The sequence below is a fragment of the Stegastes partitus genome, unplaced genomic scaffold (assembly GCF_000690725.1).
Source record: "Stegastes partitus isolate 25-593 unplaced genomic scaffold, Stegastes_partitus-1.0.2 Scaffold13, whole genome shotgun sequence".
Lineage (NCBI taxonomy): Eukaryota > Metazoa > Chordata > Actinopteri > Pomacentridae > Stegastes > Stegastes partitus.
In genome coordinates, this window is record NW_007577744.1 from 1,407,285 (window position 1) to 1,477,623 (window position 70,339).

The 70,339-nt window shown below is 40.1% G+C and overlaps 7 protein-coding genes across 7 annotated transcripts in view; 4 read left to right on the forward strand and 3 right to left on the reverse strand.

Moving 5' to 3' along the window:
- Positions 1–2,928, reverse strand: part of LOC103362503 (ultraviolet-B receptor UVR8-like) — a gene marked incomplete at its 5' end in the record, with an annotated part of 292,781 nt that extends 289,853 nt beyond the window's left edge. The window contains one exon of the mRNA XM_008288878.1: positions 2,739–2,928. Within this exon, the coding sequence (XP_008287100.1) occupies positions 2,739–2,928 (190 nt within the window). The remainder of the gene's footprint in view (positions 1–2,738) is intronic.
- A 10,007-nt stretch (positions 2,929–12,935) lies between these two features.
- Positions 12,936–17,565, forward strand: LOC103362346 (arrestin domain-containing protein 3-like). The gene is made up of 6 exons (XM_008288678.1): positions 12,936–13,325; positions 13,744–13,801; positions 13,958–14,105; positions 14,973–15,069; positions 15,804–16,060; positions 16,285–17,565. The coding sequence occupies exons 1-6, from the start codon at positions 13,070–13,072 to the stop codon at positions 16,897–16,899; spliced, it is 1,431 nt and encodes a 476-aa protein (XP_008286900.1). The 5' UTR covers positions 12,936–13,069; the 3' UTR covers positions 16,900–17,565.
- A 212-nt stretch (positions 17,566–17,777) lies between these two features.
- LOC103362357 (arrestin domain-containing protein 3-like) lies at positions 17,778–23,863 on the forward strand. Its single transcript, XM_008288687.1, has 6 exons — positions 17,778–18,128; positions 21,239–21,296; positions 21,385–21,532; positions 21,675–21,771; positions 22,023–22,279; positions 22,523–23,863. The coding sequence occupies exons 1-6, from the start codon at positions 17,873–17,875 to the stop codon at positions 22,946–22,948; spliced, it is 1,242 nt and encodes a 413-aa protein (XP_008286909.1). The 5' UTR covers positions 17,778–17,872; the 3' UTR covers positions 22,949–23,863.
- Positions 23,864–24,662: 799 nt separating this feature from the next.
- LOC103362369 (uncharacterized) lies at positions 24,663–29,993 on the forward strand. Its single transcript, XM_008288698.1, has 6 exons — positions 24,663–24,779; positions 25,840–26,243; positions 26,398–26,551; positions 27,255–27,359; positions 28,033–28,123; positions 28,472–29,993. Exons 1-6 carry the CDS (start codon positions 24,728–24,730, stop codon positions 28,668–28,670), a joined length of 1,005 nt encoding a protein of 334 aa, XP_008286920.1. The 5' UTR covers positions 24,663–24,727; the 3' UTR covers positions 28,671–29,993.
- Positions 29,994–37,077: 7,084 nt separating this feature from the next.
- Positions 37,078–43,026, reverse strand: aqp3a (aquaporin 3a). The gene is made up of 6 exons (XM_008288710.1): positions 42,835–43,026; positions 39,402–39,528; positions 39,032–39,169; positions 38,783–38,898; positions 38,471–38,688; positions 37,078–38,348 (listed from the first exon to the last, which is right to left on the reverse strand). Exons 1-6 carry the CDS (start codon positions 42,940–42,942, stop codon positions 38,144–38,146), a joined length of 912 nt encoding a protein of 303 aa, XP_008286932.1. The 5' UTR covers positions 42,943–43,026; the 3' UTR covers positions 37,078–38,143.
- Positions 43,027–50,797: 7,771 nt separating this feature from the next.
- Positions 50,798–70,339, reverse strand: part of nol6 (nucleolar protein 6 (RNA-associated)) — a 21,393-nt gene continuing 1,851 nt past the window's right edge. The window contains exons 3-26 of the mRNA XM_008288734.1: positions 70,335–70,339; positions 70,030–70,209; positions 69,739–69,907; positions 69,505–69,639; positions 69,176–69,339; positions 68,910–69,030; positions 68,717–68,775; positions 68,493–68,594; positions 68,277–68,392; positions 67,801–67,978; positions 67,193–67,315; positions 66,526–66,674; positions 63,396–63,471; positions 62,008–62,148; positions 61,680–61,797; positions 59,773–59,927; positions 58,727–58,890; positions 58,422–58,574; positions 58,210–58,307; positions 57,916–58,040; positions 52,518–52,607; positions 52,171–52,371; positions 51,376–51,477; positions 50,798–51,200 (exon numbers count right to left, since the gene is read on the reverse strand). The exon at positions 70,335–70,339 is cut by the window's right edge and continues 112 nt beyond it. Of these exons, the coding sequence (XP_008286956.1) occupies positions 51,051–51,200; positions 51,376–51,477; positions 52,171–52,371; positions 52,518–52,607; positions 57,916–58,040; positions 58,210–58,307; positions 58,422–58,574; positions 58,727–58,890; positions 59,773–59,927; positions 61,680–61,797; positions 62,008–62,148; positions 63,396–63,471; positions 66,526–66,674; positions 67,193–67,315; positions 67,801–67,978; positions 68,277–68,392; positions 68,493–68,594; positions 68,717–68,775; positions 68,910–69,030; positions 69,176–69,339; positions 69,505–69,639; positions 69,739–69,907; positions 70,030–70,209; positions 70,335–70,339 (3,074 nt within the window). The 3' untranslated portion in view covers positions 50,798–51,050. The remainder of the gene's footprint in view (positions 51,201–51,375; positions 51,478–52,170; positions 52,372–52,517; positions 52,608–57,915; positions 58,041–58,209; positions 58,308–58,421; positions 58,575–58,726; positions 58,891–59,772; positions 59,928–61,679; positions 61,798–62,007; positions 62,149–63,395; positions 63,472–66,525; positions 66,675–67,192; positions 67,316–67,800; positions 67,979–68,276; positions 68,393–68,492; positions 68,595–68,716; positions 68,776–68,909; positions 69,031–69,175; positions 69,340–69,504; positions 69,640–69,738; positions 69,908–70,029; positions 70,210–70,334) is intronic.
- Positions 63,494–66,489, forward strand: LOC103362386 (zinc finger BED domain-containing protein 4-like). The gene is made up of 2 exons (XM_008288722.1): positions 63,494–65,201; positions 65,328–66,489. Exons 1-2 carry the CDS (start codon positions 63,702–63,704, stop codon positions 65,874–65,876), a joined length of 2,049 nt encoding a protein of 682 aa, XP_008286944.1. The 5' UTR covers positions 63,494–63,701; the 3' UTR covers positions 65,877–66,489.

Consider the following 70,339-nt stretch of genomic DNA (forward strand, 5'->3'; position numbering starts at 1 on the left):
TGATGGATGCCCTAAATTCTGTAGGCAACTTGGGCAATTGGACGCATTAACAACAGGCACCTGCTTTCCCCTGTACAAATCTATTAAAAGATAACAGCAATGGCGGCTCCCACACTATTAGTAAATTATAGCTCTGTCTGAGTGTGAGGTAAGTGTGAGCCTCCCTTTTCCCACCTACCCCCACCTACTCTCCTGTGTCAAAGTGTCTTATTGGTAGTCTCACAGTGCCACCCAGTGGCAACAATTTATAATGCTTTTCTAAAACGTGGAGCAATGTTTGAACATGGACAAACAAAGTCAACAGAAATAACTAAGTTTACGCAAAAGAAACCATTTCACCCTTCCAGGGACAAGATGCATTTACTACAATTAAATGGCCATTTATAGTTTGTAATTTGCACTGAGTCAATGTGAAAATATGTTCCATACTGGCCAAATTATTAGCATATGAAAATGCCTCATCAAAGACAGTTGCAATTAATCACTGTCACACTTGCCATCTGAACAAAAAATGCAAAACTCCCCACAAAAACTATAATATGCACACACTGTGCAAGTTTACCATGACAACAGGCTCTAAGGCCAGTCTTGTTTACAACTGATCACTGAATGTTGGTCGGTGACAGTCGCTGGGGTGATAACCTTTAATCAGTTAACAGTTCATCCTTTTGTGATAGAGCGTGTGCCTGTCAGTAGGTTACACAAGGAAACTTGTTCTTCACCCTTCTGTGCACTTTATGGATTTCGCTTGCAAGCTAATTTTCCATAAACAAGCCCTTCTAGGAGCCGACTGGGCCAAATGGCCGTTGATAGCAGACAATGTGGCAGATATAAAACCATTATGACCTACTCAAGAGTTCCTCTATTAAAACATTAACAGAGGACCAGTACTCTCAACATGACACCATTATGACATATCTTGGGCTATAGCTCAGGTACGCAGCATAAACGTGTGTCCCATAAATTTGCTGTGGATAAATATTTCTGTGTCTGTGAGGGGGGTATATGTTTGTGAGTAGGCCAAGAATAAAGAGAGGACAAGACCAATAAATACTTTTACAGCAGGCAATTTGTCAGGATGTGTAAATGTCTCCAATTCCCAACAGCACTGGAGTAAAATTTACAGTCACTCTGGAAGTGACAATGCACAAAAAAGGACCACTTTTTACTCTCTCTCATCTCCCTCAGACCACTAAAACCTTCCCATAAATCTCCTCCGGTCCCTCCAGATGTCTGCTGTTGTCAGATATCATGCCTTGACAATGCCTTCCACCATCATTGTCTTGACAGAAATATGATATGTGAAACTGCAATGTCACATCACTTAACATGATTTAGCCTAAGCTAGCCTGCACCATTTTAATCAATCAAAAATGTCACCTTTTTTCCCTGTAATGACGGCAGAGGTATAGGATCACTGTGTTGGGGTGATCTATAAGACTTATCTAGGCTACTGATTTATGAGTACTGCCAGCTAATGTACAAAAGGAGGCTCCTTTCTTCCTGTCATCAGGGTTTCTATCAAATTGGCAAATAAGTAGGCCAGTATTACCTCATGGGCAGGAAAGGGAAGACACTTAATGTAGTCCGTTAACCCTACGCCTATGACACTGTGTGTGTTTGAAACCTATACAAAATAGCCATTACTGTGCCACCAGACAAACCTGTTTTCTGTGTCCTGTATATGCACACCATTCACTTATGCTACTGCTACTACAGTTTGGAAAAACATGTCCATCAAATGGCAGACTGTATGTGTTATTGTTGCTCGTGAATGATATTGGCTTGGTTTCGTATCCGTCCTTTGATTAAATGTCCGTCTTGCTAATTGTTCTGTAAACATTCGACAGCCTCAGTGGATTTCAGTGGTTTTCAGTAGCAGTACATCAAACTGCATTTTGTAGGTTGTCTCAAAAACTTCCAAATACTCCAAGACAAACCAGACTTGACATTACATTCACCAAAACATAACACAACTCTGTGTCTGAAGATGCACTATTGACTTAACCATGGTGAACACCAACGTCAGTGACAAAAATTAATGGGCAAATTAATCTGCTAAATGATGTTTCCCCGTTTCTGGACAAATGACAAAGTACATGCATTGCCCTCATAAAACTTTTATGCCACAATCTAATATACACATAGAAACCATGCTTAGTAGCAAAGCTCAAGTCCGATGCATTATTTCATACCAGTATACTGAATGGTACGCAGACGTCCACAGCGTAAAATCAAAAACAACAAACAGTCGCGATGGGACACTGACTGACTAATGATTTGAATCAATTTCAGTTCTTAATGTTACAAATTGGGTCATATTGATCCTCAATTAAATACAGAAAAAAAGGCCCTATAGTTTGACTTTTCAGTTTGACTCCAGTTCACTGTGAGCTAAACCACTGACTTCTACTGTTTGCCTACTAACGAACAAAAGAACCACAACTAATACGTATAATAATGGTCTTGAAAGTCTCATTGTCAGACTAAGGGTTGGGGTTTTTTTTTGCTTGTTATTGATGTATGTCAACAACACTAACTTTGTAGTTAGTGCTGCACTTGCCCTTATGACGGAGTTTGCATTTTAAGTTGTGTTAATTGCATTATTACAAAAATCTATTTTTGGCATTTGTAAAGCAATTTAGAATCGAACAGAGTAAGTAACCCAATTGGTATGCAAATTGTTTTTTTTCTACCCACCCGGAACAAACATTGCACAAGCAGACTGGGAACTGTACCTGTAACCACAACAGAGTGACTGGATCCACACGCCAGCAGCTTCACATTGCCCAGCCTGGCTGAAGTGAACTCTCTTAGATGGGCCTCCTGTGGACCAATGTACCCTGGCCTTCCATGTCCAGTCTGGCCAAGCTCCGCTGTACCCCAGCAAAGCAGATCCATATCCAACTCACACTGTATGTCCAGGGAACATAGACCAAGTAATGGTTAAGTAAGTTTGCTTGGTACTTTTTGTAATTGCAACTTTTATTTTATAACTACTTATTCATAAATAAGAACTGTATATATATGCATGACATCATTTTTTTTTCTGACCTTATACTCTGATTAGAAACTACAGTTTTCAACCTGAAAAAGTAGTCGTATAGCTGTAGCTTTTCATCTAATCATGGTCTGTTACTATCAATATACAAAAGACGCAACATATAATATGACAAAGAAAAAGAAAATGTTTTTATTCAAAATAGCTGATAATAAACACTGGTCTTCTAGTCAACATTAAGCTTGCATAAAACCAGTCAGAAGTTCTCAGCCTTATTTGTAATGAACTGTGGATCACCAATATGCTACTCAACATGTTTATTTACAGTCTGCCCTCTGTGCTAATTAGAATGTGACCCTGCACACACATGCAGACACACACTGAAGTTGCATGCATACACATACACACACTCCCCACAGCAATATTACCAGCACAATTCCATCCGACTGATATTGGAATTTTCCGAAAGAGCAAACCAATAGATAACCTATTACAAAACTATAAGAGATCAATAGCTAATTTCTTTGCATTGATTACCACTTGGACATTTAACATGCACCCTGTGGCCACAACGTGTGTTCCACAAGCTTAGATCCCCATTGGCCCTCATGAGTATTAAAATTATCGATTCAGACAGAGGACTAAAAATGTCAAGCTGTTCATTAATCTTAATAAAGACTGGACTTGACCAAGGCACCCTTTCTCCCAATGCAGGGATACAACCTATCCAACTAGGAGCACATACACGGCATAGATTAATGAGCTTCTACTGAGGGATGTGATTTAAGTCTTTGCCATTAATAGATCAATTACAAAAGAACAAGTCTTTTGTAATAGTGCTTACTTTTACCTCGAGTGCACCTCAATACAAGATTTTAAAATTCATACCAATAGAAGTTTTATCTTGAGAAATTTCAAAGAAACTTCACAAAACAAGCAGTAATGAGGTCTTTATGTGTTATGAAGCTGCATCTGCCATTATGCTACAGATGGTCCTCTGCGGTCCCTAATAGACAAATGTTATCAGGCGCTGCCTAACAACCAGCTTCATCTCCCTCTAATGTAGATGAGTTTCAAAGCATGCAGGGCTGTCCTTAGCTTAATGAGGGCCCTAAGCAGGATTTGATTTGCTCACTTTTCTCACTTTTAATTACTTTCATATTTCTGCCACACTTGCGCATACATTTCCCTTTTCACAACTGATTGGCAGTCAAGTTGTTGCCTTGATTTGCCACATTCATATCCACTAATCAGAGATGGGGGTACTGCATCATTCTGAAATAAACACAATTAGAGTACACATAAATATCTGGGGTTTTTTTTATTTATTTATTTTTAAAAGGAAGTTGAAACATGTGGCCCACTGACCAAACCCTGCTTCAAGAAAGAGCTCTAAACTTTACTATGTATGCCACCACTGGCAGAGTCAGAGTTGTATTTTGATATGGATTCTATCACAAACATCCTTATATATATATATATATATATATATATATATATATATATATAAAACACCAGAGAGTAACAGCCTAATCCATTACGCACCGCAAACCTGGTCATGCCACTTGAAACTGTCATTTTCCCTTCACCAATCCCGCTGTTGAATTAATTATCACAGATTTTACAAAAGCTATGGTTTTTGTACAGTTATTCCAGATAAGGGCTAAGGTCTGCGTCTCTTTTCTCAGGCTAGTCCACACTCTCTGAATGAGCACTATTGGACTTAAAGCCAATAAGCTGTAAAAGGCATTCTGCTTCAAGTTGTGCTTTTAAATTCACATTGGAGTGACATTACGATAGCAATACCTTCACATTTTGTAGCACTGTGAAATATATTCTAGCTAAATGTTAAATCTGTTATTCACTCAAAAATTAAGGAAAAGAATTGGAATCTCTCTTATTAGAAGTGCATTGACCTACAATAAAAGCCTAAACACAGATACTAACAAGCAGCTGCAGTTTGTAACTCTGCATGACAAGCAACACCAAACACATACAAGTAAGAAACGAGTGTAGCAGCAAACAGCCACCAAGGACTAACCTGTGCCAATTTTTAGGTAGAAATTTGCATTTCTTCGTCTTGTTGTGTCACATTTCCTTTTCAACCTTTATACTTCTTTTGTTGGTTCCTTGGATTTTTCACATTGTTCTGACTGTCTTGTTGCCCTGACTTCATATCCCCCTCCTCCCCCCAGTGTGCTCACAACAGTGGCATGGTAACGGTCTCCATAGCACTTTCTGTTGCACTACAGGAGCTGATCAACACTAACCCATTATCAGCTAAACTTGGGTAAACTTTGAGAGCAACTAAGTATTTTATACAGTCACTGTAAACACACACAGCATTGTGGTGGCAACTTCATTATTAGTGAATGGCATCTCTAACAATAAGCACAGTTGGGAACCCCTACAGTCTGTATATTTACTTTCCGATGTGCTCATAAATAAACTTTCTGCAACAACATAAAACAGTGAGTCATTGGATGACTAACACTAACTGTCACTATTTGAAACCTCTCCATATAGTCAGACCCCTACTTAAAAGGTAATATGTCAATTCAATTACATATATGTAAAAGTATACTATGCACAGCTGCAAAGAAACTGCACAGCATCAAATTAAATAAAGCCCATTTTATTTTTGGATAGGCACAAACGGTAATTTGTCACAATGCTCCATCCCTAATCCATTATACATACCAATTTTATATAATGCTAACTACATGCTTACAGTTACAGTATAAATCAAATCAGGTTTATTGTCATTTTGCTGCACATACACAGTACAGTAGTACAGGCAAGATGAGAGAGCGTTTCTTCAGGATCATTTAATTTGTAGGTTTTGCGGAATGCACGTCTGGGGTAGGCAAGACACTAAACGTTCACTCTCGCTGTTTCCTGAAGGGGCTGCTGCCATCATGTTGAACATGGTGAACCTCTTCAGGTCCTGGTAGGTCTTCAGGGACACAACGACACACATGATGATGTGATGATGGTGAAGCTGCAGATGCTGCCCAGAGCTAGCTGTCTGTCTGTCCACCTGGAACAATGTTGTCCCCTCCAGCTTTATTCCAGACTGGGATGTTGTCATTGGAGCCATGTTTCTGTAAAATCAAACACACAGCAGTCTTTCCACTGTCCGCGGGTTTCTCCCAGCAAACATAGCTCATCCAGCTCGCCATCGAGGGAGCGGACATTGGAGAGCAGGAGCGACAGTACTGCTGGTCAGGAGGGGTTAGCCTGTAGCCTAGCATGGATCCCGGCTCTCTTCCTCTTCCTTTGTTTACGTTCGTACCATTTGCGCCTCCTTTTCTCTCGAGTAACTGCCGGCATAGTCTCCGATCGGACTCCGTGTTGGTGTAGTATGTCCAAATCACAACCAATCGCCGCAATTTTAGCGCTGTTTATTGTCTTGATGTTCAGCAAAGTCTCTCGGCTTTAAAGTACTAAATATAGTATTCAAGGGGGAAAAAAAGGAAAATATGTACATGCATTTACTGACACTCAAAGAAGTTTTTGACCTAAAATGTAAATGCTGTTCACGTTCACTTTCTCTACAGCTTCTTTTGGCCACTGCCTGACGACCATCCACATTTCCTTTGTGTATTGCATTGTGGGACAGTAATAGCCATCCATCAACAGCCCATTAAAAAATTGACTATATGCGTTTTCATATGGTTTGAGTATACTTGATTTTGTTGCTTTTTTGTCACATGTATTAAAAACCCAGAACTACTATGCAGTAAGAATTTGGAACATGCTGTAAACAGGCTTGTTCCAGATGAACTACACCTCGCCTGGAATGCAAACGAAAGCAGGCAGCAGCAGGAGGGAGCAGTGACAAAAAGCTACAGTTAAGACAGCCAGTTTCCAACACTCTTCCCAGTCTACACAGAGAGTCAGAAATATTTACACTCAGGTTAATCCGATATCTCTATTTAATGAGTTATCAGACCAATCTATTCTGCTTGCACTCTGTCCCCAACTCCTACTCACATTAAAATAGAGAAAAAAAAAAATTTTAAAAACTAGATGGGCTCTCCTCCAAAGCACACCATCATATCAGTTTGCCACTGTATATATTTTAGCTGCCCAGACTTGATTGCTGGTCCTTTCCCTCAGAAATTCAAAACATGAATGAATGGTCAAATGCACAGGGAAAAGAAAGCTGAAAATCAGGACTACAGTTTTGCATTCTTGATCTGTCAGATATTTAAACTGGCAGTGCTTCACAACATATGTCATTTTAAAAATCTCCACATACTCCTTGTTCGCCAAAACATAATGTCACTTCATGACATTTAATACTGATACTGTAAACGCACTCAAAAACAGACCATATGAGACATACAAACTGTCTGGTGTGCGTATACTTCATTTAACCACTTTCCCAGCATGAGCGCACATTATACTAAATATACTCTCTCATATGGCCTGGACATGCCATATTTTTAAAGAGCATAACTTTACAGACAAAGATCAGTTTATTTAAATGTATTCGCCAGATGGAAAGCAGTTTCCTGAAGGTGACATTCATCTGCACCAATGCTACCCACAGAGTTCAACTTCGATTAACACATACCAGTGAACTAATCAGAGGCCATCTTCACAGAGTTGCACATTGAAGGATGAAGCTATAGCAAGCCGGAGTTGCACCATTCACCTTTGTTTAACCTCCCAGTTGAAGGAGTTCTACATAACAGGAAGCACAAATGACTCGAGCACAAAATAACTTAAGGTGCTTCTGAAATTAGTTGAGCTACACTAGAGTAGACACCTAAAAGTGATTTTTAACCTCCAAATACATATAACCTAATGCACATACATGATAATAGCAAAGGTATGTCATTGTAAAACTTTAACCTTTCATGTAACCGAATAATGGAAGCCAAAGAAGTGCTTGCTGTTTGCAGCATAATCTGCATTACATTTAGATTATTATAGACAATACTATGTGTTTTGAAACTGGACTGTATTTACTGTGATTAAGGATGGTTATATGTAAAATAACAACAGCAACAAAAAATAGTTTGTTACAATGAACAAATTAAGCTGGAAGACGGTTGGAAAATACTTTACGGTACACTGTGATTACAGCAGGTCCCTCCTTCCAACATTGCTTTATGATTCAAATGGACACAGGTGCCCTCTAACTCCGGTATCCATTGAAACCCTGGCTAATGGAAAATCAGGCCCATCCACAGATTTCTGTATGTCCGAGATACTCAGTCCCTCACTGCAGTGAAAATAAACCACTTATGCTGACTAAAAATGCTGGAAATGTAACATTTTTGTACTCTTAAACTTGTCATCATCGTCCTGTTTCCATCACCCAACAGATCTCCAAAACGAAGGCATTTATGGCCAAGTGCTGTCAACACGCAGAAGAGGGACGGCAGCCACAGGAGCCCAGGGGAAAGCTAGTTTTATGTGGGGAGCATTTTCTGCTGCCTTGAATAAAACTTCACAGTTAGTCCTTAGACCTAACTTAATTTCACCTACCCATCTAAATGTTCTTTGTTAAGCACTTTGTAACCTTATTGCATCTGATGATTTAATATAACTGCAGTGCTGCCTGTTACTGTTCCCAATTCTAGCATAATCTATACAGGTATTGTGAGTAATGTTTACAATGGGCCTTACACTTAAAAGTCTGTTATGTGTAACATTTTACCCAACTATTTTTTGCTTTGGACTTTGTCAATTATGACTTCTGTAAAAGATTCACATTTAATTTATAATCAGTTGCAAAAAGAACAACAGAGAACAGTTTGATGGCCCGTACTAGTGGTTTTGTTCTTACCATTATGACCCAGATTATATTGTTTCCTGAATCTCCATTTCTACAAGCACAGCAAAATACAGCATCTTTCTCGCAGAAATATTCTAGCCATTCTTTATTTTTAAACCATGAGCTACAAAACGAAGGCCTCACTCCAATTTATAGATCGCTGGAGTGTATTTTTAGACACGTTTGCATAAGCTCTTCCTTTCCAAGCTTGTCTGGCACTTGTTAAATTGCAGGCCGAGGTGTGGGGGCGAGTCAGGGGTCGGATGGCGGGAGTAATCTTATAGTGGACGAGACACTTGAGACGCTCAGGCTAACTTAGTTTGGAGTCTTTCTTAGGACTTTGCTACTGGTAGCAATAGTGCTTTCTGCAGCTGTGGATGGTGGCAGACTTCAATCTCTCCAACAACTTAGACTATCCCTGAAGCTATATTTGGACAGTTAGAAAACACCAGAAGAGTTGAGTTGTCCAGAGGCGGACCTGCGCATTTTCAATCACGGAGTTACTCACAATGCAACGATACATTAAGCATTCAAGTTTCAACCGAGGATATAAAGGCAAGCTTTAATGCACCCGAAGAACTGCGTGTGGTTTTATGACAGAAGTTAACAGTACAAAAAAAGTTTATTATTCATTTTAGCAACTAACCTAAGCTAACGAGTATGCTAGCTAATGTCAGCACGTTCATTGGGGAGAGCTTCGTTTTATGACCCTAGCCCACGTATAACCACACACCTACAAGTTCTTTCTAAATTCTTAAGAACACATTAAAGCTTAAAAAAGCAGCTACATGTCGAGGGAAAGCTTCATTTCACGCACACCGTTCAACCATTGTCACAAATACGGTTTAGCTAACCGCACTCACGCCTCACACAGCCGTTTTTTTTTAGGTTACTATATTATGGTTGTGTAACTGCAGACAAGCACCTCAATTCATGTTCTTCCTGAAAACAAAACAGGTAATTGTTGTGACTTACAAAAGTGTGGGAGAAAGCTGATGAGGAAACGCAAACCACCTGCGTAGTCTGCCGGTGCGCGCCGAGAAAAACTCTTCAGCGAGGTCAAAAACCAACGAAGAAGAAGTGTCCGGAACCCAAGCAGCCAATCAGAGAGCAGCCTCAGGTCACCTGTTTGCCAAGACATGTTATTGTTGCTGTTGTATGAAATATGTAATAATAGGTTTAAAAGAGTATGCATTAACATAACCATGAACCCACAGAAGACGTTTACTCAGTTGTCTTACTAACGCTGAAGAGTCCGCATAAATTAATATTTTTTTGTGATTTTTTAATGGAATTTTTGAAATGTTAAGCATTTTTTTTCCAAAATAGTGAGCAAATTAACTAAATATTGTTCACTACTGGTAAAAAAAAAAATCGACTTAGAAAAATTAATAACAAATCTAGTTCTTCGTCATGTTAAAATGACTGTACCAAAATACAGTATGTTAACCTAAAATCAGCCCAAAACAGTGACACATGTATGCACTGAATGAAGACAGTTGTTGTGTTTACACCAGAGACTGTGGCTTCAACATGCAACTGCAAAAAGAGTATTTGTCTTCTGTATTCCAAATGTATTTTCCAAAAAATAGAATTTAAAGGGTAATACCTTTGTGGCATTTTAAATAACAGTTCTTTGATTATGTTAGACAGCACATATTTATAGAGGAGAGTAAATATATTATTTCATACCATTAGGAGTTCAGTCTGTCCTTTTATATTTAATAGATGTTTGGTTGTTTTTGGAATAAGTGTTTCTGTTTGAGATCTTTTTGAATTATTTTGTCACAGATGGAAAGGGCATCAATAGCAACACCATAATTGGCTAAAGTAACCATGTCATATATATTTGAGGTGCAGCCTGTTTAACATGTAACATCAGTTGACAGTGCACTTATTACAGTACCTCAGGAGACAGGAAAGTTTCTCTATAAAATCTTCATATTAACACATAAGGAAAGGAGAAATGGAAGAGCGCTCAATCATTCCACTCCTTATGTCTTTTTGAAAATCCAAGAAACGTTATGTCACAATCATCAAATAAATATTTATTATTAACTACGCCCACATGTATGTATGTATGTATGTATGTATGTATGTATGTATGTCTGTTTTCCACAAGTTAATTAAAAAATAGAGATGTTTCTAAGATTTTGGGATCGCTCTAGAAACTCAAATCACATGCTTTGGTCAGGACTGACAATAAAGATAATGTGTTAATCAAGAGGAAACTAATTTTAAAATGTTGTCTTTTCATTTTTCTTTTTTTTTTCTTACCAGGGAGTTTTGAATTTGCTTTATTAAAGGAGATTACCTTTTTTTAGATTTTGAAATTAATGTGTAAACTGAAGCTCTCTGTTGCAACATGGCTAATGCTGAGATTTAGATCTGAGGTGTTTTCTGTGCTTTCAGGGGTAATCTGAGGACTATTTTATGGCTGTTGAAGTGATTTATGTTTGTTGATGTGCCCGTGGTTCACATGAATCCTTCTTCAATGAGTGAAGTGAACTCCAAAAGGGTTCTCTCAGTCTTCCTTCTGTGCCTGGGACTTGCAGAAACAACATGACAGACTTGTTGCAGAGTCACTTTTGCCACCTCCCCATCATGATTTTACTGTGACTGACCTCCAGGGGGCTCTCAAACGCATCTGGCACAGTTTTTGCTGTTGTTTTACTTTATTAATAACAATACAATAATGTTACAATACAAATGACATTTAGCAGAAAACCTGAAATAAAATGAATTATTAGTGACAAACAGATGCACAAATAAAGCTGCACAATGTAAAAGGTAAGTGGGGTATATGGTACAGAAATTAGGAGGGGGAAAATGTAAATAAATTACACATAAATAGCAAATCGGCAAAATTCAAAGCAGACTAAATCATCTAGCAATGTTCTACACAATGTTTTTGAAGAGATGAGATAAAGGCATTTTTTTTTCTTTTTTTAAACTCTACAGACAGAGCAGTAAAAAAAGAAACTGAAGAAATCCAAGGTTATGGATGTTATATTTGACAGAATGATTTTAACAGCTTGTTAACTTCATTGTTATTAGACTTTACATTCAACAACTGGACTGAACTTTCTGTAACAGGGACCAAGACCTTATGAATCTTTCCGATTAATAAGAAAATTTTAATTTTAAAGGTCACTTGAATGAGTGCAACTGTAAAATAAATGAGAGGATTCAGCCTTATAGTTGCAGGAGGAATATAAAGGCAGACAATGGATCTAAAATTGTGATTGAATCCATTCAGAAATAAGGAAAAATTGTAATATGAATTTCCTCAGTTTTGGGACACTGGCTTTGAGTAGAAGTAAGAACGGCTCTATTGCGAGAAAGTTTCTAAAAAATCTTTCACAGTCTAACAATCACGGCTGCCCTGAGAAAGGTTCAATGATGAAGATGCTTTAATGAGAGACCACATTTAAACAGATACACTTTTAAGAACTTTAGAATACTAGAAACAAGAAAATGTCTAAAGCTCTTTGTTGGATGAAGCTTTAATACATAGCAAAGTTGAAACACCTTAATCATAACAGTTTTTAGAAGAACTGTTTCTTATTTTTCTTGCTTGTTACTTGTGATGTGCGTGTGAGTGTGTGTGTCACAGCCATACAGTTCATGGTCAAGGGCTTGTTTACGTAAAGTGGGAAGTTTAACAACTAATTAGGCCCATTTGAAATCAGTTATTATTGCATTAATAACTGCATTACATAAGGGGTATATTGAAGTGTTCAACTTCTTCCAAAACCTTTTTCGATCTTTTAAACTTTGATTTTATGTGTCAAATGTTGACTTTTGTTTTTAAATGCAAGTCTAAATGTTCAATCCAAATTTCAATTCAGTTTTATGTATGCAGCACGAATTACAAATATGTCATTTCTATTGCACTTCACCTCACAAAACTATGCAGAGAACCACAACAAATCTAAAATGTTCCTTCAATTGTATTTGAACAAGCACTTTGCAACAGATTAAATGGTGTGATCTATTTGAAGCTCTTTTGGAAGGAACAAACATGGGAACTGAGTGACTTCCAGTTTCTGCCTGCAGCCCTCTAGTGTCCCCTCTCCACAGTGGAGGGCAGTAGAGGTCTTCAAGCAGACTTTCTCAGGGCGTGTCCTACACACTGAACGATTCCGCATGTACCACAGTCAGCGCGCCATGAAGGATCTGTGGAGAAAAAAACAAATAGCGAAAACGAGCTAGTGGATCACTTGTGCGGGAATCCCGTTGTTTTTGGTTTGTTTGTTTACTGTTCCTGTGCCACAATGCCTTCAATAAGAGCCTTCACGATGACTTACGACGCGCTGAATGAGTTTGGGACGTTTTCCGAGGGGGACACGATAACTGGAAGTGTGACGCTGGCCTTATTAAAGGAAACCAAAGTAGAAAGCTTGTTTATCAAAGCTAAAGGGGACGCAGACGTGCGCTGGACGAGGAAATCCAACGATCGCACCCATACGTACCACGCGCACAGGAGATACTTCAAACTCAAGCAGTTTCTGATCCCAGAGGGCTCCCAGGGTAGGCGGTGGACTTACAGTTACTTCTGCATGCCTGAGTCAATCCACTTAAGTCCCACACGCTGTAGGCTTTCTGTTTTTTTTCTCTGCATTGTCCATTTATGCACTTTTCTCTGCTTTTTGTGAGCCATAAAAATACCATTAACAAACAAGCCAAATCCCACATTCAGAAAGAAATAAGTCAAGTATTTGAAAATGTTGAACTATCACCACTAAGAAATTACCCAAGCATCAATAATGTCATATTGTTGGTCTGGTTCAAAATGAATTTAGACTTCTTCTTTTTTTCGTTTCAATAAATAATTTAAGCTGTCACATCACTGTAGTGAACAAAATGTACAAGACTGAAATTGTGCAGTACTTCAGTTGTAGCATTCTGTTACATTTAAGTATTAACGCCAAAATCTCTTGTTTTTCAGAAACCGTTCTGCCACAAGGCAACCATGTCTATAGATTCAGCTTTAACATACCAACAGGGTAAGTGCAGTCAGACAGTTGACTGGAGCATTTGTGTTTACACCGCTACGATTTCCCAACATCCTTGAACCACTAACTTCCCCCTGCACATGCTTCAAACTGGCGTGAGATCGGTTCACGTTACATAACAGTCATTGCACTGGTTCCCTATTGCAGAAGCATGCCATCGTCCTTCAAGGGCTTTCATGGAAAGATTGTCTACAAGCTGGTAGCAAAGCTGTCCAGGAGCTGGAAGATGGACAGCACAGCAGAAAAGGAGCTCAGCTTTGTCTCCAAGTCGATTCCGAATCTTCACAGTCTGAGGGTGTGTAAAGCATTTCACCATGCACATAAACATTTCTGATGATTGATGTTCACTTATTCTACAGTTTTGCATGCAGAGATACAATTTTATTTGTTTGGATGCAACTTTTTTTCATGGTGGACTGTTTGGCTGTAATATAAGGAAAATCAAAACACATTTTAATTAATTTCTAGGTCTATCCAGCCACGAGTATAGTTTTATTTTTGTCTGCTGAAGTTTTGAAAATTCCAGCTCTGAAGCCTGTCCCACCAACACAGTATAATGCAGGTGATAGACTTTGGTTACAGCAGACGTTTACCATGTTGCAACAGGAAAAGCACTGTTGTGTAATTACAATAATGATGGGTGGATTACATAAAGAGCAAACGTCTCCTGCATCCAGCTATTGTGATTTCTGGTCTTGCTAACTGGAATACATAAAGAGCACATGGCCATCATTATAGATGAGGCTACACATGTGCTTTTCCTACTATGACAATGCAAAACATTTGTCAGAGAAAGGCTTAGTAGAATTTATAATTTAAATTCTTTAATATGACCCAGCTACGTTGAATAATAAACAGGCCTTATTGTGAACATTCTTCGTAGATACTATTTCTTCTGTGGAGAGTAGAAACTTCTTGGTCAACAAAAAAATTGTATATTTACTCTGTTTTCGCTCTGTTTCTGAGCTGTCTCAGGCAAAACATCTGATCATCACTGTCTTTATCAGAGTGAGCCAGAACAGGCAATCTTTTTGCTGACAGTTAAATTGCAAGATGAAACTCCCTACAAGGCTCCGAAAAGTCAAAGGGAACTGTTGGTGTAAATGATTCCTCTGTGTATGCCCATGACTACAACCCCCTTTATGTATTTATTGCATTGCAGTTGCAACAAGTTGGTTCAACAAAGAAAGAGACTGGAGTTTTCTCCAGAGGAGAGGTACACATGGATGCCAGTGTTGACAAGACGGCTTATGCTGCAGGTACTTAAATTCCTCCCCTGTGGTAGGTTCAGGTAATGAAAAGAAAACTTCAGCTAAAATCAGATGTTAAAAATCCATTTATTTTTGTTGCGTCACTGTCAAAGCCAACATGCTGCAAAATATCAAACATTACCAGATGCATTAAAATGAATAAAAGATGCAGTAGTGCCACTGACATTATAGTTTGTGAATTGTCTCATCGAGAAATTGCATGTGCTTTAAAGTCCATTTTATAACAGGCATTTTGACATCTCAGCCCAGTTAAAGCAGGCATAATTCAACCAGGCTAAGTAAACAGACGTGTTTAATTTAAAAAGAAATCCTTACCAGTGCTGTGGTATTGTGCCACTCTAACATCCTGGGACACTCAGTTACAACTGCTCCACTATCAGTGTTACCATTTACACCTGTACTCTTGACAGCTTAAAATATCTGCCATAAAATTATCTGTAATCAGTGACAGTTTTTATATAACACAAAAAAATGCATGGATATGATGTTAGTAATATACGTAATGTTTACAGTCTTTAAAAGAAAAATACCATCTTTAGACATTAGAATCACTGTGTTATTTCTACATGTGGGTCAGATAGTACTTTTAAATACTGTAATTTGGAGTAATAAGGGGTTTAGCATTTCATATATTGTTAATATATTGTGCCTTTTATACAATGTATGTTCCACTTGAATATACATAAATGTAAGTACAAATTTTATGTTTTTTTTCCTCACAGGTGAGACAATGATGATTTTTGCAAAAATCAACAACTCTACGTCCAGCGACATGGTACCCAAAATTAGTTTAGTCCGGGACGTCCAGTACCATGCCAATGGCAGCACCAAATCCGACAGCCAAGTTGTCCATAAAGTAGTCGAAAACTGTATTAAATCCCAGACGCAGAAGGAGATTCGGTGTGGAATAAAGATTCCTAGTGATTACCTGCTGACAATCCAGAATTGTGACATTATCAGAGTGGACTACCATTTAAAGGTATGCAACATTTTAACTGCATAACATATTGTATTGTTAAAGTAAAACATAGTCTGACAAGTATATTGAAAGAGCTGTTGTTGCTTTTTTTTAACTGATTTTGTAAAAATCCACAAGCAAGTTAAAGGATTTTCCAATTTTGGTTCAACTATCCAGATGTTCTAATGTTGCTGTTGTATTTTTAAAGTAAACAATTATGTACTAAAGACATATTTTTTTCTCAGGTGTATCTGGACATCAGCTTTGCTTTCGATCCGAAGATCAAGTTCCCAGTAATTATCTTGCCCCCTGTCATGGTTTCGAGCTTTCCGAGTGGTGTGGCTGTGGGTCCCTCTCCAGGTGGCGCTGTTGGAGGTCAGAGCAACAGCGACTTTCCTCCCCCTCAGGTATCTATGGGCCGTTATCCTGCATCTCCACATTCAGGTGGTTATGGATATCCAGCAGTCCCCAGTTATTCAGCAGCACCACCCGCGTACCCAGCTCACCCACCGGCGTATGCTGGTCCACCATGTGTCTACCCAAGTCAGCCAACACACATGTCTGGGGGCTACAATCACCCAGTGCCACAGCAGCCTTCTGCGTATGGGTCTCCATTTTCAACCGCGTCGTCGTCTTCGGTGCTTCACCCTCCGCCCGCTGTCCCATCATTTCACTCCGCTCCATCCGCCCCAGAGATCGAGCCAGTACCTCCTGCTGCATTGCCCACAGCTCCAACATACAACCTGCTGCCTTCTGCGCCAGTGATGAATACAGATTTCCTGTCTCAGTCAGATGAAGCTCCTCCAGCATATGCCTTACTTTTCCCATCTTCTACAAATGAAACACCTGATGGAAAATAACTAAATAAATGCCTAATGACTACATCAGTTAATTGTTATAGAACCACACCACTAACTGTTCAAAATGTTCACTAACTTATCACCTATATTGTGTCTTTAACAAGTGTCAATTTTAAATGGTAGAGTGATTGCGTGCAATATTTATTGGTGGCACTTAGCTGGGTATGAGATATACAAAAATTAGACTTTCGTGCTGTGTGGGATTTTGTTTTCTGGTCAGGTCAGTTGGCTTTGTCCAGCTGCTAATGTAATACTCAAACCTCAGTCATCAGGATGCACTGTGTTAAAATGCCTTGCTCAAAGTGCCCTTTCTCACAGCATTAAATTCTATGTATTTACTCATGCTACCTCACTCTGCTGTTGAGTGGCTGCCTAAAAAAAAAACAAAAAAAACTGGAAACAGTCTGTAAACATCCATCCGTTATCTAAACACCACATTGCCCTCTGTAAACGTGCAAAAAAAACCCATCCTTTTATTATTTTTCTTTATACTAAAGTGGTCACCTAACAGATCAGATTTACACAATCCTCTATACTTCCCAGTACGTCTAGTATTGCGTGAGACAAATGTCACTTTTGTTACATTTTGCACCTGAATTATTAATATACTCTGAAACCCTCAGTACGTTGTCTCTTGTAGATTTTAATAAAAAGATTTTTTGTGAATCTTTGGGTGTGAGTGTGAAGACTTTGTAATTAATGTTACTGTTTACATGTCCACAAGGCAGGGCAGCTCTTGGTAAATAATCGAATTCATGCGATCTTTTCCCTTTATGTGACCCCTTAAAGTTAAACCACCTTAGCAGTGTTAATGTAAATAGTCCCAGTGAGAGAAGCGCTACTTTTTTTTTTAATATATATATATGACGTCATTTTTCGGGCGGAACCGGACGTAGTGGGAGAGCTCGTGGATTGTTGACAGAAGTGGTAGTAGTGGGACAACGAAACAACGTGTGTGCACTACGGAGCCAAAATGTCTCCGATTAAAGAATTAAATGTGACTTATGAAGCGCTCAACGAAGAGGACACGTTCTCCTCCGGAGACACCATCACGGGAAGCGTTAGTTTCACTTTGACAAAAGACACCAAAGTGAAGTGTGCTCTGGTCAAAGCCAAAGGAGACGCTCACGTCCGATGGACCGAAGGGAGCGGAGACGACGAGAAGACGTACACTGCGCACACGAGATACTTCAAAGAGAAACAGTACTACGTCGGAGAAGATGGTTCAAGTATGTCGAAGAACTTTTTAGTCCCTTTATTTGTCCTACACTTCAGGAAGAGTTTTCTGTGTTCAGAAACCGTGTGCGTCAGTTCTAGAAACTAGCTTAATAACTTTATAGCCATGATAGCCTAGCTTTATTGGACCCTAACAGGTTTTATTGTTGCTGACTTAGTGTATTTCCACATCTGCTATGTGTAGTAAAGGTAAAGTGAAGCCCGCAGTCGTCATATACATTGTCTATAGATGTTTATTATTATTATTTATTATTATTATTATTTATTAATAATAATAATAATAATAATAATAATAATAATAATAATAAAAGTAGTTGTTGGCCACGTATTTAATGAAGTAGCACACGATACATTAAGTTACATGCACTTAGGGGGACACGCCCCTACAAATTTATCAAGTTAGCAGGCTAAAAAACAACAACAACAACACCAAAACCTATAGGCTCTTTTCCCAGTAAATGTTTGAATTAGTTTCAGTAGGAACATGTAGAGACCACATGGGCTCTTATGTATGTGTGTATTGTGATTGCTACACTCAGCAGGACCCCCAAACTTCTCTTGATTCTTTCCAAATAGGAATCAGTTGACACCTGTGGGCAAGCCACCTTCCTACCTGTCCTCTCTTCTTCACGTCGCCCATAATTCTTATCGTACTATGTCTAGTGAATACGTCAAGCTCTATCATTTCCAACGCTTCTACTGTTTTTGGCTGTAACTCCTTTTGCTTTACAACAGCTAATGACTGGAACACTTTACTTTTGTTCTATGTTTATGTTTATGAGTCTGGAATTTACATGTGTATTTGTTTCTGCTGGCGCCTCTTGGCCAGGTCATATTTGCAAATGAGAACTGATTCTCAGACATTTTACCTGGTTAACTAAAGGTCAAATAAAAAATACTAAAACAAAATGAAAGTTGCATTACCAAGAAGGTTTTCAAATAGAGGGATTTGACTTGGTGGTTTGCTGCACAACAGGAAACACTGACCAGTAGGATAGTCAAAAAAAAAAAAAAAAGATTAATTAACCCTAACCCTAAACTTATTTTTAAAACCTGTAAGTTTTGCAAGTGAATAGACAGTGTTTCAGTGTTTCAAATAATGAACAATCTCCAGACGGAAGGTCCACGTAGAGAAGATGAGGAAAAGTCAGAGTAAGATAAGATCTGTCTTTGCCCATGCCATGTAAACAATTCTACAATTCTACAATTTCATCTAGCAGATGCTTTTATCCAAAGTGACGTACATCTGAGAGCAGATACAACACAAGCAAGGATCTAGTCAGGAGAAAATAATCTAGATAAGTGCCATAAAAAAAATTCAAGTGTGATAGGGTGTTGATGCCAACAGCAGGCTGTGTGGGAGGTGATAGGATTTTTTTGTTTGTTTGTCTTTTTTTAGCTTGTTTGTTTTCGGGCAGTCAAGTGCAAAGGTGTTCAGTGAAGAGCTGGGTCTTTAGTCTTTTCTTAAAGACTGAGAGGGAGTCAGCAGATTGAACAGAGTTTGGTAACTCGTTCCACCACCGTAGAACCACAGAGGAGAAGAGTCCAGCTATCGACCTCTGGCCCTGTTATGGTGGTTGTATCAGGCGGTTTTTGTTGGTCGAGCGTATTGAGCGAGAGGGAGTGTAGATCTTAATGAGAGAGTTCAGGTAAACACATTCACTATTAATGTTATCATTGTCAAATACGGTATTTCCTTGCAATAACTGTTCACTTTCAATGTGTGTGTGAGTGAGTGAGGATTCGAACCGACGGGGGGTAGGTGGCAGCCAAATATTCGGATATCAAAATTGCTAAAAAGCATTGAAATTATTAATACTAGACAGAAGGCAGCTTTTCAATGCAGGAACTTGAGGCAGGCACGAGGTCAGACAGACATTTACGGGAACAGCTACATAATGAGCCATTTCGGCCTTTGTGTTTCCGTTGCGGGGAAGGATCCATTTACAGAGTGAAATAGAGCAGAAATAAAACAATGGAGGGTTTGTCATGTCAGCCTATGCAGTGAATTCTACACTGAAGACAGCGATGAAGACGGTACTTGATGGGGACATCAAGAGGGCAAAAAAATGACACTCAGACGAGACCTCAACAGTTTTTCACAGCCGGTTCGAAGTACCTAATATAGAGTAGGTGCTTTTTTTCTCTCCTAAAAACGTCTTCTGAAGGAGTGGTTCTTCAAGTTGAAGCACACCCAAAGGTTTAGGCTGCCCTAAAATGATAAGATGATGAAAACTAACAGGAATATTGCTTAGCAGATAGCTGTTAAGGACTGGGAGGTCACAACTGGTTAGGAGTTAGGACTAGGATTGTGATCTGAGCTGAGCTAGGCTGAGAGGGCAGTGAAGGCAGGTACAGGCAAGTAGTTCACTGTGGAGTTACTCCAGAAAATAGTAAACAGAGGTTGGGTTGAAGTGAGCAGGGCTGGAGTGGAGTCCGATAGTTTTCCCTGCAGTTGCAGGAGGAAGTCGGGGCAGATCAGGTAACTGGTGGCAGAGCAAACAAGAGTCAACGGCGAGTCAGCAACAGAACAGACAGGTCTGAGTCTACGGGAAATATACATTTATAGCAGAAGTAGATGAATGATGTCCGGTGACCAAGGCTTCCTTGCCGCTCTCCACTCCTGTATTTAGTCACAGCCAGAGGGAGAAAAGGAAAGTAAGAGAACAGCCAGAGGTGGTTTAAAGTAAAAGCAGAGGGCATGACATTGAACAGTAAATATTTATTCTGTTGATAGGATGTGAAAGGCTTTATAGCCGTGACATGGAGCTAATCTGAGTTGCTCGTAAATTTCTATCATGAATTTAAAAGTTTCATGACAACAGCGTGGGGTTGTGTCACTGTGCCCCTTCAAAACACTATCTATGGCACACTCTACTTGTATGTATACTGTACATCATAGCCCTTTTTTTAAAAGACACATCTTCAAACATATTTTGAAATAAGCTCCTGCACATAATACACAAAGTTGGTACCCACAAATCAAGTTTATTTGCCTGTGTGAACTTTCCATCATATAAAACATATCAATCAAGCTCTGTGAAAACATTGATATTTGTAAAGTCTCCAAAAAAGGTGTTAATCATTGTCACTTCTTGAGCAGGTAGAGTACTTCCCAAAGGGCCCCATCAGTTCAAATTCAAGTTAAAAATCCCACATGAGTAAGTGAAATTTCTTGCTTTTAACATTTGTAGTGTCATTGTTCACGTTCGCAAATAAGTGCATTCATGTACTGGCTCTGTCTTACAGGGACATGCCGTCATCCTTTAAGGGGTATAGTGGAAGAATTGTCTACATGCTTGAAGCAAGAATATCAAGGAGCTGGCGACTTCCTACTTCTGTAGAAAAAGAGATCACATTTGTTTCAAAGTCCTTTCCACACGTTGGGCAAGCCATGGTAAGTGGGACGGTATGGTAAAAAATGTTATGAATTCGATTCTTTGAAAATGGCTCAAAGCTGCAAAAATGTGACAGTAACATGACAATTCATTTGAAATGAAAAAAAGTTATGTTTTCAGATTTTTATTTTTAATTTACAGTGTCCACAGTCTCATTCAGTGAGTAAAGAAGTGGGGACTTTCTCCAAAGGAGAGGTTCATCTGTCTGCCACTTTTAACAGAAAGGCTTGCTCTCCAGGTAAAGTGACGGCAGCTTAGTAACACAACCAAATGCTGACAACGCACTGTGTTGTCTGTTGATATCAGATGTTTACAGCTTTGTACATTGATCAGTTACAACGGCATATGAAGGCTGTTCCAGTATTAGTTATATATCTACATGCAGTGTAGTTAAAAAATTATATACAATTACAATTAATCATACAATGTGGTGACGTTATTCTGGAAAAAATCAGTGCATTTACAGATGTCATGATCTGTTTTCAATAGGTGACACTGTATCTGCTGTTGCCAAGATCCATAACAACTCTAGCAAAGATGTGAAGTCCAAATTCAGTTTAGTGCAGAGACAAGTGTACCGCGCCGGTAATGCCACTGATGTCCGTGAGGAAAAGCTGTTCAAGTCAGTTGGAGAAACTATCCTTCCAAACACTGAAGCAACAGCCATCTGCCAAGTGAAGATTCCTGATGATGCCATGTACACTCTCCATAACTGTGATATCATCTCAGTTGAATACTACCTTAAGGTATCTAACAATGTACTTGTGATGTTACATGAAGTTAGAAATGACAATCGTGCTTCTGTTTGCAAACATTGAAATAATACACATAGGTAATTGTTGTCTTTGCTTAGCATAAGATGCTGCATAAACATTTGCAGTATAATAACACACAATATTCATGTTTATATATCAGCACAATTAACTGAATTAATAGGTGTATGCATTGTTACAAGTGTAGACCAACTTCTCCTTTTCTCTCTTTCCCAGGCATATGTGGACATTAGTTTTGCCTTTGACCCAGAAGTGGTGCTTCCACTGGTCGTTGTTCCTTCAAGTGTTATTGCATTTCAGGCTGGTGAGCCTATGGGGCCAAGTTATAGCGATTTCCCTCCTCCTGCCTTCCCTATGGGACCGAATCCTGTACCCGCAGGCCCAGGTGCTTTTCAGTACCCACCGGATCCCACTCAGCAAGTGACAAGTGGCTATAATAACCAGTGGCCACAACAAACCACTCCGTATGGTTTTGCAGCTGCAGCTTTCCCACCTGCAGCTTACCCGCCGCCTTCAGTGCAGCCTCCAGTACCTGGAGCTCCACCTCTGTTGCCACAGGGAGAAGTCCCTCCGTCCTATATGGCCCTTTACCCTTCTGCTCATGATTTTCTCGGCAGGAGTGAGTCAGACCACAAAAGCTGAGCTCTTAACATGATGCAACACATAGCATAATGTTAAAATGCTAAAGAGGATAAAGGCATTTCAACTATTTATAATCCAATCCATCAAGCTGCTACTGCTTTCAAATGTGCTTAAAAAAATCTCTGCATACCTATCATGTCGAAAAGAGTAGATGATTTTGCAGATACCTACAACTCCTGGTACACTCTTGAGCTCTGTATTATCAAAATATAATTAAAGTTTTTTAAATAGGCTGGTATTAATTTTGGTGAAGAGGCCTATCTTATGGCATATGCACTGATTCTTCACTTTTAAGTAACCCCAGAATGCCTTTTTTTGTTTTTGCCATGTAAATTACCTGGACGTTACTATGTATTTTCACAGATGAATTGGCGGTCATGCGACTTAATTATGAGATGGTATTGCTTGACCTATGACTACTGAATGTCATTTTAATGTACAATGATATTGCAAATGCTTGACAAATTTATATATTTGTCTCTTTTTCTGTTTGACTTATTTACAGAATGGATTTTATATGCTTTGATAAGTAAAATTGAAGATATTTTAAAATTGCCTTATGATGTTAAGATTTTTCAGGTTATTTGGATGTTAAGATTTGTGTTTGTCATTATATTGTGTGATTTTGTATCTTGATAAGGTTATGTTGACAAACCCTTAACCTTACATGGTTAAAGTAAGTTTCAATTGATCATCAGACTGAGTAATCTAAGTAGTCCTCTGATTGGATGATTAGGGCGCTTCTCGTGTGTTTACATATATATTTGTATATATGGAAGTGTTTAGACACCCATATACCTTGTGAAGGTGAAGCAGACTGAAACGTGTAACCAAATATTTCAGCACTAAGTGGGACAGTGTTGTTTGTGTTAAGTGTAATTATAAAATTAAGTGCAATAAAGCTTTAAATACCAATTTCTACTTGACTCCTTATTTTTTTAAACTCAGATCCTTGTGTACGGCAACACACAGCAAATGATTTTTGCCCTTTACCTTCACCTGCAGGTTTTAAAGGGGACCAAGGTGGAAAACGACTGATCCAATTTTGATACAAACCTCAAATGTTTCACAGACAACAACATACTGTAAGAGATGTAGGCCAAAGGGGACTTTGATTAGATTTTTTTAGATCACATTCTTTTGAGGTGCATCACGACAGAGAAAAACATCATGTGACCAGGCAGGCCCCAAAAGCTGTCCCATTCCTCACAGTAACGACTGGGGCAATCCTATTCAACTGGCTGTACACTATTTTCTCCTTATAGCAGATTTATGCTCTTTAAAACTAATTAGTAGTCCATGGAGTTGTGGCACAGTGGTCGTAAACACTTTTTCTAGCCCACCATCGTGGTAAACAAGGAGTGTGTATGAGCTATGTGTACATCAGATGTGCATATTTTTCAAAGATATAAAACTTATAAGGCCGTATAAAGTGTTTTTTGTTTGTTTGTGTAGTATGATGACCAGTAAGTCACAGGTGGAGAGCAGAACAGCTACAATGGTAAGATTTTAAAATCTATTACAGCAATCTTGGTGAGATTCAGATAAGTTTGCTGCCTGCACAGTCACACAGATTTTTGCAAAAAACACAGATACAGCATCATGCATTTCCCCCTTAAGAGCTTCTGGAAGGAATCCAGGAGCTCTATTCATCCATCAATGTGATGGATGCGCAGAGAGACGCTGCTCCAAGTTTTGTTCCTCCCACTTGCTGCTGTTGCTAAATAGAAACACGCACAGTGTCACGGAGAGACCACACCAAGTGAGCCCTGCATCGCCATGGATAGACATCTGCTGTGTGTCTGTTTGCTTGTCTTCGTCATTTTCGAAGGTAAAAAAAAAAAACTGTAACCACTTGCTAATTTGCTAATTCAGCTAGCAAACATAAACGCACGTAGTTTTAACTCGGTTGGCAGTTTAATATCGCGATAGCTTAAAGTTAAGACGCAGCGAGCAGTAATGGCCATAAATCTGTATTAATTTCTGAAAGTGTCCATAATGTGAAGGTACGTCGTATCTTAAAGAGCTTAAAGACTTTTTTTTATTGTTGAGAAAGTTGAACAATATTCAGAGGCGTTACCCCCTCGTCGCCACAAGTGGCTAAATTATAAACTTTACCTGTTCAGCCCAACCTGTGGGTCCTTTAGCCTTCAACAGAGTATGTTAGCTAGCCGTTAGCTAGCTAAAAAAAACAGTTTAAAAGTTAAACCTGTCTGTTAAGTTAGATCAAGATAACTTGCACGTGTTGCTTCAGTTGTATGCCGACTACAGAGGTGACTCTACGTAATTATGAAGTCCTCTTATTTGGGATACTTGTTGTTAAGTCCTGTAATGCAAGACAATCAGAATATTAATGATACACCAGTGTATTTCTCTTTTGTATTTTCTAATATGAGAAAGTGTCTTCAGTTGCAGAATATAATACCACCTAACTGTGCCTATATTATGTCAGAAGTGAAGCCATAATCCCAGGTTTGCACGAATTTTGTTGAGTCTTTTTTTTTTCTTTTAGCTTACTACATTGTAAAATAATAGCCTTTATTCATATAGCACTTTTCAAAATCTATATGAAGAGTTCATTTGCAAAAACAGATAACTCCATTTTTGTAGATTTTCAGAAAAGGTATATTTTTTGTTGTTTGCTTGAGATAGCATCAATCAAACTGAAGTTGAGTGGATTTGACTCAGTAGAAATGACACGACAAAAATAGAGATGACTTAAGTTTGATTGATATTGTCTCAGGTAGACGATGGAAAAGTGGGTTTTCTGAAGGTTTGTGTAGATGGAGTTATCTGTTTTTGCAAATGAACTCTTCATATTCCAAGGTGCTCCACTGGGACAGCACCTTCACCTTTGGTTTATTTAGAAAATGTATGTTGTTGTTTCACAGAGGGGTCTGCCTTAAAGATTCGGAACAAGCTGCTGGGTAAATGTCTACAGGTCCACGAGGGAGCTTTTGGAGGGAGGGTGTCACTGGAGGAATGCAGCCCACAATCACTTTTGCAAGAATGGCGCTGGCTCCCGGAGAGCCAGGCTCTCAGCAGCCACCACACTGGGGAGTGTCTGACTGCACCGAGAGAGGAGTACGAAGGTGTCCGCTTGCAGCCATGCATCTTCAGAGCTGGAAGTGACAAGGCTGGTGATGGAGGGGCAGAGGTGGAAACGGGCAGAGAGGCAAGCAGCCAGACGTGGGCCTGCTCCAAGAAAGGCCACCTCACTTTGATGGGGAGGGGGCTGCACCTCAGTGCTACACAAGAATCCACTTTGGTCTTCCTTTCGAGGGAACATAAACAGGTAACAATGTTTTGATGGTGGCAGATTATTTTAAATGTTCATAAACACTGGAGAGGTAATTTATATTGTAGGATATGTTTAGCTACAAAGTGGAAGTATGAAAAACCTTATGCTAGCTGGATGTTCTTTTACCTCCCTCTTTTTTTGCAAACAGGGCAGCAGGTGGCGGACACTTGACAACCAGACATTGTGCAGTGGTAGAGACAGCAAACATAACCCAAACCAACATCACCACCATGTGGGGGAATCTTTGGAACCTGGGATTTTTCCAAGTGATGTCTCTGATATACACAGACAGGCTGAAACATGTAAGCACATAAACGTATCTCACGTAGAGTAGTTTTCTAATAGATGTGACATACATTTTCCTGAAGGTCCGGCCTCTGTTTTTGTCATAGTTTAATCACCTTGTGTTACAAATTGTATCAACAATAATGGAATTGCTTGACATTATTTGTAGCCAATTCTCATATCATATTGATGAGGTTTTTAGATAGATTTATCGTTTGAGGTCTTGCAAGTGCATGTATGTTTACTTGCAGAGAACTGAAACTAGCTTTAGAAGAAACTGGTCCCAGCATTAAGCATTGGCATTAAAATTAAATGTGTGCAAGCTGTAGTTTTCGCTAAAATGTACAAAACCACCCATATGTCTACATGATGTATTCTGCTGTGGCCTGCAGATTAGATCATAGTGGGCCTGCTTTTAGCCTGAGTATCTAATTGAGTTAAGTGCGCTTCTGGTCAATATAGTCCTGATCTTGGAAAGCTGCCAGCCACTCCATGAAACATGCTGATTCATGTTGTGTCTTTACATGGAGCTGGTCGTGCATGAAGTGATTTGCCTTCACTACCCAAGACAGACAAGCACAACTGCTGCTACCCCACCCCCCCCCCAAAAAAAATGTTTGCACAAACTAGAAGATCAAAACTGTAATGTTAGATTTTGCTCATTGTGTCTAGATCACTTATTGACTTCTTTTCTGTTTTTGTTTTTTTGTTCACTTTCAGTTGAAGGTATAATGGCCACTAATGTCACAGAGCCATATTCTGTAATAGATGCCACTCATTCATCCCCTGCAGATCCCACCATGATTTTTTTCAGTATGGACTATGGTAAGTTGGCAAACTTTAAACACTGAAATCTATATATGTTCAATTTTACTCATTGAAATGTTTAATTTCAAGATGCAAGAAGGTTGCCAATTCGCATCCCGGTGGGGGCACCGGAATCTTTCTGCGTGGAGTTTGCATGTTCTCCCCATGCAGCGTGGGTTCTCTCCGGGTTCTCCGGCTTCCTCCCACACAGTCCAAAAACATGTTGAGGTTAATTGGTGACTCTAAATTGTCCGTAGGTGTGAATGTGAGTGTGCTTGGTTGTCTGTCTGTAAGTGTAGCCCTGCGATAGACTGGCGACCTGTCCAGGGAGTCCCCTGCCTTCACCCCAAGTCGGCTGGGATAGGCTCCAGCCCCCCCGCGACCCTAGTGAGGATTAAGCGGTGTATAGATAATGGATGGATGGATGGATGGACATCAAAGTTGTAATGATTGTCCTAATTCAGTGCAAATTTCCACCACTAGATGGAGATAGTTGCATGAGTAACAGAGCAAACCAGAAAGTGTTAGGTTTGTGAGCTATCTTCAATAGGCTGTTATTTACAGGCTGGAGTGTTGACAAAACTTAAACCAATGTGTGAACAAGAACCATAATTTATAAAGAGGTAAATATGAGCTGAAATGTGGGTTGTTGAAATGAGCAATGCATTTCTGTATATGTAAATATGTATAGGGATGGGCTGGAAGATAACCATGCTGGTACTAAGCTCTCTGGCTCTGGTCTTGGGGACTGTGATTCTTATCCTCAATGTTTACTCTAATAGGTGAGTCCCTAAACACACACATTGTTTATATAGATTTACTGTTGAAATCATAAGTGGATTCATCAATTAGTTTGCTTATGAAATCATTTACAATAGCTAAAGTTTTGCAAGTGCTGTATTAAAGAAGTAAGCAATTTTAAAACATGTTGCAACAAACATTTGATCAGATTTGGGAAATTTGAAAGTCATGAGGCCTTTGAAACACAAGACCATAAAACCAAAAAACATGACAGACCTTGTTGGGGAAGACAATGAAAGAAATCTTTGATAAGAAATTTCAAAGGACAGTACTGCAAACTATTGCACCTCCACCCATTTTTCTCTTTTTTTTTTTTTTCTGCCGTGCAGAAGGAAGAAGGTGGTATGTGTTTTGAAGTCGTACACTCCAAGACCAGAGATGAGTGTTCCCGGGTCACCAGTGCCCAGTGAAAAGGCCCCACTGACCGAGCATGCCATGCGTCTCCCACACTCCTCCCCAGCTTTACAACGAGGAGAAATCTTGATTGAGTGGAAGGATGGCACTGTTACACCACTGTATGAAGCCTGAAGGTTGTACTGCTAAATGAGAATAGATGTAAATGTGGTAACAGTGTAAAGATACACTGTTTTTTTTGTGCAAGAGAATGTGTGTTACCTTCTGAATGTGTCTGAAGCGGAGTTTATTTTGAAGAGAAAATGAGAAAAACAAGTCAAAGTAAGGTTTTCTACTGTTTGAAAATTTCAATAATTGATCGTGCTCCCTCTATTTTTTTTAAATGTAAAAGTTAATGGATCATTGTCAGACTGTTTCTTCTCAGAGGAAGATGAGTGAATGTAAAGCTGACGAGTGGAAAAGTGTTGAGCATAAACGAGGCTGTAGGTTTTCAAAATGCTAAATCTGGACCTCTGGTGTTGAACATTCTGGGGAATGCTTGCTGGATGGAAGGACTGTAAAATGAATGTTCAAGCATCCAGCCATTGTTTGTAGACTTGCTATAGGTACCATTTAAGGGCTCAACAAGGCAACCATGGCTTATGCCTGTAGTTGGACAAATACTTCTGATCTGATGATGTAGGCCCAGTTTGATGATGAAAGCTGTTATGTTCTGTCACCAGTTCAGAAGGCTCTTTATGTATTTGCTCAATTGTAAAAATTGAAAAGGTCTAAAGTCAATTTTCAGTTAACCCTCTTCTCCTAACAGCATCTCACAACACAACACGGCTCCTGAGCCTCACACTGTACAATATTAGGATTTATAGGCTTCTTCAGGAAAATGTAACTACTGTTGCATTGCAGCGTTTTTGTTGTTGCAAGAAACACAACTGGTGGCAGATGATTGATTAAAGTTGGTCTCATACAACAGATCGATTTCAGTATTATTTAGTTTGTGCTCCATGTCATAATATAGAGTCATTAGGATGTTTCAGATGAAAATCTTAACTTAGTTTACATACAAAGTAATTGTTGTCTGAATTTGGTTAGTTTCTAATTGTTGATTTTTCTATTCACTTACTTTAAGATTAACTAAGATTACATAAACTTTGATTAATTTGAACTGTTAATAGTGTTGTTATGCTACTTTGGAAACATCCGTTAACAAAGCAAAAAAATAAATTCTGACCTCCTTTGATTTTACACAATCTTCATCAGTAATTGAAATCTGATCATTTCCCATGAACTTTAATTTGTTTTAAGCACTTGATTGTCTTCTCATTCTTAAAATTTACTGTGAAAAAAATATAATATTGAGATTAAGATCCTAAACCAGCTTAGATACTGTTTTGTCAACTATCACTGACGTCTTACATTGATATACTTGTGGTGTTAGTATTTTGACCTAAAATATTTTTGTACCTGTGAACTTGCTAATAAAATGACATGTATACTTGACTTGTATTGATTTTTTATGTGAATACAAAGAATAGTGGCATGATGTATAATGTAAAGCTTTAATTCCTCACTGTTTGTCTTACATTAACACGTTCCCCATGGTTTAATGTTGTCCTCGGTGAGCAGGAAATGATTACCGACTTAACTATCATTTGTAGTAATTACATCAGAGCGTCTGTAGGGACGCAGGTATCGCAGATATGGTAAGTAGATGATGATTACGGTGAAGGTTGCAGAAAACATGGCTTTTCCCTGTGGCACGGAAACTTCCCAGCAGGAGGAGTCTGTTTACAAGAGAAAACCAAAGGCTGTTTTTACTGTTTGTTGGGGAGAGGCCGGGGTGTTGCTGGGCAGGTTAATTTGATCTCTCCTTCATTTTAACAATAATGAGCAGAGCTGCGTTGGGACAAAACATACCAATGATTTTACATTTAAACTTCTACTGGTGTCGCTGGTGCGTTTCAAATTTGTTCTTCTTTTCTATGCAGCTCTAGTAAACAACTTTGTTTTGTTTTTTTCTAGAAAAAAAGTAACACCAATCACACCCTGTTTCTTCCTGCTGGTAGCATTTACACTAATGAGAGGGCAAAAAGTTTACTGAACAGCACACCGCAACCTGAAAATGACATGGTATCCCACACCCTTCCAAACCACATCCACATGCCAGATTAAAAAATGCATGTTATTTCCTTTCTTTCTTTTTTTGGGCAGAGGAAGCTTATTTAATATTTGTGTTTGGCCTTAAATCTGAGTGTAACCCATGCTTCACTTACTTTTTTATTTGCTGGTTGTAGTAGCGCTGCCACACACAGTCTGTATTTGGGAAGTGACACGCCTCTACTCTTTACTCCAGCACATTGGATCTTAAATATAACAATACTATATTATTTTTTTTACATACACATGGGATGAATAGTGTCAAAATCATGACCCTATACAGCACTCATCCAGTATGGATCATGTACACACCTTAAGTAAAAGTCAGCACTTTGACCAGGTTGTCACTGTGTCACGTCAGATCCAGTGTGTTGCTCTAATGTCCTAATACAGGTTACACTGTATGTGCACCAACGTGTCTCTTTGCTGTTAAGACAGAGGAGGGTGGGAGTGACACCTGTGTGAATAAGGGGTGTGTGAGAGAACTGACTCAGCACTCTGAGTACCTGGCAGATCACATATTCAGTTTCACAGCCTCTCGTCAATAGACTCCTCAGATCAGTTCATTTGCCAACCTCTCTGAGTTTATATAGTTGATGTTTCTACTTGTTCCTGCCTTTTATAGGGTTATTTCCCAAGTAGCTTACACCTTTAGGACAGAATGCAGCTTTGTTGTTTTTTAAAAATAAACATTATCATGAAATAAACCTGCCACAAAAAAAGAATTTAAAACAGCACACCACCCAAAGACTACCAATATAAGACAGTGGGATCAACAGTGAAAAACTAGAAGGCTTTCAAACTACTTATACAATCAATTTTGCTTGACTGCTTCCTTTCAAATCCACTGTGGCGATGAACAAATTACGAAATTTGTGTCAGCATGCAAATGATCACGGACGTGGCTGTACCTGCTGTGTTTTTCGTTTGGTGAAATGTGTCATACCTGAGAAAAGTGCGCAATCGCCTGTGTACTGTTGGGTAAACAATAGTTTCTTAGAGAGACCGAAGACCACAAAATAACCTCAGTCGCATTCCTTCTCATCCCTTCGTCACGATTATGCCATATGAGAGAGGGGTGAAGAAAAACTCATGAGGCTACTTTGACCTTCGCACGACCTTGCAGAGAGGTAGATCGTATAAATAGCCACCAGCCAGCACGAAACAGCAAGAAATCTAACTCGACTGTGAAGTGGTCTCGACGGCCTTCTAGTATTTGAAGCTGGGATGAAAAGCAGGAGAAGAGTAGAAGGAAGGAGGAGAAGCAACACTAACCAGATGTGATCTAAAGACTCCAGATTTATGAACATCCTCCATTTCCTTCTCAGTAATACACGATGGCCACCCTTCAGTTTCATTTCCAGAAAGAAACATGCTAACATTTTGCACATGTTTTTGTTAAGTCTGTGTTCATGACCGTCATGGCAAAAACTGTTAAACTGTGGATGTGTGACTAACAATTCTTTTGCCGATCACTTCTCTGCACTCAACTGTGAAAAAAACCCAACTACATCAACTTTGTGTTCTCACAAAGGGTTAGTTGTTTAAAGTTGCAGGCAAATATTGAACATTTGCACATTACTGAGCAGACTTAATTTCTTTTTCTTGGTGAAAATTACATCTAACTGTGGCCAAGTTTGTTTTATTCCTTTTTCATTTTTTTTGGTAGTCTGGAATGCAATAATTCACGCGTTTTTAGAGACCCAATTAAACCTAAAAGCAGTTGAAGAATGCATTCCTCCCTGCCACATTTGAAAGACTGAAATGCGGTCACAATTTTCAGGATTTCTTGGGGTTTGAAATGCCTGTCCAGCCTTATTTTGGTTAGCCATGTAGAATGTTTTCAAGAATGATTAAAGTTAAAGGCATAATATTGAGATCTGGCTAATCTGAGTGGATCAGCATACCTCAGATTAAATGCCGGGTTCATTTTGATACATTGCTTTACTAGCAAATAACAATGCTGCACAAACTTAATTGATGAGGCTATTGATGCATGTTGAGTGTTATATTTTTTTCTGCTTGTGTGTGGTGTGTTAACTGTCAAGGATCTGACTTGTTACATTCTCCGTCTTATTTTCTCATCCAGACCCAGCTACTGCACGGCATGGATCCGTTTGTTACGCTCGCTGTGTACGTGGAGCAGACAGCGTGAATGGCTCAGCAACATGATCAGAAGATGTTTACATATTTAACATGTGTTTCACAATGACGTGCTTGTGTGTATCGTGTTGCTGTTGGAAATTGCATTCGGTGCACCACAGGTTATGGCTTTGCTCGTGTAAATTTGCCCGTTAGAACTACTGTGTGAACATTATTAAGAATTATTGTAACTGGATGGGAATCATCAAATTCCTCCAAAGTTATTGAGGTTGTTGAGGTAGCTGTCTCTTATTTGGATTCACTGGAGCTTCAAAGTAAATACTGTGTTATCACACATGGCCTGCACATGGTACCCACTCTTCCCCTAAGTGTTTGGTACTATGTATAACAACACAGGCCATTAGCCTCCCAGTCTGTACATATAGTTGTGTGAGAAGCATTTTATTGCTCTGTAAAACATGAGGTGAAAGTTGTTTGAACTTACCAGGCCAATTCACCTCTTTGTCTGCCACCTTTCTTTCTTTCTTACTTTTTCTTTCTTTCTTTCTGACACCATAATGTTAAATAAAGAATGCTGGTGTTTATCCGCATATCCATCAACTTGTTTTTCCTCTAAAAGTACGTTATACAATGCTGAAATCTGGCCAGGTGCAAATGCTTTGATGAGACTCTGGCATGAGCAGCCTGGCCTAGGGGATGAAATGGAGATTTTACAGGTATACTGAGCACCAACTCCTGTAAAAACGAATATACTTGGTATGTGAGATGCTATATTGAAGGTATTATATCGTTTTAGCATGAAAGCCTTCTGTTTCGGGAAGAAGGGGTATTTCTTTTTTGTTTTTTTATACCAGTCCTTCATGGGGTCCAGACATGCCCCCTGCTACAAGATGTTGTTAGAAGCTTATGTGCCTCACCTCTGGGCTTAGTATAAACTTTCACATCTTTGTTTTCCTCATAAAGTCGAGGACTTGCTGAAACAAGCAGCATTTTCTTTTGTGTTTTTTCCTGGAGACACCTGGTCGGCTTGTCTTTGCATCTTTTCGGCCACATAGCAAATGATGTCAACAGAGATTTAACAAGTATTTTGGTCCGTACAGCAGACATAATAAATGCCCGTGATTCAGACAGACCTGCCATCTTATGCAGTACAATGCTGTGATGATTTAAGAACATAATGGGTGAAAATTTGCCGAAACAATAATACATAAATCTGACCTAATGGTAGAATTCCGCTAGAGCCTCAGGCAGTGAACTGTACCTCGCAAGACAGCTCATGATAGAAAACACATGTTGACAGCCATAACGCTGGTGAGTGCTGTTTGAATCAGCTCTTTAAACGACCATACTAGTGGTTTTACATGTTTTAGTCAATTAACTGCAGATTGTCTATATCTTGCATTACTGCCAACAATCTTCAAGAGCGTATCTAGATCGCTTTACACGAATTTCCTTCATTCGAGGAAGCTATTAGGCCTTGCTCATGTCATTGCAATGTGTTTACAGCTGCACTGCAGTCACCTTGCACAAACTTTTATTTCATTGCCTGTGTTGATTAGCTTAGCTTAGCATAAAGAATTAAAGTAGGATATAAACTTAACTGAGGTCAAAAGCATACCTACCAACAACAACTTGCTCTGTTTTTGGTCTCCACCTTCTCCTGAGGGAATTATCAGGCTCTCGAGCTGCTAAGTGTTCCACGATGTTCACCCACTAGTTTATATCTTTGGCTGTCTGCCATTTAGTTTTCAGCAGGTTGAGTACAGTCTGTTTTAAGAGTGTTCTCCTGAAAACAATTTAAAACAATTGCCAACCAATGGTAAAAACTTAGAGATACACAATATGTTTGGTCATGCCTATTTTTCCATCTCATTTAGAATGGCTGCTGATGTTGATGCCAATGTATCCATTTTGCTCGTTATACCTAATTGCTAAGAACATCAAGTCTCTCCTCAAATAGAGTTAATTTATGATTAGCCCTTTATAGGGCACTCCTTGAAATACTTGGAAGATGAAATCCAACCCTAGGGTGGTATTGAAGGCTTTTTCAAGATCTTTTTTTAAACTTTTGTGACTTAAACAAAAACAAATTTTGCAAATCATGATGAAAAAAGTTATCGTATATGGTAATTGCGCGTCTACGGTAAAAAAAAGAATAAAGAAAAAAAGAGGGAACTTATATTAAATAAAAGAAAAAGTAACAAACTGCAAAAAACATTAATTTAGAAACATTTTAGTTTGAGGTAATGATACAACCAGTAACAAAGTATTTATAAAGTGCTTGGCAAGTTAATTCAGTGACATTTTTCTTGGGGTAGTGGTATTTGTGGCAATAATCTCAAAAAATAAATCAAAGTGGAGTCAAATGCAAACCAGTAACAAAGCGTTTATAAAGTGCCTGGAACATTTGTTTAGCGACATTTTTTGTAAGGTAATGATATTGGCACTAATATAAAAACTAAATCAAAGCGCTCATGTTTCTTCAACCTCAAGGAGAGGCACAGTGTGGACATATTGAACGTCCAAGGAAGTTACCAAATATGGTCACTTGCCCCATAAATGGTTAAGCCTACTGGTATCATCAGGACCCACTGGCAGGGGCAAACACTAACCTCCATCCTTTACAAATGTACATATTCACGATGCAAAATAAGGAAACTACCTCAATTTACATGTAAAACATACCATATTTAATTTTATGTAACCTTTTTAAACAAAACTGTAAACCTTTAGCCTGACAAGCATTACCTACCTGTCAGTGTTCATTTTGATCTAATGTAAATATTTCATTTTAAAGCCTTTGTTGGCCAATGCTGCTGCTGATATCTGTTTGAATGACCACCTTCACATACAGGGAGTGATGTGATCCATTGTGATTATAAACATATTGACTATAGCTACTTAAAAAACATTGTGTTCAATTCGGTGTCCTCAATTTATTAAATTTATAATATCAATCAGTGTGACAGACAGGAAACCCTGGAAAGTATTAGGGGTACCTATACATGTTTATCAGTATCTCCTGTGGTAATAACAACAGTAAAATATGTTTTGTCTCTGATAAAGACCAGGTTATACACTATAATGTGTGAAAAGTGTGTGGGTTTTACTCTCGTCCTTTCAAATGCACTTTACAGTTACTAAAGTAATTTTAAAGGAAAACGCTCTTTATAGTAACACTAAATTTGTCATATTCACTCAGTATAATATACTAAGTGCTTTCCATCTAACCAAAAAACACTCCAAACTGGTATATTTGGACTGCATGGCCATGTGTGTGAGATTCTTGCCAGTATTCTAGTCCAGACATGGAGGGTGACCTGCTCCGACCTGTTAGAAACTATTATGTAAAACCAGTGATTCATACTGGCTGGCCTGAACACAAACGCTTCAAGAACACATCAGCCCTTTGTATGATTCTCCTGAAATTCTCAAGTCAAAAGTTGACCATGAGTAGGCATATAAAGCATTGGACGCAGACCAACCACTAGCACATGTCTCCATATTCTGTTGATAAACGACATGTAGGCAAGAATGAGTGTTTGGCCTGGACAAGCAGGACAGATTGGATATGATTTATGTGCTGAAGGACAGTGGCCCAGTTCTGGTCTGTGGATACTGAGGTATGCTCGGAAATAAAGCGTAGTCTGGAAATAGCAGTCTAAAATACTGTTGCTCACAGCATAATGATGGAGCAAGTCTCCTTTTGGAAACATAAAATCATTATTAAAGAGCGCAGCTGACTGAATGGAGAGATCTCGGTCTTGTTGTTTGCTTAGTTCTCAACTTTTGACCTTTGGTAGAATCCTAATCATTGAGAATCACAAAACAGACACAACAGATTATAATTACTTTTTTAAAAATGAGCTGCTATTGCAAACATTTTTGCTTTTTCCTGACCCAATCTGGAGTTTATCTTAAACAAACTTTGTGCTATGTGGTGTTGTATTTCTCACATTTTCTCTACCCCTGACTGAAGCCTTGGTTCCAAGTTCCCTTGTTGTTTCATTTCTTCTAATTATCTTGTAAAAGAAACACAATGCTTCCATTTACCAATGTTGTGCCCTCTTTTCTTTTAAAATAAATAACTTCGAAGACTTCAAAACATTCATTCAGTCTGCTGAGAAGCGAGTTTGCACAACCTACTCGATCTGACCCATTTCTGTCCCACCACAAACAGGAAGCTGTTCTTCTGTAAACAAGTGTTATGTAGACTGTTAACTCACTAGTATGCCCAGTTGCTTTTTTGTAATATGATTACAATCTCCTCCAGAAATGAGAAGCATTTGTGACAAACAAGAAAAAAAAAACTGTGACAAGAGAGTAACATGAGCCGCATTCATGCAACAATAAAAAACAGAACTTTATTGTATCGGTACAAAAGCATTTCCTCTCAACCTACATACAAAACACAAACACTCACTGTCCAGTCTCACACCCAACCGTGGACACAAACACATCAACAGGTATACATGAACATAGGATTAATAGTTAATATGGTTCTGTACATAGAAGAAGTTAATTGTGGTTTAGCACAAATTTCAAGCATTAAACAAGAAGGATATAATAGCCTCTGATTTAGTTCATAGAGTGGGTAAATGATCCATTTGGAATTATTGGTTAAAACATTTTTCCAAGAGTTGTGACCGTCTATAAAAAGACAGCAGTTTTAGTACAACTGATCCGAGACAGCAGCGGTAAAGTGGAGAATGTTGTGGGAAGGTTATAAACTAACCACTGTCTGTCAGCTCTAGACACAACAGTTGATGTAGTCTACACAGGATTATGTCACTTGCTGTTGTGTACAGAAAGTAAAATGCACCATATTCTTGTTAAACAGATATGTACTATATGACAGATATTTAAACATTTAAGTTAAAGTTTGAAATTTTAATTTCCCAATTTCCTGACAATTTCCCTGAATTGAGATATTAACATTGAAAGGATCTGGACTGAGAAAATGCATAGAAACTTTGTGGGAAAAAGTACATCTGTCTAAATACACCTACTGTTTATAAAGTATGTAAAACTCTATATAAAATAAAAAAGGCTACATAAAACTATACTGGTATGACGCATACAATACTGTTAACTCTAGAGTGCTATAGACACTAAGATCCAAATGTTCATCTCTTAAAAGAATTAATGTAATTCTGTGTTTCTGAAGTTGTGTTTCTACTCATACACAATCATTCCTCTACAGTATAATACAATCACATGATGATATAAAGAACGTGGCCTGATTTCACAAACACACAACTATCTTGGGAGGTATCCCAACAGAAGATGATTTGAAAAACATAGTTGTGGCTAGAGGGAAAAAAAACGCTGGTGTGACAGTATTTACAAGTGCATGTTTTAGAGTGACTAGCTGCATATCTCTGACGCACTCAGTGCATTTCTTTGGTGGCCTCTTTTGAGTTGTCGTTGGAGTGGACGTTGGTCAGTCGGACATTCTCCTGCTCTGTGCCCTCTTTCTGGTCTCGTACTTCTCCCTCCACGTGGAAGCCAACCATCAACTGGTAGATCATCACGCCGATGATGGTGCCAAGGAAGGGGGCAAAAATAGGCACGAGGAACCATCCATTTCTAACCCTGTGGAGTGACAGAAAGAGAGTGAATGTGGATCCACAAATAAAGAGCAGTGCAAGAGCGCTGTGAGAAAAATTTGCATTGAGACAAACGATGGGAAAAACGCTTGACATCTGTGCACTTACGTGAAAACTTCAACACCCCACCCGGCCATGGCGGTGAAAAGACGTGGTCCGAGGTCTCTGGCAGGATTGACAGCATAGCCAGAGTTAAAGCCCATTGACAATCCAATGACCAGAACCACAAATCCCACAGTGAAGGCCTCCAGGCCTTGAGGGATGGGGTTGTTGTATGGGTCCACAATAGCCAGAATACAAACAATCAGGGCTGCTGTGCCAATAATCTGTGTTGGAGAGAGGTACATGTAAGTTATGATTTATGTACTTGTAAAAGTTGTAATTTTGTGTATGACAGCTGTTCACATATCAAAAAAGTACCTGATCAAAGAAGCCGTTGACAAGCGTGAGATGCTTTCCGGGGTAGGTAGCAAAGATGCCAGCTGTGGCAGTAGGTCCAGTCACATTGAAACATCCAGGATGGTCCCACAAGGCATCTGAAGGGATACAAACAAGATATAGGTTTTTGTTTAGATTAGTGTGATAGACTTTATGGAAGCTAAAACATAAATCTGTTTGTCTGTGGTTGTGGCAAGAAATTTGGACTTTTTGCTGGCCGTCATGACTTACCGTAGTACATGCCGAAAATCACAGCAGCACCGAAAAAAGCACCAATGGTCTGGAAGAGGAAGTACATGGGGAACTTCCTCCAGCGCTCTCTTCCAAGCAGGCACAGGGCAAAGGTCACCGCGGGGTTCAAATGGCCACCTGCAAATGTGCATGTTGACAGTATGTGAGTATGTATAGTAGACAATAAACATGCAGGGTCACAACTTTACCTAAAACCAAAAATGCCCTAAAGAGATTTAAACATATATCAACATATGGTACAAAGCACAATGAAATGTTGTACTGCAAATTAAATCTGACAAATGTAACACTCAAAACATATTGCCCCATACTGAAAATAAAAGAAGTGCCAATAAATGAGTTTGTTTACCTGACACCTGGCCACAGACCAGGATGCCTAGGGTGGCTGCAAAGCCAAAGGCAAAGTTGACAGTGAGGAACATGCCATGGGAACCTGAACTCAATACCAGCTGAGCCACAGCACCACAGCCAAACATCTGCAGAGAGAATTAAAAAGCAAGTTTAGACTAGGTCCCAATAACTTTATGTGCACACAAAAGCTCTTCAGTTGTTCCTGTTTGAAAGACAACAAGTAATGACAAATTTATGCGTGATTTTAAAATACATTTTTCTTCATATGGTCCCAGCTAAATTCAACTAATGTAAGCTGTCAAAGCTGCTATAAATGTTTGCATACCACAAACCAACTGTATTCACTATCTCAGTGGCGTAAAAGAAGACAAAACATAAACACTGCGATTTAATGCTTTGTTGGCTGATGAAGGACAAGCTAAGGGGTCAAAAAAGGCAATGTGATCATTATCAGTGAAACCAGTGAAACAAAAACCTACTGAATGAGCTCTACTCAGAATTAAATGAGCTCTATTGTGTTCAAAATGGCACACAGGAGCACAGAATCCTGTATGTACAGAAAGGTCGCTATGTTGACCTTGATTGGACAGGGAACTGTTGCCGCTACTTCCTGACTGATTTATCTAAAAAGGGGAAAAAAAAACAATCAATCTCCAGTTTCCACTTTGAATGACACAAAATGAGAAAATGTGGGTTTTTCGACAAAAAAGAAGGGCTTACAGAATGGGTTGTCTTCCGCAACAGTACTGCCTAGCAGGTGTTGGGCATACATTGTGATTATGTGCCTGTGTGTGTGTGTGCATATCCTTATGTGCTCTTTACATGTGCTTAGTAAAAGAAGTATGTGTGGTCCACGCTGTGCTCTAAGACCCCTGATGAGGATGCTTTTCAGTCAGACCACACGACTCAGATGTTGAGGTTAGCCGGAGGGAACCACACTCAGAGGGACTGGCGCCTGAGGGCTGGTCATCAGCGCTGGGCTCAGTCTAAATTCTTTTCCACCCATGATGAGACCAGCCATTACTGGAAAAATTGTGCACGGATCAGCCCCATGTTGGGATTGTGCTTAGCTGTTCTGTTTGTGGAGCGAGGATGAACGCCTTCTTGATGCTACGCCACGATAAAAATGAAGAAATAAAAATGCTAAAACTCAGGACTTTTGCAGAGTTTTTTTCTTAATGTCAGAGGCATTGGATTACCCACGATGGGCCATTAGCTTCCAAGTGCCAACTTCCTTACTTAGATTACATTCCACCAGAAAGGTCTCATTTAAATTGCACTGAAAGTGGGAGCTATGAGTAGTCCTCCTAACTCTGAGGTGCTCCAGTGACTGCATGTTCAATGTTGATGGATTTTCACAGCTTGCTATTTTGCTGTCATACTGTTGCAGTTAGCAAACTGCACTCCAGCAGCCAACATTCAATTGGCTGATTCAGCTTGGTCATGCTTCCATGCAGCTAATCCTAACTTTTAGCACAGTCGGGGAGGTTATAAAAAAACCCCTATAGCAGTCAGCCTACTGAAACACACATTTGGCTATTGTCTGGGAGCTGAAGGCAAAAAAGTCTGCTGGCTGGCCTGGAACCAGTTTCTAAATCACTACCTGTGTGATCTTTTCAAATTTGGGATGAAGAGCCCCAGAGGCCCTCCTGCAGCTACCCTACGGATCAAAGCTACACTGGAACACTGGCTTGAAGTGGAAAATGTAGTCCACCTTTAGAGGGGTTACCAAACCAGTAACAGAGGGATGGCCAGAGATTTTATCTGCCCACAGGTGATCTCCAAGGTCCTGTTTTCAAAACCAGATTGAGACTCGTTGCTGAGGCAGCTAACACACTACATTGAAATCCGCCTGTGGCCAAAAAATGATTATTATTTTTTTTTTTAAATATGTCTGCTGCATGAACTGAACACAGAAATATCAATTTTAATGATTCTAGCATGGAGCTACAGATAATCTGCCAAGAATGTAACAGTCAGTACATACAGAAACACACCCGCACACGCCTTCACACACCCTCTACATTACCCATCCTTTCAAGTTACCATCCACTAATATGTTATCTAATGAACTTTTTAAAGCTTTACACGAGTTAAAAATGTATACATGAAAAGTATAAGTTTATATCTCGAGAGGGAAGATGGTAAATGAAAAATTCTAGCAGTCAGCGTGAGACATCTGTCATCTCGGACGTAAAATTATGTTAGATATGTCCACTATGTGATACCTATTGTTCTGCAACAAAACTCACCAGTGCTGCCATCAACATGTGTCATCTGTTAAATAACTACACCACACCTTTTAGTCCAATCAGTAGTCACTGCCTGTGCTTAACAATATGTGAATATTTTTAGGCTTATCATGTGTAGGTAATTTTCCACCACAGATCTCTGCTTATACAACTTGCTTTTTTATATATTACCTGCAAGCTGCATGAAATTCAGACTTAGGCAGTGTAAACTGCTCCATTCACGAGCAGTTTCATAAATCTGTGAGTGATTGATGAAGTGAGTCTCTGTTGCAAAGCTGCAAAGTGAACATTAAATCATTACAGGAGTCTTCAGGTTGCCCACTAAGCTGGCTGTTGTACCCGTATTTGAAGTATTAACTGTAAAACCGCATTTTATCCTAAGTGCCAATAAAAGAAAAACCCCAAGAGGCTTCAAACAGAACAATACTGTCTGACCGACTGAACTACAAGTTCGTTTTTGGGGGGTCTGAATGCATGTTACTTGGTGAACAAAAAAAGAAGTGTATATTTCTTCTGTCTTCTTTTTAACCTAAGGTTGGATGAATGACCATTCTGTCACTCAGTCTTTGTTAAAGAGTGCCAAAATAAGAGGTTTCTGGTGGTTAAAAGAGCAAATGTGCAGCTCCGTGACTGATGTTGGGTTATCATGATGCCTGCTCTAATACACACTTAGTGGCCTGTCTTGTGATGAAAGGGCATCACAAGGTCTTGGCTCCGGGATCCTGGATGTCAACTCCTTGCAAATATTATTGTGTGATTGCAAATATGGTTTTGTCCACATCACAAGCATTCCTGAACAACCTGTTATCTGACTGTATCAAGTTTGCCATTGTAAGTAACCCTTCATTTACACATCTAGAGAGGACTGATGTTGTCTAATACAAAACGAATGACCTTTTCCCCCTTTGAAGTCTACGTCTGTCATATTAATTCCATGCAGTTTCTTTCACAATCACTTATCACTATTCAAACACGACAATGCAAAAGTGATAGAATTCAAATGCTGTCGTGTGGAGAGTTATTGAGTGAACTCCAACACTTTAAATATGAGGGTACTTCAAGAAAAGAAAACACTCAAAGGGTGCAGAGTTCATCTATTGTCAGCATACAGAACATTTTGAAGTATCAAAGTATGAGATGATGCATGAGTTCCATGCATGCACACACACAAACACTTACCACAAGGATGAAAGTACCAAGACACTCTGCAAGGGCCTGACGGAGCAGCAGGTTTCGGATCTGGAAGAACCGGGCCAGTTTGTCCAAATACACCTTCTGTCTACCCATGTTTTCTTCTTGGAGGCTGATGAGACTGAGAAGACACACACACACACGGTGGAGAGATGGGGGTTTCCTGAGTTGCTGTGAAGCTGGGACAACTGGGCAACTTCTTATATAGGCAACATGGGCTTGGACTGGGTTGGTGCCAAAGCCTAGGGTTTGGACCCACCCTCTGCACCACGCCTCCCTGCACGTCATTGTGTGATTCACAGACTGGTTTTCTCACTGAGCCTCACTCTCTCTCTCTCTCTCTCCGTCTCACACACTCTCACACACACACGGATCTTTTACTTTGCTATACATGAGCTCCTTTGCTGCCCTCATTCATTACATACCTGCAACTCGATACTTCAGTGTCCTCAATACATGCCTATTGATAACCACAGCTTCGCCAAATACAGTCCATCTCTAATAATTTTTAGAAGTTTAAATTGAATATGTTTGACTTGTAGTCGTTTGATGGTGCTTCATATTTGCACCCCAGAGGTGAATTTAGAAAGGCCCACTTCACAATAAGTGTGATAAAAGCATCTTTTCTGCGTCTAGAAATATGTATATCTTGACTTTTAGATTTGATTACAAGTTATTCATGGTAAAATGTCCCATTGCATTATCTTCCTCTAGCATGCTGTTCAAAGCTCAACCAGGTTTAGCTGTTTTTATTTATTTATTTATTGTTTATTTGATGTGGACACCACAATTGCATTGGACAAACCAGATGCATTGTTTGTGTGTTTTAGCACGTGTTAATTCGCAACACTTGTCCGCAGGAGGCTTTCGAATTGATAAAAAGTAATAAGAGTAAAAACAAAACAAAAAAACAAAAGACACTGTCAATATTTACTTCTTGAACCTCAATGCCTAAAAACCCACTGATGCCTGCTTATCTCCTTTCCTATCGTTCCAGTAATGAATCTATTCCATTGAAGGGTGGAGGCTGCAATTTTGAAGAAAGACAGTTGAGATGTAGATAGTTTGCATGTGTCTGGTGCCAGTGTGCTTCCCCTGTCCTGTGCACGAGCACGAACGTAATCTGAGATATATTGTAGAGACTTCAAGACTGCAACGACAGCATTCTAAACATTTCCTTAGTTTTGATGTGCCACATTTTCATTCTCATAAAAGCAGCAATAAAACGCACACATAACTGTAATGCTTACCTGCTTGCAGCTGGCCCTGGATCATTCCCACCCATTCACACACATCCTTCTCTTTTCCCTTTCTGTCGCTCACCTCATTTTCTCTGACCTGTTCTTTTGTCCTCATGTGAAACTTCATCACCACGCATTATACCTGCTTTGTCTGGTTTCAATAGAGGTGTGAGAACATATCCATTTTTAAAAGTCCTGTATCAGCGGGAATCAGTGTACCATTGCTTTATCCTTTGTGTTTTCGGGCCATGCCTACTTTCTTGCGACAGTCGAGTACTTCATTAACTCGGATCACCTGAACATTAGACTGTTAAACAAATTTGTGCATATAGATTGCTTACTGCACTTAACAATGTGCATTTAAAACAGCACATCGTACTGTTACCTAAAAAACTAATTTCTGCATCAGAATAAATGTATCCCTTCTGTCAAAATTTTCCACTTCGGTGGCATTCGGATTGTATTTTAACGAGCGCATGCCCAGAACCACATTTCAGCAAATTATATGTACGTGACACGTTTCATCACTTAAGGAACCCAAGGCGATCTGAGTCATGCCAGTCACAGACGTCAACAATACCTGCGTCATGAATGTTGCGCAACTTTCTGGAGGGAAGTGTTTTAGTGCTGCCCTCACGGAGATGGGAGGGACAGAAGATGACAGGTTGTTAGAAGAATGGGTGTGCTGTCTCCATGTATGTTTAGGGATGTTATGGGTGAAAGGGTTTTTATGTGTTCCAAGTTAGAGCAAGTCAGGTGAACATAAAGCATTTTACTGAGGACCTGGATGGAACCCAGGCCACAGTTCAAAGTAAGAGCTGTGTTCTTAATCTGTCTTAAAGTGTTAAATAAAGGTCCAATAAAAACAAAACTGCATGGAAGTTGCTTGCACAGTGAAAAGTAACCCAAACTCCCTACTAAGGAACAATTTTGAAATATTTTCTTTTACTTTACTTTGGTGTTACCATTTTATGTTCCTTTATAGTTCCACTCTACTACATTTCAGTGAGAAAGGAAAAAAGTTTTGAAGATGTACCTTTTTAATCAGGCTTTTAATTGACTGTTTAAATTCTTTACGTTCTTATCATTTATTTATTTATTTATTATCTTATGTATTTTACTCTTTTAAGTTTCATTTTATCTTACATATGGCTGTTATATTTTAAAGTTGTTAGGTTTTAACTCCAGTGTTACATTAGGGGGGTCCTCCACAGTCTGCTGCTGGGGGTGCTGTCTGCGGGTCCCTTCAGCCCGGCTGGTTGGGGGGGCTCCTCACCTCAGTGTGGGGGGTCCGCTGGTCTGTCGGGGTCCAGGGGGTCCTAGTGCTGGTGCTGCCAGTGGTCATGGTCTGTGACTCCTCCCGGTGTGGATGGCCCCAATTGGTAGCGTTTTCCACGGGCCTCAGTGCCATGCCATGTCTCCCTACAGTCAGTGATGAGAGTGTGTGTGCGTTTGTGTGTGTAGCCATATGTGTGTACATGGAGGGTGGGGGGGGGATGGGTTTTCTAATCTTTTTTTTCTTTTTTTCTTTCTTTGATAATGTTTTTAATGCTGTAAAGCACTTTTGATTTGATTTGAAATATTGCACGTTCTCCTCCACCACTCTTATCTGACAGCTTCTTTTCTGGAAGATTTTACACAATGGACATTATAACAATCTTTCAAACTCCAACACATTTTGAAGATCAGTGGTTTTCATCCTTTTTGACTCCAGACATCTTCCAAAAAGCAGCATGTGGCTGGGGTCACATTTCAGATGTTTACGAGTTGTTAACAGCTTCACTAAACTCGGCTGATTTTCCCTCCAAACATCTCACATGGTTTCATTTCAATGAACGTTCAAATCCAGTATCTTATAAAAAAAGCAAAATGGCCAAAGAGGCTTGCGTATCAGAACATTCTTTTTACTTCTTTCCTCTCCCATTAATCACCTGATGATCCCTCAGATCGATCCAGTGCCCCTGCATATACAGTAAAGCTGTGTACAATGTCATTCAAACGAGGTCTGCCACCTGCAGCTACAACAGTAACATGATGCTGACACACTGATGCTTAAGTATTAATAATCTAATGATGACATGCAAAAGACTGTTTCAGCCAGATGGACCAAACCTGTACGTCATTACTTCAGCACTTTCACTCCATTTTTGCTGCCAATGCTTACATACTTTTACTTTTTTAGAATTTTTCATGCAGCACTTTTATTTTCTTTATTACTACTTTTTCTGAAGTGGAAATCTGAAAACTTCTTTCCACACTTGGAGGGGCAGATATGATCTCTTCCCGCCCTTAGATTCCTTCTTCTTTCATACCAATTAATTTCCCACAGGTATGAATGAGAGTGCGAGGCATTGTCTGTTGGTGCTGTCTGAACCCATCTCCAGCTTCTTTTATCATTTTCAACCCAGTGAATACCTGGATTGATTTCAGTGACCAGGGGCAAAGCAGAAACAATATGTGCTTTATTTTTTGTAGTAGTTTATGATACCATCCCTTTTTTTGTTATACTACCATCCCATTGTTGCAAGGCATTAACTTATCTGATAAGTTGCTCGCAAATGTATTTGACAAGGTTGTGCTGAGGTTTTCTTAAACAATTCACCTTGATTAATACCACCGTCTTCCACAAAGGTAGGTGTGTGTTTGTTTTTTTCCACATACCTATACTTTGTCTGTTTCAATTTATCTCTTTAGACTTCCAAAAGGAATCCCATCTTAAAAAGCCAGAGGAGCTGCATTTTTGAGCCACATGTTTTTAAACAACTTTTCCTGGAATAGCTTGGCTCAGAAACAGGACAGTAAATGGCAACGTTAAAAAAAAAAAAAAAAAAGTGGTACCCACAAGAATTTCTGTGCACTTGCTGCAATAACTAATCCTAGCAGTTAAGCATTGCAATAGATATGTTTTTTTTTCTTTCATGTTTTTGCTTTGTCATTTTTTTAGGGACCCTGTGGTCTTCAGGAAACGACACTGATCACTGTTTTTCATGTTCGTGATTGATGGGCATATGCACAATGTGTCTACCAGATGTGTTTGTCTCCAGTAGGAGTGTCAGTTGTTTTCCATCAGGTGCTGGAAGACAGGACAGGTGCAGACAGGTGTAGACAGATTGATTTCTCTCACAGGTTGGCACGCTGCCTCTGGCCAGACGAAGATGATGTTAGCAACAACTACACACTGAATTGTTTCCAGATCTTCAATCACTTCCAGTCATTTAAAAGACGGATCAGTCCTCTGTAAGCTCGCCTAATGGCTCGATGTTTAGTTTGTAATAGAACGATGTGGCACAAAAAGTGCATTTGCAAGGTTTTCTGATCCTTTCAGCTTTCCCACATCTTCTAATGCTTTACGCTCATCTTAATATGGGTTCAGTTATAGTTTTGTAATCCATCTGCACACAACTCCACAAAGATAAAGCAGAACCGTTTTTTACAGTATTTAATTATATTAAAAATAACACACTGAAACATTCCATTTCCATAACAAATTGAGAATATTAGTGGTCTTTGAAATGCCTCTACAAATAGATATATGTACAACTTTGCCTAATTGAATTCAATGGACAGATTTACAAAAGGGGCTCGGTGGTTAGCACTGATGCCTCGCAGCCAGAAGGTCACCGGTTTGCGTCCTGGTGAGGACACCTGGGATTTGTCTGCGTGGAGTTTACATGTTCTCCCCGTGCAGCGTGGGTTCTCTCCAGGTTCTCCAGCTTCCTCCCACACAGTCTGTGTCGAGGTTAACTGGTGATTCTAAATTGTCCGTAGGTGTGAATGTGAGTGTGCTTGGTTGTCTGTCTCTAAGTGTAGCCCTGTGATAGACTGGTGACCTGTCCAGGGTGTCCCCTGCCTTCACCCTAAGTCAGCTGGGATAGACTCCAGCCCCCCCCGCCACCTTAATGAGGATTAAGCGGTTTATAGATGATGGATGGATGGATGGACATTTATAAAAGGCACACCTGTCTATAGAAGGTCTCACATTTGATGTAGGTCAGCGTAAACCATGATGTCTGTAGAACTGTGAGACATGTTGTGGCGAGGCACAGACCTTGGCAAGGATATAAGGACACTTTTGCAGCATTCAAACTACCCAAAAGCATCATAGCCTCCATCATTCTCAAAAAGAAGAAGTTTGGAAGCACCACTTGTCTTCCTAGATCTGGCCACCCCGACAAACTGGCTACGAATGAAGTCTTAGTCAGACAGATGATCAAGAACCCAGTGGTTACTATGAATGAGACCCAGAGTTTGTTTGTGAAGCGGGAAGCACTTCACAGGAGGACAACCATCAGTGTAGCACTCCACTAAACAGGCCCTTATGAATGGAGTGACCAGATGGAAGTCATTTCTCACTAAACAGCACGGCACCTGAAAGAAAATTAAGAAGCACAATCCTTTGGGCTAAGTAAACGTGAATTTCCGGTGGCATGTGTAAATAAATTAGACACTAACAATAAACTATCATACACGGTGATGGCAGCATCATGCTGTGGGGATGTTTTCTGCAACAGGGACTGAGAGACCAGTCAGTACAAAGGGATGTAGAAAAATATAAAGCAACGCGGTGTGAAAACCTTTCCAAAAGTGGTCAGGATCTCAGGCTGGGGAGAAAGTTTATCTTTCAGCAAGATAATGACCAGAAGCATGCTGCCAAGACAACACACAAGTGGCTTCAGGAAAGCTCTGTGAAAGTCCTGGAGTGGCCCAGCCAGAATGTGGATTTGAACCTGTCTCCGGACAGACCTAAAATATGGCTGTGCACCGACACTACCCATCCATTCTGGTTAAGCTTGAAAGATTCTGCCAAGAACAATGGGGGAAAAAACCCTTCTTTTTAAAAAAAAGAAAAAGAAAAAAGCTTGTGGAGTCATTCCCCAGAGGCTCCTACACCTGTCAAAAATGCTTTAACCAGGTACTAAGTGAACACTGTGAACATTTTTTTTTGGCATTTCAGTTGCTTATTTGAATAAGTTTGCATAAAACTCCAGAAATCTCTTTTGCATTGTCGTCAAAGAGTCTTGTCTGTAGAATGAGGGGGGGAAAAAAAACAATTGAAACATAACAAAATATGGGCTGTTTGAAAGCATCTGAGAACTTCCAGAAAGCACTGTACGCTAGCTTTATGTGTGACCGAACAAAAGAACCATTCACTATTAGTCCAAACTGTGTGAAATCTGGAATCATGTCAGATCACGGTGTCACTGACTAACACACCAAACAGTGCCACCAGATGTGTCACTCATTCAGTGGTTCGATGTTATCTCTTAGCCAGGTTATTTCCCCAGCAACATCTTTGGCAACTGGTGAATCACTTCTGAAGTATCTGTAAAAGCTCATACATACACAAGGTGCAAATCATAACATCACATTATTTACCGGCATATTATTCAACACCGCTTTATTGGCATTGGATAATATAATTTATACAAATCACACTTTGTTGTAATGAGCCCCGTATGTGCGTGGTGCACAAAGTCTTTCTCTCACACATTTCCACTTTCTCTATAATTACGCTATGTTGTAATCACGGGAACATGCTTTCTCCGTCAACAGCTGCAGACACACAAACACTTGGGACATAGCTGAATGTGTCAGCGTGGCAATTAAGAATTTTTATATGCTGTTTTGTTCACGGTGGTGAGTAATTCATCTTCAACGAGCGCACTTCATTATTCTGTGTGTGTCTATCATGCACTCAGGACTTCTGTGTTCAGGACACAACAATGCCAGAGTGACAAGTATTCCATCACTCTTCGAGAACATTTTATACCTGCTTTAATCACAACCCTCGGCTGCTTCTCAGATTTTATTTCCCTTTCAGCAAACGGCGAAAGCTGTTCGACTGAAATCTAAGACAAATCTTACTGCGAGGGAGACGAGAGATTGTCACGCAACAAGTAATCTTGAACATGATGTATGCTTAGGTGGAAAAAAGAAAATCGAAAAGCTCCGTCTGCATCTGGACTCCAGATTACAACGTACAGGCCAACTGCACTTTCATGTACATGTTATCAAAGAATGCATATGGGGCAGTTAACTGCATAAATCCCCCCTTATCAATACAATTCTGCATTTAATCAGTGCAGATGCTCTTGTTGCATCAGTTTCCTACTTACTGTCTCTGAGGTTATCAAAATTCCAAGTACCTAATCTTGTGCATAAAGTCAACAAATGGAAAGCACAAGTGCAGAAATAAACAAGAGATGGTGATACATTAGATCCAGTCTTCCAAGGAAGAAGTTCAAATATGCTGAAATTTCTCGTAAAGTCAGTGAGGTAATTCCCAGTGCTACGTGTAAACCGTGTCTCTGCTTGAAAATCACTTCCCTGTGGTTTTTGGTTCCAAAAGCTTGTTCTAACACTGTGCTTTGCATTAGTAGCAGTGAAAAAGAACAGGCACCAGGTCAAAGGTAAATGGGCACACATAGAGTACTTAGACACACTTAACATAAAGCTGCAACTTAGTGCTGATTTGATTATTACTAATCATTACCAACCTGACTTTCTCGATTAATCATCAGGTCAGTGAGACAAAAACGGCTTATTACAATCTCCCAGTGCTATGATTAATCAGTTAGTCAGCTAATCATTTCAGCTCTTCTCTTCTCTTCTGCAAACATAGATGAACACGCATTACCAAACTTGAAATATAAGTAGAAATAAAAATGTAGTAAATCATCTCATCCACAGACAGACACATGACAAGAATGAGATTTAAATCAAAGAGTAGAAAGGCATTTATTAGACTTGATACAGACTCACCAAGACAAACATGTAGCTGGTCTTTAACAGCATTATTACCAAAAACATAATATTGTCAGCAAGACGCCCAAAATTCAGTCATGTTTTTGTTTTTCTGTTCAAAATTAAGGTATTACAATACCTTCTCTGGTGAAAATGTCAAATCCTAAAAAGCATGGATGTGGTAAAAGTGGTGAGTGTGAGTGTCCATCTGTGCTGTGTTTAAAATGCCCATTTTTCAGTTCTGGCTTCCACTGATTTCACCAAGCCCTTCCCCATGGTCCGGAAGTCCTCCAGTACTGCTTCAACATTGGGAACGGTACTCGCTTCATCTCCAGTCACTTCCACGCTCCGAGCAGACACCTGCGATGTCTGATGTGTGATGTAAGAGACACAAGGTAAGAGGTGAGCATTGGCGAGTGAATATGAGCAGGATGGAGGTGAAGGAGAAACATGTGACCTAAGACTTATCGCAAAGCAAGCATTTAGCAGTTCAAAGGACTCTTCTTTTATATTCATACTTTTAAATAGAAGACTTTTCCCTCACCTTAAAGGGAACTGGCACGAAGGCCTTTGGCTTCCATAAAACTGTGATCACTGTTCCGCCATAAGGATCACAGAAGAAGAGGGCCAGGTCTCCAAACGCCTCCTGGAAATAAATAAAGTTAGGTGAGCCAGAAGCCAAAAGCAAAGCCTGTTACATAAAATGGCATGAGTGGAAATTTTTAAAGCAAAGCAGCTACTTTCTAAGGATGACATCTAATACCCATACTGGCTAATTAAGTTAATTTCTTCCACAAGTTGCTACACTTAATAGCTTCTGTTTGAAAAGTTAGCTAAGTAATCAGCTGGTCTGACTGCTTTGACTCATCGTTAATTAGGGGATGTAGATTTGTTCACACAGTGCACAAAAAGAGACTGTTTGGAGAAAGAAGAGAAGGGAGAACGAGGAGAAAGACAAAGACAGAAGTCAAATATTTTTGCCAAGATTGTTTAATAGCAAGTCAAGGCCCTGGCTGAGAAGTATCTGCAAATATATGAGCCACTTGCAGAAGAGTGTAAAAGTGAGGAGCATAGACAGTATAAATTCTGAAGCAGAATAGTTCAGAGAGAGGTTCACGCGATTTCTAAGAAATCTACATGAATAAAGATGACACTTGGGTGTAGTTACCTTGTGAAAACGGCAACTCCAGCCGAGTTTCACTGTGTGCTTCTCATTCCAGCTGCAACTTGCGTGGGTAAACTATGTTTCATCGCTTTCCTCACATCGTGTGTCAACAAGGTGTTATTAACATCGCACCTTCCTTTTCACACGTAGTGCATCTCTGACAGATAGACTCACCCTTAGCTCTGCCAGGTAGAGGGACACAGGGTTGTAGTCGATGACTGGCAGGGATCCTCCAGACTGGGTCGCACTGCCGGTCGTGACGCCTCTGCTGAAGGTGACGGCAGGAGGATCTACGGCCTGGCTGAGCAGAGGAACCTGCTTTGGGTTCAGGTGAATCACTACATCGTAGACTTCCAGAGGAGGACGCATGGCCACCTAAGCAAACAGAGATAAGCGCATGAAAACGCTGAAATACTGAATCATAATTCCTTTTAACAGTAGAGTATTCCTGGGAAATAATCGGAGCGGTGAATAAATATGAGCTTTCAATCACTTTTTTTTTTTTTTTTTTTTAAACCAACCTTGACATCTTGGAGCTGGCTGCCGTCCATCAGCTGTTGTTCCAGGACCTTAAGACTCTCTGCAGCCACCGTCATCACACGCTGCAGCATCTGAACACACATGCAAAGGTCATTTTGGACATTTTGAAACATTTCTACTGAAAACATTCTGACAAGTAATATAAAGATCAGGGATATACAGTTAAAAACCAGAATACCAGAATTACATACACTTCATTAAAAAACAAAAAACACATGACCTTTTTTGTTTTCTCACTGTCTAAACTTTTCCTGTTTTAGGTCAGTTAGGATTACCAAAATTACTTCTATTTGCTAAATGCAGGAATGATGGGAGAGAGAATTGTTTAGGCATTTTTTTATTACTTTCTTCAAAGTCAGACGTTTACATACACTAAGATTACTATGCCTTCAAACTATTTGGGAAAGCCCAGATGACAATGCCATGGCTTTGGAACCTTTTGAAAGATTAATTGACAGCATTTGAGTTAATTAGAGGCACACCTCAAACACACTGCTTCCTTTTGTGACAACATGGGAAAATCTAAAGAAATCAGTCAAGATATCAGGAAGATAATTGTGGACCTCCACAAGTCTGGTTCATCGTTGGGTACAATCTCCAGATGCCTGAAGGTTCCTTGTTCATCTGTTCAAACAATTATATGAAACTAAAATTAAACCGTTTGGCCATAATGGCCATCGTTATATTTGGAGGTAAAAGGGGGAAGATCGCAAGCCTGACAACACCATCCCAACTGTGAAGTACGGAGGTGGCAGCATCATGTTGTGGAGGTGTTTTGCTGCAGGAGGGAATGACGCACTTCACAAAATAGATGGAATCATGTGGGAAGAAAATTATGTGGAAATGTTGAAGCAACATGTCAAGACATCAGCCAGGAAGTTAAAGCTTTGGTGCAAATAGGTCTTCCAAATGGACAATGACCCTCAGCATACCACCAAACTAGTTATAAAGCAGCTTCAGGACAACAAAGTCAATGTTTTGGAGTGGCCATCACAAAGCCCTGATCTCAATCCTGTAGAAAATTTGTGGGCAGAGCTGAAAGGCAAGACGACCAACAAACCTGACTCAGTTCCACCAGTGCTGTCAGGAGGAATGGGTTAAAATTCTATCAAACTACTGAGAGAAGCTTGTGGAAGGAAACCCAAAACATTTGACCCAAGTCATACAGTTTAAAGGCAATGCTACCAAATACTTAGGAAATTTATGTAAACTTCTGACTTTGAGGAAAGTAAGAAAAATTATCTCATTAGTCTGGTGTTTAGCAGATATAAATAATCTTGGTAATCCTAACTGACCGAAAACAGGAAAAGTTTAGTCACATTTAATATCAGACAGTGAGGAAAAAAAAAAACAAAAACATTATGTGTCTTTTTATACAGTGTATGTAAACTTCTGGTTTCAACTGCAGTTGTAATAATTACCACTGGAATATAACCAGTTTCCTGAAAATATGATCAGTTGCAGACATGAAAAGGCAAAAACAACATTTCAGCATCCAGAGCAATATCCAGCAATTGTTGAAGAAGAATTACAAGGAGCTGCTTAATGCATATCTTTCAGCTTATCTGTGGAAACACTGTTTTCTACAGTTTATCATTAAAAAAATCCAAAATAACCCTTTGAACATGCACCATTTGCTTTTTTAAAATACACCATGTTATCGTTGCAGTTGTACCATTATGCTCGTGCTAATTCCAGTCTTTTGTTTACTTTAACACTTCTATTAAAGGCACTTAATTCCTATTTAAAGGCTTTCTTGAAACCCATTTGTTTCAGTGTGTTGGCACAAGGATGAACACTCTTTATCTAAAAGTTTTAAACTATTTCTGCATATGGTCTAACTCACAAAAATACATTTCTAAGCAACATTTCAGTGCCAGACATTCATTAGGAAAATGCACAAAGAGCCATCCTAAATAGGCATTATCAATGATAGGCTTGTTCCTGTCCTGTGCACCTGCCTCATGAAACAGATAAAAATCTTTATACCCAACACTTTAGTTGTTTTGTTTTTTGACTACTATCAGCCAAATGAACCAGGTTCTAACCCTATCATCAGGCAAATGTAGTTACATTCAAACTAACCTGAACCCTCCTTTTAGTTTAGTGATAAATCCTATCTTTACAGAGCCCACATTCTGCACATTCAAAGGCTTAGAATTGTATTACTTGGGGTCTACTCGAATATGTTTACATGATTCAATGTAAAAAAAAAAAAAAAAAGCAAAAGACCCAAAAGACAGAATCTTCTCACCATCTGTCAGAAATGCTGTTTTAGCTAATGTCACTTTAAGGACCCCATCCCAACAAAAGTGAGGTAGTTCTTTCAGAAGCTGCTCTAGTAGGAAAAGAATAGTGGACTGTGAAGAAGCTCTCATGTTAGTCATGAGGTAGACATTATGTAAAAGTGTTACATGCTGATGTAAGCAAGAGAAAAAAGCCTGAGGTGTGCGCTACAAACCAAGGTGGAAACAGATAGACTATCTTTGCGTTAGCTGGCTTGACATAACTTCTCCAACTCATGATGGGTATCAGGACAGGTGGTCATCTTTGTTTAAACTAGGTTTTCTTCATCAGGCTTTGTGCACATTCACATAAAAAGGTGGCGAATGATGCATCATTTGACTTTTCCGCCCATAAGTGACTGATGGCATGAGTCAAGAGGAAAAGCTTGTTATAAAAGACAGTTCTGAAAAATACAAAAAAATATTTTACTGCAAACGATGCAGGAAGACAATGCTGGTAGCAAATCGTTTATCATGCAAGTTAATAATATTTTACTGCTCAGTGTACTCTCACTGCTGCTTACTTCTAACAAAGCACATTAGAACTTGCATAATCATGGATATGTCATCATCACTTTCGTATGAAATTAAATATTGGTATTGTTGTTACTGACTGAATATTCTGTGATAAATACTGACAGACTAATACATTTTCTCATTTGTGTTGTAACAGTTGCAAAACCAGCAGTGTAAAATGGACTTGGCAGCAAACCAGGACCAGGCATTAAAACATATTTACACACATTCTGCATCACCAACTGAATCCACGTAGGCTGTCATGGCAACACGGAGTACACAGTTTGCCCATTAAAATTGCATGGCTTTATGCAGTGGCATTACTAATGTGTTGCAAAACAGGTTTGCAGATATAACATATTCCCTCAGCTGGGAATCTTACTAATCAGAGAGAATATTACCTGGAAAAGAAGTGGTGAAAGGGTGGTGCTCCTTAAAAGCCATTTAAATCCCAAACTCTGAACAGAACCTGCCGAGCAGGTTAGGTGTGCAGCCTCAGTTACCATAGTGATCAAACCAGGTTTAAAGAGAACCAACTTCGTGGATTTGGAAACTCTGAATTTAAGTCTCAACTTATCTCGCAAATCCATTAATCTTGCTTTATAGTACACCCCTCTGGACTTCAAACAAGGTGCTTTAGACAGGTAAGGAGCAGTGTTTTCTGTGGGAGGACATAACTCCCTTGGCACAGACTTCAGGGCTTTGCAAGTTTGCAGATTTTTTACATGCACAAAAAAAGTTATACAACACTCTAAAAGAAAGGGGAAAACCACAACCACAAAATGATAATACAGGCTCTTTAAGACTAATTAACATTTCTAAAACCGTGGTTAAGTAGGTATTTCTTGATGGAAAGGATCTTGTATAATTAGAAGGAAATTAAAAGGTCCCATAATGTGTTCCTTCTCAGCAAACCAACACCAGTGTCACATGTCCCCACAGTGACAGCTTTTCAGGCCAAAGTACTGCAAAGATGGTACATTTAAACCCCTGGCTTTAGGACTGTTCTTAACGGGCTGTTATACTCTGAACACCAAAGAGCAGCTGCTGTTCCCGCCTCCTTCTGGAATAACACATCTGTGGTTGAAAGCTGGAACTGTCAATCACAGAGCTGGACAAGGCTCGGGTGTTACATAGCACCTGGGTCCAATTCATACTCTGGTTAGACTCATTCTCGGGCTTGAGAAATTGGGGGAAAAGTAAACGTCTTAATATCTTAACGGCTTTTATTTCCCACCTCCAAGTTTAAAATAACCATAAAACACAACAAAAAAAAAGGGCCCTGTAAATAGTCATTCTGTCAGCTGATTAATTCCATCACAATCTGCTCTCTAGTGGTCACTTGGAGGAACTGAAACATCTACAAACAACACTGTGAATCAGCATCATTCATTTACCCATTTGTTTCGAAATTCATTTTTAGTTTCAAGTCTCAAGAATGCATGCACTACTTCGACAAGGCACGGATGTACAATCTAAACCGCCATATAAGGTCAGACGGAAATGCTCCTGTACATTGTGATGTAGCCGGGTGAATTAAGGCCATAATGACGTCTCCATCAGGACGTCACAGAGCACAAAGTTCCTGCTCTCCACGGCTGGTATAAATGAGGATGCTGGGGGAGTATCTCCGTTAAAGTTGGACTTGCAGGGGGAGTGAGGTGGACAAGCACAGGAAACTTATCTGGGTCAGCTGCGCACCATGGGAAACTGGTGTGTGTACCTTTTCTGCTCGCTACTATATGCCACTGGATTTTTTTGCAGCTATGGCCAAATCGAAACAGAGGAATACAAGAGAAAATATTTACCTTATTTCACTACAACAGAGGACGGCAACGAAAAGCAACTGGTGAGCTTCTTCGTGTGATGGTTGCCTAAAACCATCAGTCGTGCTTCCACACAGTTTTTAAGTTGTTGATGTAATTATTGATGTGAACATTCTGCTCAGATAAAAACTCTTTGGAATGCTGTTTATCACTAATTTCATGTTTGCCACACTGATACATTCTGCTTTTTTCAGATCAATGATTTACACGAGGTTTTGGAGAGACTTCAGAACTATCCATTTCCAGCTCTAAGAAAAAAGCACGGCTTTCTGCCTGTGGTATGTAAAAAAACAAAACAACTAAGTCCCTCTGGAATTATCTCAGCTTTTGCAGCATCTTTCGAGTGCCATGTATTCGCTTTGTTCTGAAGCATTCATTATTCATTTATGATGAGTAAATCATTAGTCAATACCTACTTAAACAGGATTTATTATCTTTTCAGTGTGATCCAGGAGACCAGTGTGCACTAAGAAAAGGTTCCAGGATCGGAAAACTGTGTGACTGCTCCCTGCCGAGAACGTGCAACTCTTTTCTACACCGCTGTTTATGATTTTCTTTGTCCTTTCACATGTCTGAAACCTTAAAGCTTGTGATGTATTTCATGTCAAAGTTGACAAGGTAATACGTTTTATCTTTTTCATGTTTACTGACCAAATGTAATATTTCATCGTTTTTTTTAAAAATCCAGTATTGAGTACTAAATCTATTAAATGGGTTGTTTGTGTACGTGTTGCACTGGTGTGTCCACTGACCTGTACAGAAGGTGCTCGTCTGGTCCACATAGACAGTTTTGTGTCTTTAGGCGTAGCTATAAACATGACGGGCAGAGACTCCCTGGAGGCCATGAAGCTGTTCTTGATCTCTGTGTAGTCAGCAGCTACACGTGACAGAGAGGTGAACAACAATTGTCGTTGGCGTTGGAACAGCGACGAATACGGGCAGGATGTGAAAGTATGTCGGGTGTGTAAATAAAAGGAGGTCAGGAGGGATTTGTTTGTATCATTTTGAGGAAAAAGGTGTGTGTGTGTGTGTGTGAGAGTACTTGCCTGTGAGCTGGTTGTTGAGGTTGACTACCAGCGGGTTGTTCCTCCAGTCAAAGGAGGAGAGCAGATGAAGGAAACGCAGGAAGCCCACCTGAGGAGAACTGAGGAAGAAAGACAAATTCATTCACATGACCTACTGAACAAACAGAGGTCTGGGGGGAAATAGACCCTCCACAAATGGGAACACATGATAAAGGCGAAGAAGCTGTGGTTACCCAGGAGGCGTAAATGGTGCAGGCTGCAGGAAAAGCGACGCCACCAGAAGGTCTGCTGTGTCCTCTGTGATGTCGTCACTGAAGAGCTGAGCCCCCAGCCAGCGCTTAGCCAGGCGACACACTGCCCCGAAGCATGGGTGCTGCTGCTGGAGCCTATCGAAAACAAGATGCAATGTGTAAGATTGAGCAATGAGGAAAAAAAATGATACAAAAACAAGGTGAAACTAAGAGATAAGCTGGTCAGAGAAAATAAAACATATAAGCAAAACATTTAAAGGTTGAAATAGAAAACATGAATTAATTACCCATGTAATGTGCTGGTGAGTAGAGGCTTGTGAACAGTAGCCATCTCCAGAGCCTGAGCCTCCTCATTGTCCCTTACAACCAATAGTCCATCGGGATTTACACTTTCCCTCAGCACCTGAGGCTCGCGATGGTAGGCCACCTGGATTCGGAATGCCAAGCCGTCCTGGAAACAAAGGCAGAGAAGTACAAAATCTTAATGACCGAGTTCAATGATATCATAAAGGCCTCAGAGCAAGCTATTATTCCAACAGAACTCTTCTTTCAGAGTGCAGTAATTATGGTTCCTAAAGCCGTCAGCCACCTCTACAGTGGAATGAGCACTCAATTTGGGTTCAGGAGGCAGACACCCTCTTTACTTTCTTCTTTGATAAAGCCTATAGTTAGAGCTGGCTCAGGTGACCTGTGAGGCAACCCTTAGTTTTGCTGCTACCAGCCTTGACCTCCTATGATGCACTGAGCACCTCACATCTCTTCTCTTTCACTCTCTGTGCATTTTTAGGACACAATTACCCATCATTACCTTTGTATCTTCTCTCTTCCATAGTTTTCCTTTTTTTCTCTCTGTCCTCTCTGTGCAGGCACTACTACGCAACTATCTCACTTCATACTCTTTACTTTATCTTTTTCCTCTCTGCTCTCTTCTCACCCAACCCGAGCCCTGTTCTGTCTGATGTTCCTTCTAGATCAAAGACAGTTTTTCCTCCCCATTGTTGCCAAGAGCTTGCTCTTGGGGGAATTGTTGGGTTTTTCTCTGCATCACTTTAGGTATTGAACGTACTACATTAGGTGCCTCGAGATTACATATCTTAAAATTTAGCACCATATAAATAAAATGGACAATAATATCAATATTAATATAATGATATCTAAGTCAGCTGAGATAGGCTCCAGCCCCCCCGCGACCCTAATGAGGATTAAGCAGTGTACAGATAATGGATGGATGGATATAACAATATCACAAAATAATGCCACCAACTTTCCTGGACACACCTTAAACTTATATTTACATTCCAATTATAAAATGATCTTTAGTTTAAAAACATACCTTCCAGACATCCAAATGCGTTGGACAGGGTCTGCATGTATATTTATGGTGCTTCCTGAGTAATTCTCCCAGTTGGATGTGGAAGGCAGCTCGGATGTGGCGGATTGCGAGGCGGTCGTGAGGCCACTTTCCGCTTCCCTCCATGTGACAAATTACTGCAGAAACAAGGTTACCGATACATTAGTATAATAAGTTTGTCTCGCTTTATGTGGTCAAGTGGCTGCAATTTTAAACTCAGTGATTATTTAATTTTGCACGTGTGTTGTCCCAGATGAAAGAGACACAGAGACCACACAAGTGGTCATCCAAGGAAAAAGGCAAATAAAGCAAAGTTACAGTGGCATGCAAAAGTTTGGGCACCCCCGGTTAAAATTCCTGTTAATGTGAACAATTAAGCAAGTGGAAGATGAAGTGATCTCCAAAAGGTATGAAGTTATGGATGACACATTCTCTTTACATTTAAACAAAATCATTTTTTATTTTCATCTTTTATGTTTTCAAAATAACGACAAACGGAAAAGGGCTGCAGCAAAAGTTTGGGCACCCTGCATAGTTAATACCCAGTTGCACCCCTTTGGCTAGTATCACAGCTTGTACTTCTTGGAGCCAGCCAAGAGTCTCTCAATTCTTTTTGCCCATTCTTCCTTACAAAAGTCTTCCAGTTCTGTGAGATTCCTGGGCTTTCTTGCACTGCTCTTATGAGGTCTATCCATAGACTTTCAATGATGATTAGGTCAGGAGACAGTGAGGGCCTTCAGCCTACGCCTCTTGAGGTAGTCCATCATGGATTTTGAGGTGTGTTTAGGATCATTATCCATCTGCAGAAGCCATCCTCTTTTCAACTTCAGCTTTTTCACAGATGGTGTTAAGTTTGCTTCCAGAATTTGTTTAATTGAATCCATTCTTCCCTTTACCCGTAAAATGTTCCCCATGCCACTGGCTGCAACACAGGCCCAAAGCATGATCGATCCAGCTTAACAGCTGGACAGGTGTTCTTTTTATGAAATTCAGTACCCTTTGTTCTCCAAACATACTTTTGCTCATTCCGGCCAAATCATCAGTCCACAGGACTTGCTTCCAAAATGCATCAGGCTTGTCTAAATGTTGTTTTGCAAAATTCAGATGTTGAATTTTGTGGTGAGGACGCAGGAGACGTTTTCCTCTGATGACTCTTCCATGAAGGCCATATTTGTGCAGGTGTCACTGAACAGTTGAACAGTGTACCACAACTCCAGTGTCTGCCAAATCTTCATAGAGGTCTCTTGCAGTCAAACAGAGGTTCTAACTTGCTTTCCTAGCAATCCTACGAGCAGGTCTCTCTGATATTTTTCTTGGTCTTCCAGACCTTATCTTGACCTCCACTGTTCCGGTTAACTGCCATTTCTTAATTACATTCCTAACTGAGGAAATCCGTAACTGAAAATGCTTTGCTATGTTTTCATAGCCTTCTCCTGCTTTGTGGGCGTCAATCATTTTCAGTTTCAGAGTTCAAGGCAACTGCTCAGAGGAACCCATGGCTGCTGATTGTTGGGACATGGTTAGAGGAGTCTGGGTATTTATAAAGCTTTGAAACGTGCATCTCCTGGTCTTTCCTAATGATGATTGTGAATAAGCCATGACCCTATCAGGCTAATTAAGGTCTGATACCTTGTCAAAGTTATCTCCTGGGGTTCCCATTCTTTTGCAGGGCGTTGCTTTCATTTTTTCAGCTTAATTATTCACATTAACAGACATTTTGACCAGGGGTACCCAAACTTTTGCATGCCACTGTATGTTTCAGTGATTAAAAATTCCTACATAACACACGATCGATGGCACCCATTAACAGGAATATATCTACATGCAGTTTTTTTATTACAACAAAGAAGAATTAACAAACTCTTTATTGTGTTGGACGAAGCACTAACCTGTGATGGGGGTGATATACGCAGGGCATGGCTTGTCTTCCTTCGGCACCAATGATCTGCAGGTCTTTTCTTTGTCAAAAAAGGAGTAATCCGTCTTCAGAGGCTGAGGGGGAAAGACCTGCAAGGCATCGATGAAATCTTAGAACAGCCATGAAGTCAAAGTCACAATTTTATATCAAAGCAGTTACCAGCAACTTAACAAAAGCTCACTGAGCTGGAGTTGGATTACAGTTGTGTTTAAAATTGTGCTGAATTACTAGAATTTCACTAGTGGTACTTATCATTGCATTAATGAGAGCAGTTCCCTGTTCACAACAAGAACCTTTACCTGAGTGTATCTGAGTGCAGGGTGGGCTCCCTGCACAGCTGTGACGGACAGAGGCAGACCTTCCAGCCTCCACAGTTTTCTGCTCAGGTCATCGTAGGACTGAACCACCACTAAACTCTCCTCCTCCCCAGTACTGGGCACCTGAAGGGCAAAATAAAATAAATACGAGTTAAAGGAATGCTGTGTGTAAACATCATTATGGAGTATATATAATGTTCAAACAGTGACTCTGACACCCTCTTCTGGTGGGGTGTACTACTGCTTTTAACAACTAGTGATAATATAAAGTACGGCTGCACGACATATTGTTTCAGTATCTACATCATAATGTGTGGATTGGTCACATCGTAGGAAGTGTGACGTGAAGTACAGTAAATTAAATCTAATACATTATACAGTCAATATATCAATATTGATCAAAATACTCCATAAGCCTACAGTCCCAGTCAGCTGTATGTCATATTTCAGCAGCAGAAAGGATGACCTTGATCAAAAACAGGTGCTCTGTTGGCAGTGCAATCGTTTCTCCTACACAAAGCAGCATGATTCATTTGTTTGACCATTTAAATTGGCACCACAAATCTTTGCATGATAAGTACAAAGTTGAATGTCATCCAAAGCAAAAGTCTATTTTGGATGTCTGTGTAGATTCTCAATCACCCACTTCATGATAATCTGAAGGGCTTCAGTAAAAAGCAACTGGCTTTCTCTTTAAGATTTCTTCAAGACATTTTACCTCTCATCTGAGAGGCTTCTTCAGTTCTATTTTGGATGTTTTTACCAATGTTACACCATATGAGAAAGGCTCCAATTGTCTTGCCCTCATCGCACTCAAGTTGTTTTTAAAAATTTTCTGCACAGATGCTCGTTTCAACTAAATCATCCTCAACCATCCTTTAATTCTTTCCAAACAGTTATTCAAGTCATGTGGTAAAACGTTCTGCTGTTTTTTTTTTTTTTAAATCACAATAAAATAAATATTTTTTCAATACCTTCCTGTAATTTATCAAAGAATATTTTGGGATGTCACTGTTTACAAAAAAAAACCCCTATCAAACTCTAACAACAGATTTGTATTTATGTACAATACATATGTACAAATGATGGAAAAACAAAAGTACTGTGCAGCCCTGATATAAACGTTGCAACACTGAATTCAATGAGAACATAAGATCATTTCCTTACACCAATACCTAAAGGTCTTCTCCAACATCATTACAACCCCCCAAAAGAAAAAACTGAATACTGTTCAAAGTTAAACAGAGAATATACAGGGTTTTAATACAAGAATATGAATCAACAAAAGTAAAACTGTTCTCTTCCTGTGTTAGGTGACTCATCGAGGTTATTTTAGATCTGATGCAAAATAAATTCAATCAACCATTTACCTCACTTCCACTTTTGATGACGTCATCCACCATCGCCCCGACGTAGCGCACACAGGACTCGGGGATGTCTGCATGCCTGGTGGACAATGAGTTATTATATTTTAACACCTTCCTCAAACCCATACCTGCAGTTACCTCACTGGCGTTTTCTGTTTTGGCAGATGCCGAAGTAAAACAAACCTCAACCTTCTTATTATTAACCCAAAACCCCGGTTCTGTTCTTCCCAATAACGGTCGGCGCTAGCATGTGCTAGCCTGCTAGCTCGCTAACGTGAACCACCTTCGGATCCGCCAGCGGCACGCAGCATGAAGCGCACTGGGAGGAGACGGAGCTCTGTGTGGGACTGCTTTGAACAAGTGGGCAACTTCGTCCGCTGCATGAAATGTGACGCTACTCTGAAGTACTGCGGAGGAGCCACCAGCTCCATGATGAACCACATGAGCAGACACCATCCGTCCAACGCGCCTCTGGACGAGGACGAGAAGCCGGTGATCTGTAACGTCCAGTGTCTGGAGGACGAGAGCACGTCTAATTCAGACATCATGCAGGTTGCCATCATGTCACCCAACATAAACATGACTGCCACCCCTCCTGAGCGGGACTACGGGGAGAGGAAACGCCTGAAGCGGAGCTCAGTCTGGGATATTTTCATCAAAGTGGACGACGAGGTTCATTGCACGATGTGCGACACCAAACTGAAGTACAGGAGCAGCACCACCAGCATGATGTACCACATCAAAAACAAGCACCCGGACACCATACCTAACGACGGCGTGTCGCTGGCGACACACGCAGAGGTGACTGAACTCATCTCCAGAATGATAGAAAAGGACATGCTTCCCATCAGCATGGTCAATGGTGATGGTTTTCGTGAGCTACTTGCGTACACTGTGCATAATTATAAAATGCCATCTACTGGAGATATAACACGCATTATTGAAGGCCACTTCCATGATAAGGTGGAGGAGCTGGTGGTGCAGCTGGGTAAAGTGGAGAAAGTAGCTCTCACTGCAGATTTCTGGACAGCGCTCCCATTTCAGAGGTACATTACAGTTTCCTGTTCATTCATAACAGAAGACTGGCAGGGGAGGTCAGCTGTGCTGCAGACACACAGGCTTTCGTCAGAGGGTCACACAACTACAGACAACGTCACCGAGCGGCTTCTCAGCACCGTGCAGGCCTGGGGTATTGCTGGGAAAGTGACTGCATGCATTCATAACAACACACAGAACATCTTGTCGGCCCAAGCGTGTGCCCGCGTCACCTGGGACTATGCCACTTGCTTTGCCACTACGCTGCAGCTGGCAGTCAGTGATGGCCTGAGTGAAGATCTCGTCCGCATCATCGTTGCAGCAGGGAAACTCGTGAGGCACTTCAATCACAACTTGCTGGCGAGTGAAGCTTTGGAGCAGAAGCAAGTCCAGATGTGCCTGCCGCAGCACAAGCTCATACAGTCGAGCAAGACCAGATGGGACACTATCTGCGACATGTTTGAACGGCTGCTTGAGCAGCGGTGGGCAATAAAAGCTGTTCTCTCTGATCGAACCATCACCAACAGACATCAAGCGCAGACTCTTGAGATTGAAGATGACTGCTGGCAAATAATTGAGAATTTCACACCTGTGTTGGCGACACTGAAATGGGCAACAACAGTCATATCTGCTGAAACAGAGGTCTCCATCTCAAACATCTACCCAATCACGTTCAGCCTCATTCAGACTCACCTTGTGCCAAAAGAAAATGATGTTGAACAAGTCTCAGAGTTCAAGCTGAAAGTTCAGAAGTCACTTCGAAATCACATGGAGGTAAGCATGAGTTAATGCTGACTTTCAGTTTGGCCTTGACTGAAATACATTGATGTGGATTAGGATAAACAGTCCCCATTCCTTTTACATAACTACATCAGTGTCATTTCATTCCTCTCTCTGCAGGTTGACTCGAATGAATTAGCTTCAAAACCAGCCCTGGTCGCCTCTATGTTGGACCCTCGCCACAAACACCTCAGCTTCCTGACGCCAACTGGGAGACTGGCTGCAAAAGTTAAACTGCATGAACTGGTTTCAAAATTAGATGTAATAACGACTACTGTGGGCACGAAGGATGAGCAGCAGGAGACCCTGATCACGCCTGATATTAGCCAGGTGGCTATGCCCTCTCAAATGAGAAGTGACACCAAAAACACCATGGTGTTGCTCCTTGGAGACAACTACAGTTCCTCCTATGCCACAGACTCCGAGGCTCAGGTAGACTACTACTTGAGAGACATTGCTCCCTCGCTGGACATAAACCCTCTTGACTGGTGGCGGGTAAATGGACCAAGATTCCCCAAACTGGCCACTCTGGCAAGACACTATTTGTGTGTACCTGGAGTATCGCTACCATCTTTATTGTCGGAAGCTGGACAAACGTTTGCAACAATGCGTACGAGATTGAGCCCAGAGCACGTTGACATGATGATCTTTGTAAACAGAAATCCATAACTTGCATGACCTTACAGGGTAAAGATGCACACTGGCTTCCTATATCAACAACAGAACAAGGTTACTGTAGGGCGGTGGGGAACCATGGGTGGTGGGTCAAAGAGGTCAAGGAGGATGGAGAGACAAACATTAATGCAGCAGCCACTCTTCTCTTTCGGTATGTACTATTTGCTGGTGATAACAGTGCTATGAACTAAAATGTATTCCATCAACAAAAAGCTTCAACATCTTCCCTCAACAGTTGTTGTAAGCTGAGCTGTAGTCAAACATGTAACCACATCCAAATGTAGTTCTGAGTGATAAAACAGAGCGATCTGTCTCATCAAGTCAACATGATGGCTGACACGCAGGGCATTAAGCAGTGGGAAGTGGGAAAACAATGTCAGTCATATTTAAGTAAACATATAATTACACATTCAACATCGTGTGTCAGACTGATCCAAGCATCGAGAGGAAGAGGCTAACTGTATCGGGGGAAAAAAGAAGAAAATGTACTGGTTTGTTCCTATTACCTTGATAACATACTGAATAACTGTACTATCAATACAACTAGTAACTCAATTACCACACTAATCACTGTACTCAAACCAGTATTAATGTCATTTCTGTTGTGTCTCTCAGTAAGCGCTGCCAAAAATAAAATACATACAGCTGCAGTAGGTGCGTGATGATCTGTTTGGGGACCAGCCGCTTTTGGCACATGCTCTCTCCATCCCACAGCACGGCTTCAGTGATGGCACCGTCCTGGAAGCGACGCAGCTCGGAGCGAGGGCCCCACAGCTGACGAAACGCAGCTGCCTACCAGGACAATTAAAGCATGAGTACATGAGCGTGGTGACATAAGTGATAGAGGTTTGTCAAACAAAAAACTGTGACCATGAGACAACAGGTTAATATCTTTTGCATGCTAATGATCAAAATAAGAGTGAAACATGGTCATAAATGGTATATTTGTTGAGATTACTGCAGTAGGACAATATTCGTAAGAAATGTTTACAACCATACTTATGGTAAAATATGTACAGTAAAGTAGAATAGTAAAGTTCTTTCTTATTATGAGAAAATAATTTAATTTAACCTTGGTAAGAATTTACACACAAAGTGTAAAATTCTCTAGTGTTTACAATACATGACATGGTAAATGCAGAGTTGCATTAAGTAGGAATGCAGTACTAAAACAAATGGGCTCTGTGCTTGTAGCATGCTATTGATTTTACACTCATGCAGTATGAAGTGAAACAATTTTCAATTTTTCAATCTCACAGGTAAAACGGGTAAAGCTTTAAATGTATATTGTAGAGAGACGGTTAAGTTACCTTGGGGCTGTCTGCTGGTGGGCCTCTTTCTAGGACAGAAGCTGCCAGCTCTGGCCTTAAGAGTAAACCGAAGGAGAGGGGAGGCTGAGCTTTGTACTTTGGGGCTTCACACTCCACAGACCACTGTGATGAAACAAAAAGGATGATTTAGATGTAGTCCACACGCACACAGGTACCTTTTTTTCATTTAGAACTGGGTTTTCCTCTTTTATTGCCAAGAAAAATATCTCAGTCTACCTGAATACACAATTGCTCAATATGGCAGAATAACAACTGTACATTTATGTGTGAACATGTAGTCCTGCCAGCTAGGTTTGTACTGGTTGTATTTTAGCTACCTGTGCCATTGCACAAACTTGCATCATGTAGACAAAGGAGATAACAGCATACAGATACTGACATTTGGAGCCAAAAACCTGTCTGCATGTCAGCACTGCAAATGGAATATCTGAATATCTGGAAGGAGTTTTCAAAAAGTTCTTTGTTCAGTGATGTATAATTGCTTTTTTGTGCTGTTAGAGCTGAACTATTCGTGCTGATTACATCTGGATTTGTTAAAAAGAGCTTGTTCTGCCAGCTGAGTAAACGTGAATGTAAATAAATCTCACCTCAGGATCAGGAGACAGGGAGTGGGTGAGGAGGTGAATCCTTTGGTCCAGTCCTCGCTGGAGCAGTGTCAGAATGAAAGGAAGTGCAGTGTGGACATAATTTCCACTGTGGTCCATCAACTCACTGAGGAGATTCAATTTCTTACAACTGGACTGAAGCTTCACCAGCTCACATAACCTGAGTAAAGATAAAAAGCACAAAACAGAAGAGTCGACATGTTCAGCGTGAGAAAGACGCTTTTTCCCAGTACTTTCATTATAGCTGACATTAAACACTGTGACAGTCAATGTGTCAAAGGAGAAGGTGTCATGAAAGGAAACCGTCATTACCCAGATTCTATTATGGCGACACTTCATAGACAGTGGAAAATTTAGTTTTTTAAAGAGGAGGTGCAAAACTAAGCTGCTTATGTAGTGCACAAGATGGATTAGATTTAATTAGGTTCTGTTGCATTAGTTGATAGGTGCAGACATACTGGAATACGTGGTCGCTTGTCCTTATCATGGGCTTGGGCGTCATGAGGAGGCTGTGGAACCCATCCACTGTGGGGTTGTCCCAGAACTGCATCGACACAGATGCCTCATGCTGTAGCTGAGAACCAAATTTTTTTTCAAAAAAGGTCAAAACCAGTTGCATAATATCATCAGAAAAAAAACGGTCTTCAAAAACACTACTGTTTTACATGACCTACCTGTTTGTAGGTGCAAGCAGTCATGTCAGCGCACATGTTGAGATGTCCTGAAGGGTCGACAAACACCACCTGGAAAGCATTGTGGAACTCGGCAAGAGATGGCTACAGGGATGAGAGAAAAAAAATCAGGGATAATAATGAATCATTTATGAGGTAAACAAAAGTCTGAAAAACTACATGCATAAGTTTACTGTTTTTTTTAAAATTTGAGGTAGACCACTTACAGCTGTAGAATCAGGATCTCTTGCTAGGCTAATTCCATTCACCGTCAGGTCTGTAGACGCTATAGGACAGATGAGAGGTGGGTAAGTTGCAAGATCTTCAAAAAAGTTCTTGGCAAATTACTGCTTAACTACCATACATCAGATTCCTACATCTATGAGAAAATAATGGCTAAGTAGCCTGAAATTCTCTTACCCAGGAAGTTCAAGCTGTTTCGAAGCAGCTGATAGGCTGTCATGGTGTTACTGATTCTGTGAGTAGTCAGCAGGTAAGCCAACAGCATTGAAGTCAGGAAGCCATTAAAGCAACCTGTACCCTAATAAGACATTGAGAGAGTAATACAGATGTAAGGTGAGATTAAAAAAAATTTTTAAAAAATCAGGGAAGAATAAAAAAAAAGATTTAAACAGAAAGAAACAAGCTCTTTGCAACAAGCAAAGCAGCGTCTCCAAGCTTCCTACCTGGTTGAGTTCTCTTTGACGTAGCCAGACTTTGAGCAAAGCAACCCCGTCAGCAAAAGCTGAGCACTGGGAGCTGACAGCAGACAGAAACTGGAGGTGAGCCCTGGGCAGTAAATCCCCCAGAACAGAGCTATTGTAGTGCGGCGTGGGAGGCTCGCTGATCTCTGTAATAAAACAAACAAACAAGAAAAGAACATATGTTTTAATGAAACCGACATTTCAGTTGAACATGTGAAGAAGGACTCTGTCTAAATGTCTGACAAAAGGTTGATTAGGTAGCTCTGATGGATAATAGTTGAAGAGCAAGGCATACAAATCTACAATCCTACCAGAGTGGGATGTCTGCAGTCCAGTGTACCACTCTGTCCGGATGTTATTCCTCTCGGGATGCAAGCGGCTGGGCTTGAAGAACCCAGGAGGTGGACAGGCATGAACACGGACAGTGAAGCTCGAAGAGTTTTTATCTGAAGGAAAGGACACCACAGGACACCTTGTCTCGCAATCATTACACTAAAATCTTGTATTAATTTTGTACAATAGACCATAAATTAAAACCTAAATACCCGGAGGGGTCAGCAGCAGAACGGGTCGGAGTCGGTTGCCATGGAGACAGGAATAACGCATGGTTCCGATTTCAGAAGATGATGTGAGGTGCTGGGCCAGGCCTGCCAGGTACAGAGCTCTTTTCCTTGGATACCTCTGGTTTACAACGTCTTTTGGGTGAAGAACATCCTAATAACAGAAAGATGAGCCGACAGAAGACATTCATGTTTCTTAGAATCCTGTATCTGTACCAACATGTTGCATTTAGTAAGCTTAAAAAAAAACAAAAAAAAACAGGACAGGTGACTTACAGCTGGGATTGTCACAGCCAAGTCCACCATGACATGTGGTTTGGTGCAGATGCCCAGTGGATAACTCCCGATCAGATCAATGGAAGCTGGAGGGGCCATGTGGAACTTTCCCTTTGTTATTTTGGGCACCAGGAGAAAAGGGACCTTAACTGCACTAGACAGCCATGACAAGTCACTGACCTGAAAACACAAGGAGACTGTTCAACTGCAGTTACAGATGTGCGAATTTGTAGAGAGCTGGATGCCTGGAGGTGAACCTCTATGGTTTATCCTGAAGCTTTTTTTACTGTTAAAATACTACATACCTCAA

Coding starts and splice junctions, on each gene's coding strand:
- LOC103362386 (XM_008288722.1), top strand. CDS start 63,702: ATGAAGCGCACTGGGAGGAGACGGAGCTCTGTGTGGGACTGCTTTGAA. Junction 65,202..65,327: donor CACTTCGAAATCACATGGAG/GTAAGCATGAGT, acceptor CTCTCTCTGCAG/GTTGACTCGAATGAATTAGC.
- LOC103362369 (XM_008288698.1), top strand. CDS start 24,728: ATGGATAGACATCTGCTGTGTGTCTGTTTGCTTGTCTTCGTCATTTTC. Junction 24,780..25,839: donor TGTCTTCGTCATTTTCGAAG/GTAAAAAAAAAA, acceptor GTTGTTTCACAG/AGGGGTCTGCCTTAAAGATT. Junction 26,244..26,397: donor TTTCGAGGGAACATAAACAG/GTAACAATGTTT, acceptor TTTTGCAAACAG/GGCAGCAGGTGGCGGACACT.
- LOC103362346 (XM_008288678.1), top strand. CDS start 13,070: ATGCCTTCAATAAGAGCCTTCACGATGACTTACGACGCGCTGAATGAG. Junction 13,326..13,743: donor GATCCCAGAGGGCTCCCAGG/GTAGGCGGTGGA, acceptor CTTGTTTTTCAG/AAACCGTTCTGCCACAAGGC. Junction 14,106..14,972: donor CGAATCTTCACAGTCTGAGG/GTGTGTAAAGCA, acceptor ATTGCATTGCAG/TTGCAACAAGTTGGTTCAAC.
- aqp3a (XM_008288710.1), bottom strand. CDS start 42,942: ATGGGTAGACAGAAGGTGTATTTGGACAAACTGGCCCGGTTCTTCCAG. Junction 39,529..42,834: donor TTGGTACTTTCATCCTTGTG/GTAAGTGTTTGT, acceptor TTCTCTCTGCAG/ATGTTTGGCTGTGGTGCTGT. Junction 39,170..39,401: donor GGTCTGTGGCCAGGTGTCAG/GTAAACAAACTC, acceptor GCACATTTGCAG/GTGGCCATTTGAACCCCGCG.
- LOC103362357 (XM_008288687.1), top strand. CDS start 17,873: ATGTCTCCGATTAAAGAATTAAATGTGACTTATGAAGCGCTCAACGAA. Junction 21,297..21,384: donor AAGTTAAAAATCCCACATGA/GTAAGTGAAATT, acceptor TCTGTCTTACAG/GGACATGCCGTCATCCTTTA. Junction 22,280..22,522: donor CAGTTGAATACTACCTTAAG/GTATCTAACAAT, acceptor TCTCTTTCCCAG/GCATATGTGGACATTAGTTT.